This window comes from Macrotis lagotis, chromosome 1 (genome assembly GCF_037893015.1).
Source record: "Macrotis lagotis isolate mMagLag1 chromosome 1, bilby.v1.9.chrom.fasta, whole genome shotgun sequence".
NCBI classification, from domain to species: domain Eukaryota; kingdom Metazoa; phylum Chordata; class Mammalia; order Peramelemorphia; family Peramelidae; genus Macrotis; species Macrotis lagotis.
Genome location: NC_133658.1, coordinates 38,614,562 through 38,686,650, shown reverse-complemented (window position 1 = coordinate 38,686,650; position 72,089 = coordinate 38,614,562). Strand labels below are relative to the sequence as shown.

Below are 72,089 nucleotides of genomic sequence, written 5' to 3'. Positions count from 1 at the left end.
GTGGTCTATGGAGAGTGGTCTATGCACTATGGTATCACCTACCTGCCCTGAGGTATACATACACATATTTTTTTACTTCTAGTGTTTTTTTCCTCTTGGGCCATGTTTTCCAACATGTTTTTCACAATCTTCCCCCTTTCCCTCTTTTGCTTTGACTTTTCTGAGCACTAATATAATCAGTTTGTTTTAATTCATGGGCTCTTATTGAGTCCTTTATATAATTTGTCTACCTTTTATTCCCACAACAGATGTTCATGGGTAAGCTGCAATTATCTTCATCGTAGTTTTTTACACACATGATTTATTAATCCATCTTTAATGTCTTCTGGTAGATGGTGTGATGTAGCATCTAAATTTAATTTTCTCCATATGGTTATTTGCTTTCTCCAGCATTTATTAAATAATGAAATATTTGTGTTTTTTCTTTTTTCAATATCATCCTGCTCATTACATATTAATCTTTTATTTTGTTAATAATTTACTATAGATTTCACCTTGAACAATAAAAAACTAAATAGATATATTTTACAATGATTTACATTTGGATACATCAATATCAGTATATGAAAATATAATGTAACAAATGCCAGGTACTCCCTTCTTGTTTCCTTTCATTTTTTTTTAACTTTCATTGTTATTGATTTATATACTTTGACTTTCCTAGAGCTGTGGACAGAGACTTCTCCGTTCTTTGGAGTTTATATTCTTTATTTTTAATGGCTTCATTTTGATCATTTGAGGTTTCCATATTCTTCATCCTTTCTAATCTTAATTTAATAGAAATTATTCAATTTTTACCCAATTTTTGTCCAACACCTTCCAATTCTTCTTTCAAAAAGTATTCTTTTTTTCAGTAACAAATAAGGCTTTCATAAACAGTACATAGTTTTCCCCTTTCTCTCTTTTCAATGATATTCTCAAAGCATATTCCTAGTAATGGAATTTGGGGGTCAGATTTTGTTGTTCATTCATCTCAGTCATATCTGACTCTTTGTGACCCCTTTGGAGGTTTCTTGGCAAAGATAATGGAGTGAAGTGCCAATTCCTTCTCCATTTCTTCATTTTATGGATGAGGAAACTTGGACAGTCTACTAGCACCATGTCAGGAAACTGAATCACTTCCATTTAAATTGTCTTAGGAACATTCTGAAGATCACCTGGCAGGAGAAGATCCCAGACACTCAGGTCCTGTCTAGAGTTAAATTGCTTGGCATTCCAACATTACCTCAGAGAGTGCAACTAAAATGGGCTGGACACATTGTTAGGATGCCAGAGGTACACTTACCAAAAAATCTATTTTATGGAGAATTTGTGGGCAAGGGCTCCTATGGGGGTCAGAAGAAGCAATACTGAGACACCCTGAAAATCTCATTGAAGAACTTTAGAATTGAAGGAACAGCAAGGGAAACAATGACACTGGACCCCCAGCAGGGCGTGCCCTCATCAGTGAGGGAAGGAAATGTGACATCTGTAAGTTTAGAGTACCCATCCCAGGGGTTCACATGAACTATTTGTGCCCGACCTGTGGTAGAGCTTTCCAAGCCTGTATTGGTCTGATCAGTCACAGTAGGACACAATGAAATTGGTCTCAAATATAGTGATGTCATTTTGGTCTTCTTCAATAACAAAGGACAGGAACCAACCAACCCACCAACACTGCCTTTAATTACTATATGGGTGTTGCCTCAGACACACTGAGATCTGGGAAAGACCTAGCTTAAAAAGGCCAAGGTCTCCTACTGAATCCAGGGTCACCTCTATGAGCTATATCTTACCACTGACCCAGATGGCTCTGGAGGAAAGAGTGAGACTGATGGCTTTGCACAGTTCAGACTCACTTAAATCCAATTTACTTGCAGGTCAAGATATCATCTTCCTGATGTCATTGGTCCTCTTCAGGAAGGAAGGACAATTAACATACTGTGTGCCTCAAAACAAACAAAAAAAAATACTTGTAAAGAAAAGAAAACTGTAATAAGTTAAGAATGTTGATTATTGCTGTAACCCTTAGCTCAAAGGGTCAGTTACATGGAGACTCTCCCTTCATTGATAAAGAATGATTATTCAATTAATCATATTTTCCTGAGGGGTAGAATTAATGACAGCAAGAAAGAAGAGAGAAGAGAGAGATCCAGGGCTCTTCTGACTTCCAACTTAGATAAAGAAGATACATGAATTCAAATTTTCTAAGTTGAAAGAAGAGAAACACTGGGAAAAAGTCAATATGAGATGACTTAACTCTAGCATGTCTCTAACCATAGTTTATTACATTAGTGACTTCTGAGATTTTTCTCTTGGCTGAGATATGGCTCTCTGTCTCTCTGTGTCTCTGTCTCTGTCTCTGTCTTTGTCTATCTGTCTCTCCTGTCTCTCTCTCTTTGTGTCTGTGTCTGTGTCTCTGCCCCTGTCTCTCTCTCTCTCTCTCTCTCTCTCTCTCTCTCTCTCTCTGAGTTATCTCACTCCCAAAGGGAGAGTTTATTTACTGTGTATCTGTGTATATATTCTCTGTTATATAGTCTTCTACGTTTACTTTCTCTGATTTCTATATTGCTTCCACTTAGCTAAGTGAGTTTCTTTAGCATTTGCTATGTGTGATCATTATAAAATTAATGGAAAGAGGGTCAAATTGTGGATGTACTCCTTCTCCATTTAGGAATAGGAATTAGGAGTTTGACTTGAACCTATACTAATAGTATTTAAAGGATAGATATAATTCTAATCTAGTATTCCATCCCTCAGAGGAGAGCAGAGTAACCAGTCTCTTGATCCAATCTCCTCCTGTCTCCCCTGGTAGGAATCAAAGTTTCCCTTGGATGAGGGTGAGGGAAAGAGACACTAGAATTATCTATTCTTACCTCCCTGAGAGGCATACCTTTATTTTTTTTAGGGGTTTTTTTTTTGCAAGGTAGTGGGGTTAAGTGACTTGCCCAAGGCCACACAGCTAGGTAATTATTAAGTGTCTGAGGTCGAATTTGAACTCAGGTCCTCCTGACTCCAGGACCGGTGCTCTATCCACTGTGCAACCTAGCTGCCCCCAGAGGCATACCTTTACAGAGACCCATGTGGTTATCACAACCTACACAGGGACAATAGCAACCCTTCACCACCTTCCTTACACAAACAATCAACCACAATTCCAACATGGACTCAAAGTCTGACAGGTTATGGCAAACCTCACTGATTCTTCAGAGCATTACTAATGAAGAATTATATAGACAGAAAAGATATCACAGAATATATAATAGGAAAAAAGTAGAAAAATAATACCTAAAACACAAAGGATAATCAACAAATAACTGGAATATTCCACTGGTAGTGATTAATGTTAAGGAGCAGCTCGGAGACACAGTGGATAGAGCATACCAGAGGTGGAATCCGGAGGAATTGAATTCAAATTTGACTTCAGACATATACCAGCTGTGTGAACCCGGACAAGTCACTTAATCGCATTGACTTCAGTTTCTTCATCTGTAGCTGTAGACTTCTGGTTATCCATCTCTATAAAGGTAAAGGGAATAGACTGTGGACAATCATGGGGGTATTTCTCTTTTAGTCATTGCTGGTCAGATTCTTTCAAGACTCCTTCTCAGTAGGCTGATCCTTCACTTGGAAGATGGTCACTTCCCCGAGAGTCAGTATGGTTTCAGAAAGGCTTGAGGAATATGGTGTTTGCTGCCCAACAACTCTAGGAAATGCGTCAGGAACAGAACAGAGGTCAGTACACCACATTTGTAGATCTGACCAAGGCCTTTGATACTGTCCGTCATGAGGGTTTATGGAAAATTATGTCAAATTTGATTCCCCAGAGAAGCTTATCAGTATTGTACATCAGTTTCAGGGTGTGCTTGCCCAGGTTCTGGATAATAGAGATACTCTTGAGATTTCCCAGTCAAAAATGGAAATGTTTCCTTGCTCCCATACTTTTTAGCATGATATTTTCAGCCAAGTAATCAAATGCCTTCACTGAGGATGAGCATGACCTCTAGGTCAGCTACTGCACTGATGGCAAATTCTTTTACTTGAAAAGGCTACAAGCCAAGACCAAAGTGGAGGGAGTATTGGTGCGTGATCTTCTTTTTGCAGATGAGTGTGTCTTCCATGCAGCCTCTGAAGCTGAGATGCGACAAGGTATAGATCAATTCTCTGCTACTTGTGTTAATTTTGATCTAACAATAAGCACTAAGAAAACACAGGTGCTCCATCAGCCAGCACCACCCCATCCATACATGGAACCATCAGTTACAGCAAATGGAGAAGTTTGAGGACTGTAGACAAGTTCACTTCCCCAGGCCATTATACATTGACAATGAGGTTGACACAGGCAATGTCAGAGTTAGCTCAGTATTTGGGAGACTCTGAAAGAAACTATGAGAGAGAGAAGTATTAGACTGACTACCAAACTCAAGGTCTACAGAAGCATTGTGCTGACTTCATGGCTATAGTCTGTGAAACCTGGACAGTCTACCAGGGTCATGTCAGGAAACGGAATCACTTCCATTTAAATTGTCTCAGAAGATTCTAAAGTTCACCTGGCAGGAGAAGATACCAGACGCTCAGGTCCTTTCTCAAGCTAAACTGCCTGGCATTCCAACATGACCTCAAGAGAAGGCAACTATGATGGCCTGGATATGTTGTTAGAATACCAGACATAGGCTTGCCCCAAAAAAAAGACTATTTTTATGGAGAACTCACACAGGGCAAGTACTCACAAGGAGGTCCAGAAGAAAGAATACCAGGACTCCCTGAAGGTCCCATTGAAGAACTTTGGAATTGATTGTACAGCATGGGAGACACTGGCACAGGACCACCCATTGAAGCAGCTCAAAGGAAACGCGATACCCACCCCAGGTGTTCCCATGGACTATTTGTGCCCAACCTGTGGTAGAGCTTTCTGAGTTCATATTGGTCTGTCGGACAGTTGGACACCCTGTGATTTGTCTCAAACATGGTGATGTCATTTTGGTCTTCTTCAATAATACACAGGAACCAACCAACTAACTGGAGAAGGAAATGACAAATTACTCCAGTATCTTTGCCATGAAAACACCAAATGAAGGATCAGATAGAACATGACTGAACAACAGTAAAGCTCTGTAGGGAAGGGCCCTGGTGTGTTGGATGGAGCCCCAGGGAAGGGCCTATGGGAGGGCAAGGACTGAGCCTAGAATGCTCCAGAATCATCAGCTGCTATTTATTTTGCATAGCTATCATGGTCACCTTTCTCTAAGTCTGCTCTCACCTGTCTCTCCCACTTCCCAACAGAAGCAGCGCCTGCAGGGCTCCATTTAGCCTCAGAATCCCCCCTCCCGCCTCTTTACCCCACAGAGGAGTATCGACTGGAGCTGGCTCCTGCGCCTGCGCGCCAGCCCCGAAACTACATTTCCCAGAAGCGAGGAGCCTGCTACGGAGGCTGGGAAGGGCCGCACCGACTCTGAGCAGGCGCAGTTGGGGAGCTGTCTATTTCGACCCTTTTCGGGCTTGGATGGAGGCGGGGTGAGCCGGGCCGGAGAGACCCCGCCTCGAGCTGACCAGCCCCCGGGCTCTAATTCTGGCCCCGAGGCCCCTCTTTCCCCCCCCCCTCCACTGTTAAAGGGGACGGACTGCGACCAAAGGACTTGATGCAGCCGCAGCAGTTTTTTGTAAATTGTAAAATTTATTTTAAACTTAAATACAAAAAAAAATATCATATTCACCACAGAACATAGAAGATTCATCCTAAAACCAAAAATTAACATTTCAAGAAAGCCTTTATAATAAATACTACCCATTGTTTTCAAAGCTGCCCGGCTTTTCTTGGCTTCCTTGTTGGTTTGCTTTTGTAACCCACTGTGCACATTTTGCTTTTTCCCCCTCCCCCAACCCTAAGTGAGGACAGACAGACAGAAAGAAACATATATGCAAGACTGCACTATACTGAATTCCACTTGCCAGCTTCTCTGAAGGTGAAGCCTCTAAACCTCTCCAAAAGTCTGACTTTCAACGTTTTATCTTCCAACACATCATTTCCTCTACCACAGTGATATTCTAACCCAATCTTGTCCTTTCTAAAAGATTGTCTATAAAATTTTCCCCAAATTTTCTGCATTCTTTCTACCCCTGACTGCAAGAGCTTTTGTTTACATAAGAAAATTTTAATTTAAAGTCATCAAAATCATCCATTTTACACTTCAACAATGCTCTCATCTTATAATATAGTTTATGGTGTACTACTACAAATCAGGGGGGTTTTTTTAACCTCTTCCCCCCAACCTAGGTTTCTCTGAAGTTCCAGATTTTTTTTTCTTGCAAATAAACTTTGTTATTAGTTTTTCAAGCTTAAGATAATTTTTAGTAATTTAATTGGTATGATATTAAACAAATAGATTAATTAGGTAAACTTTGTTATTTCTTATTATTTTGGCTTTATTTATCCATGAACCATAAATATTACTTCAATTCTGTAGATCTGACTTTATTTGTATAAAAAACGTTTTATGTTTATATTCATATAGTTCTTGTGTCTGTTTTGGCAGGTGTATTCTCATGAATTTTATACTGTCTAGTTATAAAATGGTCTAAAACAATATTGAATAATATTTCTGACATATAGTATAGTTTTCCTATTTTTCTCTTTTTATTAAATCTGGTTTAGCTTTAGCTTTAACTTTTTCTTAGATCATGACTACTACCCCTGCTTAAGCAATATATTATTGAATTCAAATTTTTCTTTTTTTTTTTAAGGTTTTTGCAAGGCAGATGAGGTCAAGTGACTTGCCCAAGGCCGCACAGCTAGGTAATTATTAAGTGTCTGAGGTCGGATTTGAACTCAAGTACTCCTGATTCCAGGGCCAGTGCTCTATCTACTGTGCCACTAGCCACCCCTGAATTCAAATTTTTAATCCATTATCCATTTCCATTTTATGGTCAAATTCATCCCATTCATATTCTAAGCTGTAATTATTTGTTGTATACTTTCCTTCTTCCTATTTTTCCTCATTTTCCTTCTTATCCTATTTACCCTAATGCTTCCTCTGCTTACTCCTGCTACCTTGCCCTCCTATTCCTTAACCTACCCACCTCTCCAAGAATACTGTCCTCTCCTACATTCCTTTACTCTCATTTCCTTCTTAATTTAGGCTTTTATAACTTTCTAGATATGCACATTTACATATATATATTCCCTCTTTAACCCAATCTCAAATAATGGTCCAAAACTACCCACCCCCATTAGTTTCTTTTGTATTAATTTTTCTTTTTATGCCTCATTTATATGAGATAATTACTCCTTTTTAATCTCTCCCTACAGTTTTATTTTTTTAGAATCAGCCCATCATACTCAGCCATGCCTTTCTTTCAAACTGCCAAAATATTGATGACAGTTGTAAAAGTATTATTTCCTCATCTTTAAAAAGAGGAAGATAGACCAGATGGTCCTGGACTTATCTTCCAGCTCCAAATATGACATCATAGGCAGCAGAAGACAAAACTGAAAGCAACATGAATGTGTCATCCTTAGGAAGCTCTAAGAAGCCTGGTTAGATAGAAGGTTCTTGGGAGGAGCTATGGAGTGCTTTTTTAATGGACTAAGTCTAGCTTTATCCACATAGAGTTGCATGTGTAAACTACACAAATGAATAGACAAAGTTATCTACCTATGAAGAACAACTGTTCCGTAATTTGTTAAAGAATTACCTTGTAGGGGCAGCTAGGTGGCTCAGTGGATAGAGCACTGGCCCTGGAGCCAGGAGGACCTGAGTTCAAATGTGACCTCATACACTTAATAATTATCTAGCTGTGCGACCTTGGGCAAGTCACTTAACCTCATTGCCTTGCAAAAAAAAATAATAAAAAAATTAAATTAAAATTAAAAAATAAGAATTACCTTGTAAACACATACAGGTTAAATGTCATAGCCAAAGTTCATAGTCCCAAATATAGTTCTCTGTCCACTAATCAGTGCCTGCTTTTATCTGGAAATAAAATTTATTAATGAATGCTATCAGATTTCAGAAGTCCTTGACCACCTGTGTGAGAAGTTTAAATAATTTTCTTGAGACAATTGAGTGGTTGAGTCCTTTTCCCTGGCAGTGCAGGACTTTCTCTACTATATCATTTAATAACATTTTTAAAGCATCTACAAAAAAAAAGGCAAAAGACAGCCCCTGCCCTCAGGGAGTTTATAATCTAATCTATATATTTATATACACACACACACACACACACAAAGTAATCTACATCCAAGAAAAGTAGGAAATAACAAAGAGAAGACATTGGAATTAAGAGGGGTTGGGGAAGATTTCCAATAAAAGAAGAGATTTTAGTTGGAACATAAAAGAAGCCAGGGAGCTCTTAGAGTGAATAAGAGAACATTCTAGGCCTAGGAACAGCACAAATTTTCCCTTTCAAAAGTCTAATAAAATAGATTTCAACTGTTCACACTTAGTCTAGGGACTCTGCAGATGATTCAAGCATGGGACATAGGATTATCTTCGAACACCAAGCCTTCTGACCTTTCAAACCTGGCCTTTATCACACCCATCCTTTGTTACCCACTCAATTTTACCTTAAACTGAAGGTTTATTTAATTTGGTTGTTCCAGGGACAATTCCTTTAGTCTTCCTGGGCCCATCTCAATGATTCTCCTTTTTCTTGGACATCTAGAACCATTAATTAGCCTTTCTTGTGTTTATTTTTGCTTATTCTTTTTTTTTGTAAGAAACCATAGGAGGAAAAAAACCTACTCTTGGAAATGAGAGGAAAGAGAATGTGGGGAAGTAGTTGCTAGAGCTGGATGCTATTCTAGTGTAAGTTACATAAGCACAGTGATTAAATATAGTTTGGTTGTTATTTATGTCTGAACTCCTAAGCCAAAGAATGTCAGGAGACTTCTGTCAGATTTCTCTCTAAATTTTTTCTATGCCACCAGAAGTGTATTTATGTACCTATTTCCCTACAACCCTATCAACATTGTGTTTCATCATTTTTATTCCTTTTTGATACCTTAAGAGGTATGTGATAATGTCTCTTAAATTTTTCTTTTTATTCATTTCATAATTAGTAGCATTAAACATTTTTAAAGTATTCGCTTACTATTTGCATTTCCTCTCATATAAACTATGTTTGTATTCTCTGTCCTTTTGACCTTGGGATGTCTGTTCTTAACTATATAAATTTATATAAATTTTCTATGAATATTGCACTGAAACTTTTAGACATACTGTTTCTCAATCCCTTTCTATTTGTTTCTAATTATTGCTTTTCATTTGATGCAGTAAACACCTGACTTACTTGTCAGAGAAGGATGACTGCTAGAGGCAACACAAGATTATAATATAAGCTCATTTATAAAATCTTATAAGGAAGGATGATAGACAGTTATGACCAGTCTCATAAATCAGAAAAAAAGCATGGAGAGCAAAACCAGTTTAAAGAAAGTTTGCAAAATATACAACTAAGCAAAGTTATAACAGAGGCTCTTTTTAAAGATGGAAATGGAAGGACAACAAACAGAAGAAAATTGCAAAAGATTTGTAAAATTGTTATAAAAATATCAAGGAGTTGCCACTGCCACACTTGAACCTTAAAATAAGGGCAATAGAAATGGCACTAAAGATGATAAAGATGGGAAATTCAGCTGTCTTGGACCAAGTATATACAGAAGCAATCTGTTCAGGGAGAGACACAGCTGTCTGGATTCTGAAAGACTGATAAACATAGTATCTGGAGAAAGAAATAGTGACAGAGAAAGAGGAAAATTCTCATCCATTAAAACCAAAAAAAACATGACTGAGAGAATATCAGTGACTACTAACCTTTATGCTTCCTCTCTCTCCTCTCTTTACAAAATCTTTATAAAAATCATCTATCTGTAAATAGAAGGAAGCTTCAAAGTGGGTAGTAGTAGTAGTAGGGTATTGATATTGTAGACTTTCTCAATTAGTATTCCACAAAAGGCCACATCTTTCCCATTTCACTTTTACATGAAAGATATGGAATACAAAAGACTCCATTTTTCTTATTGTTTGTTGATTGCAAAAACAAAACGTTTGATTCAGTAGAACAAAACGATACTTCACAGTCCCTTTTACAATAAGGAATCCATTCATTAAAATTATTCAAGATTCCTTGAAAGATATAACCCTGTCAAATGATGTTCTGGTAAATATTATAAATGTCATATGTATACCTGCCAGAAGTGTTTGCCACTATAATGAAGAAGGCCTACTATAGAGGCCCAGAACAGTATTAAATTATGTATGGGAAGGGTAGACAAGTTGGTCATGTGGTAAACATTAGAGATAATGAGTGGACAGTCAGAATGTTCACATTCTGGAAATAACAGGGTGAAAGAGACTTCTATTATGTTGGGTAGACATGGCCAAGAATTGCACAGGATGGACAGGTCTAGATGGATTGGGATAGGCATTGTTGCCAAGAACTTCTGAATCAATGTCATTTGCAAATCCATTGCAGCATTCTCTGTTTTGCTTTTCTTTATGTACATATTCATATGGTTGAATCCATCACCCTGGACCTGATAATGGTTTAAAGTAATGAAGCATTAAAAGAAATGATGACCCTTATACATTTAAAACGACCATATTGTATTTTCTTCCAATTTTTTTGGTTTTAAAACACATATGTGTATGAGCTATGACCTCCTTGATGGGTATTCTCTGCCCAGTGATGATTAAATGGATAGATTCTAATTTATCCATGCTTTTTCATCCTATGCAACTCCCCTACTCAGCTTCCCTAAGACAGTTCAAATAGAAGTGGTTCAATTTTCTGGCATGTCACTAGGAAAATGTCCAGGTTCCGTAGGTAGGCAACAATGAGGTCAGCACAATGACTCTATAGCCCTTCAGTTTGGTAGGCAGTCTAATGCCTCTTCCTTCCCACTCTTTCTTTCAGAGCTTCCCAAACACTGAACTAATTCTGGTATTATGTGCATCAACCTCATCTTCTATGTGTGCATTCCTGGAAATTATGCCATTAAAGTAAGTAAACTTATACACAGCATTCACAACTTCTCCATTTGCTGTAACAAACAGTCCTACGTATAGATGGTGGATGACCTCTGTTTTCTTAGCTTTGTCAGACCAAAACTGCACAAGCAGCAGAAAATCTATCCATACTCTGTAGTGTCTCAGCTGTAGAGGCTACATTGAGTGCACAAAGCAAAATCACAGCAACACAAAGGAAGCATGAGATGTACAAATCCAGAGACATCTCCCTTCCATGTGTTCAAAAGGACTATTTGTGGTAGAACCTTTTGGAATGATCAGCCACAGTCGAACTGTACCTTAACCCCAACAGCATGATGTCATCAGTCCTCTTGAAGAACAAAGGACAAAAACAACCATCAACATCCTTCCACTCTACAAATTAATATACTGGGAGCCTTCCCATAAATTTTTCAAAATTAGGTATATGCCAAAAGCCCCCACAGGCCTGTACATTTTAATTTGCACTCACTCCACATCATTTTGTGGTCATAAATCTCTTTGATGACATCCTTTATAACATTTCTCCTGAGCAGCTTTTCAGAGTTAATATACTATACCCTATCACTCCTGACTATGTGCTCCTGAAACTTTAATTCTCTAGGGCTTGGTATTCCATAATCAGAACCATTTAACATCAACATTAGAATGAATAGTGCTATTTAAAAAGATGCACCTTTACTTCAGGTAGAAACTTGGCATCATTAAAAATTCTAGGGAAGCTAGGTGGCTCAGTGGATAAAGCACTGGCCCTGGAGTCAGGAGGACCTGAGTTCAAATCCGACCTCAGAAACTTAATCATTGCCTCGCTGTGTGACCTTGGGCAAGTCACTTAACCCCATTGCCCCACAAAAAACAAACAAAAAAACAATTCTGTACACTTTACCAAATACTATCCAGTCTACTTCTCTAGCTTTCTAATTCTGGTCATAGCTCTGTTGTTCTGTCATCTCTGAGATATACATATCAATGGACCATCTATGTGTACTGCTCATCTAACCCTATGTCATTGTATAGACTATAAACATTATTTACTTGGTTTTTCTTATTCAAATAAGTCTAATTCTTTTCAGTGTTTATGCAACTCCTTTAGGAGTTTCTATAATGGTCTGGTCCAATGTTGCTTGTGAACAGAAGTATCTAGAGGACCCCCCACCCACATCTGGAATCTCTCTTTCACTTGGACTCTGTGCAGGACCTCTTTAATGATGGTGGCAGACCCTTCTCATTAGTATACACCTCCCCTTTTCATGACTCATTTATTTAAAATCTCTGTGGAATCTTTCAAGGAATCTTGTATCATTTTGAATGCGGTATAACTAAGCCGGTAGAAGCCATACAGTGCTTTTCTCTCCAAAAACTCCTAACAAATCTAGAAAATGCAACAGACTAGCTCCTGATTGGAAAATCCTGAAAAACTCAGTGAATTATTTGTCCACCCTAGCTTGGCATAGGGAGATAGGCCAGGGGTCTGTTGACACTGGGCACAGGTTATACCAGAAGCACATTACATGGGAGAGACTATGCACTAGGGCAAGAGGAGGGCCCATACCCATGGTCACCAAGACAAGCATGGATGCTAATAGCAGATCCAGAAAAGACTGAGGAGACCTGTTGAGGGAAGTAGCTGTCTCTAAGAAGAGAAAGGAGGAGATTCAGAAACCAGTAGCAGCTTAGTGGTAAGGCCAACCCAGCCTACAGAGAAACCTCCCCAGGAAACCAAGATCAGGGCAGGTCTGCTGCTCAGGGCTGAGTCCAGCTGCATCTACTGGTTCTTGGTTCCAAACCCAGGTCAGGAACTTACAGACTCAAACTATTGGGGCAGCTAGAAGATTTTGTCCTGGATCTGATCACTTTGGGATCTCCTAGAATAACACAACACTCAAGAAAGCAACAATACTATCCTAGACTTTACCTCCAGAAATGCCAGAGTCCAGACTTTGAAGCATGAAGTCAGAAAATAGGAATAATGGGCACATTTATAAGTTTATTAGGTAAAGCTTTCAATTTTCACTCAAAACTTAATTCTAATCAAATAGGCATTCTCAAGTCGAACCCCATAGATTAATGCATGCAGCAAAACTTTTAGCATTAATTCAGATCTTGCTATATATGAAAGAATTCATGGTGGAGAGAAATAAATGTAATGAATGTGGGAAAATTATAAGCAACAATTATAAGCAATTATAAGCAACAATTCAAACCCTACTGTATATCAGAAAACAATTCAAACCCTACTGTATATCAGAAAACTCATAATGAAGAAAAACTTTTCAAGTGCAATAAAAGTAGTAAAACTTTTATCCAGAGGAGATGTCTTTGTCATGAAAAGAGAGAAGCCTTATAAATGTAATGAGGGTGGGAAAGCTTATTATCAATATTTGATGATGAGTGCAGTAGTTAGAGCACTGGACCTAGAGTCAGGGATACCTGAGTTCAAATTCATTCTCAAACACTTAAGAATTACCTAATTGTGTAACATTGGGCAAGTCATTTAACCCCAATGCCTTAAATAAATAAAAAAAAAATTTTTAAGTAATGGAGGGCTAATTTGACATCAAACAATTCATACTGGAGAAGTCTTTGAATATGAAGAATATAGGAAAACTTTTAACTAGAGAAATAATCTTAGTAAGCAGAGTAGAATTCATTCTGGAGATAAAACCTATATATGTCAGAATTCTGGAATGTATTTCAAAAGAAATGAAAACCTTAATGTCTATAAGAGAATTCATACTAGAGAGAAACCCTACAAATGTAATAAATGGAAACTTTTAAATAGTAGAAAAGCTTTAAAAAAAAGATAAACATATTCATATTGGAGAGAAATACTTTAAACGTACTAATGCTAGAACAGCCTATAGTCAGAGCCCAATTTCACATAATAAAAAAGAGAAACCTTTGTATTTGAAAAAGTCATAAACTAGAGAAAATACTTTATAGAATGTTGGGTGATTCTTTCTGGTCAGAATAACTATGGTGTAATCCATAAATTTAATGAATATGATTTGTCCTTCATAAATTCTATGCTAAGGGCTAACTGCATAGATATTTAAATGGGGAAGACTTTATGAAATTTTATCATTTGTTAAATACCAGAGAATCAGTGTCAGATTTTGTCACCAGCTAAAATATTGCTTATTTCTCATCTGTGTTCTTTCTTGTAACATAAGTTAGTTGGTAGCTGAATTGTACTATTTAGGTGCTAGATAAGATTAATTAAAACTTAGATGTCCCCAAAAGGGGCTAGGGTGGTCTGTTCAGTTCCATAAATGCTCTATAGAGTAGACTTAAGACCTTTGGTTACTGCAATTACATCTAAAATGTATCTCAATAAAATGTGTCTGTGTGTGTGTGTGTGTGTGTGTGTGTGTGTGTGTGTGTGTGTGTGTATTTTAAAGACATGACTGCAATCAAGAATGGAATGAATGAAGCTTGGAAAAACATTTTACACCTAGTTTCTAATAAGGACTCATTTCTAAAATATATTAAGAACAGAGTCAAATTTATAAGACTACAAGTCATTCCCCAATTGATAAATGGTCAAAGGACATGAACAGGCTGTTTTCAGATAAAGAATTTAAAGCACTCTAGTCATATGAAAAAAATGCTCTAAATCATTATTGATCAGAGAAATGAAATTAAAACTGAGGCACTACCTCACACCTATCAGATTGGTTAAAATGACAAAAAAAAAGGAAAATGATCAATGTTGAAGGGTATGTGGGAAAACTCTGACACAAATGTACTGTTAGTAGCATTGTAATCTGATCCTACCATTCTGGAGAGCAATTTGGAATAAAGAGCAATAAAACTGTGCATACCCTTCGATTCAGCAATACCACTACTAAGTCTATACTCCTAAGAGTTCATTAAAAGAAAAAAAAAGAGAAAGACCCATGTGTATAAAATTTATAAGAATTCTTTTTCTAGTGGCAAAAAACTGGAAATTGAGGAGATGCCCATCAATTGGGGAATGTCTGAACAAATTATGATATATGAATGTGGAGTACAAATATTCTGTAAGAAATCATGAATGGGTGATCTTCAGAAAAGCCAGAAAGACTTGCATGAACTGATGTTGAGTGAAGGGAGAAAAACCAAGAGAACATTGTACACACTCACAACAATACTGTGAGATGATCAGCTATGTTAGATACAGCTCCTCTCAACAGTTCAGGGATCAAGGCAAATCCTGAGATACCTGTTATGGACAATGGCATCCACATCCAGAGAAAGAGCTATGGAGTCTGAATGCAGAGCAAAGCATACTAAGTTTACTTTTTAAAAATGATTTTTTTCTTCTTTCTCATGGTTTTTTCCCCCCTTTAATTCTAATTCTTCTTTCACAACATGACTAATATGGAACTATGTTAAACTTAATTGTCCATGTATATTATGGGGAGGGGGGGAGGGAAAGGAGGAAGACAGAAAAATGAGGAACTCAAAAGCTTATAAAAACACCAATGTTGAAAACTATCTTTGAAGGTAATTAGAAAAAATGAAATAGTATTCAAAAAAACCCATGACTATTGAATGCTAAGTTATTCCACACATCAGCAAGCTCTTTAGTTTAATATAAATCATTTATTATAAGTGTGAGGTTGTGAGGAAGTGATGAGCAATTTTAGGGAACACAACTAATGTGGAGAATATGGTAAATGAGATTAACAGCTAACTGCTTCATTTAGCCTTTATAGGTAAAGACAGTATGAAAAAAGGTAAATTTGTAGTAATATAATTGTTTAGTTCAATTAAATAAAAATCAAGTGCCAAATTTACTTAGGAGCAGGAAAGTATAAAGCAAAAGACAAAAAAAAGGCAAAGAAATGGGGACATGTGACTGTCTTGTCTTCTTCAACACCACCAGAGAGAAATTTTACCTTTTGTATGCCCACTTAGTTCCAGTCAATTGCCATTTAAAAAACATTTCAATCATTGAGGGGCCTAAGAATATCACAGAAAACTTGTTCGTGGGCTGATATGAGAGAAGGCTCCTCATCACACACTTCCCTGATTCCCAAACATTCACCTGGATTGACAAAGCAGAGTGACTGTTTCTGGGATTGAGCCTACACACACACACACACACACACACACACAAACACACACACGACCTGCAAAAATTTTTGAGGGGAACACAGTAGAATGCAGCCAAGAATGAACTACCCAGCAAGGCTAAATGTCCTCTTCCAGGGAAAAAGATGGATTTTCAATGAACCAGGGGAATTTCAAAGGTTCCTTTTGGAATGGCCAGAGCTTAACAGAAGGTTTGATCTTCAGATACAGGACTCAGGTGAAGTATGGAGATTGGAGAAGGGGAAAATATGAGGAACTTAATGATGATGAACTGCATGTATTCCTGCATAGAAAAATGACACTGATAATACTCATATGAACCTTCTCAGTTAATAGAGCAGGTAGAGGGAGCTTTTATAGTTGAAGCACAGGAGAAAGCTGAATTCGAAGATAAAATATGGTGTAAAAATGGAGTCAATAGAAAAAAAGGGAAATGTAATGGGAGAAAGAAAAAGGAGAGAGGGAATAGGCCAAGATATTTCATATAAGATTTTTTTTTTATTACAATGAGCTATTGCAATGATATGGAAGGGGGGAGGCAAGGGGGAATGAGGGAACCTTTGCTCTCATCAGAGATGGCTAGGAAAGGAAACAGCATATATACTCAATGGGGTATAGACATCTGGAGTAGGGGGAAGAGGTTGGGATGCGAATAAAGGAGGAGAGGATGGACCATGGGGGGACAGTAGTCAGATATAACACATTTTCTTTTTTAATTCTTGCAAGGGGCTGGGACTGGAAGGCCTGCCCAGGACCATAGGGCCAGGTGGTTTCTGGGCCTAAGGGGTGGTATGGGGGCTCAGGGCTTCTTGGCCCCAGGACCAGGGATCTGTCTGCTGCAACACTCAGCGACCCTACAGCAGTCAGAGTGAAAGGAGAGAGAAAATATAGTACATGGTAGTGGAGAAATAAGAAAGGAGGGAGTTTGCGATCAGCAATGGCAATGTTGGAAAAATATGGAAATAACTTTTGCGATGGACTTACCATAAAGAATGTGATCCACCCATGACAGAGTTGTTGGTGTTGGAACAAAGACTGAAGCACATTTTTTATTATTTTGGGGGGGGGGGGCGCAGGGCAAGTGGGGCTGGGTGGCCTGCCTGGGGACACATAGCAGAGTGATCTTTGGGTGTCTGGGGCTGGATTTGGACCCAGGTGCTCCTGGCTCAAGGGCCAATGCTCTGTCTGCCACACAGCCACCCCTACTATGATTACTATTTTATTTTATTTTAGGTCTTTTTTTTTCTTTTTTGGTTTTTGCAGGGCAGTGGGGATCGGGTGGCTTGCATGTCACATGGCTGGGTGATTATTGGGTCTACGGGGCTGGATGTGGGCTCGGGTGCTCATGGCTCCAGGGCTGGTGCTTCATCCATTGCGCCACCCGGCCCTACCTACAATTATTACTATTTTTTTTTAATTTTTTTCTCTCCCCTTTATCACCCAAGCAAGTCTATATTCATGGGGGGGAGGGGTATTTTGTTTACTCTTAAACAAGAATATTTCATTAATGTAAAAAAAAAACATTTGTACAAAATGAGAATTAAAAGTGTTCATCAGAGAAAAAAAGCCATTAAAGGCTTTATGTCAGTGTTCTTGAAAAGGGTCTTGAAGGAAATGTGAGATGCCAAGTGACAGGAAGGGCGGAGAACAGCAGCATGACCAGTTGGCCAAGAATGCTGAGTATAACAGAATGATGGTTGGAAAAACAAATTGGAATCCGTTTATGAAAGGTTTTAGAAGCTGAATAGAGCTTATGTTTGACCCTAAAGACAGGCTTATAGAAGCAGGGAAACTCTGAGCAGAGAAAAATAATGTAATTTTTTCCCTCTTTTTTGTAATGAGATAAATATATTCCCTTCCTCTCTCTGTACTGTTCCTTACAAGCAAACCGCCAGAAGCTAAGAATATAGCTAAGCAAATAGGCAGTGTTAAAAGTTAAACTTTTGATTCTGTACAAGTCTGCTACCAGTATTGCCAAGTTCTCTTCAAGCTCTATCTAAACTAGTGTCTCCAAGTTATCTGTCTCATCAGGCTCTTTCACATCATAAATTCCTTGAGGCTACCTTGTCTTAACAAAGATGACTTCAGTTGAAGTACTATCAATTCTTAACCCTGATTTAAGAATTTAAGGTTAATCTAATCTCCAGTTCCAGCAAACATGCTCAAGACAACCCTAAATCATGTATTAGGCCATTCCTTGTTCCCTCCTAGTTCCATCCTAACACCTCCCTGCCCAGGAGGTAGGCTGCATTTCCTAGAAGAGTTCTACACACCTCCAAATTGCTGATTTTAGTTGACTTTAGCTAATTAGCCTGGCTGTTAATTTTCAACTGTGTAGTTGGTTCCCTCCCCCTTTCTCCACACTTAGCTGCCCTTTATGTTCTCACCAACCCAACTTGTAGTCATTTCTTCTTTGCTTCAACTTACTATATTCTTAAAAACTTACCTTCTTTACTGGGCTAAAGAACTTCTGAACCTTTTGCAGTAACCTTTGAGACTTTTGCAATATCCTGTGAATTAAAACTTAAGTCTTTTGGGGTGGCTAGGTGGCGCAGTGGAAAAAGCACCAGCACTGGAGTCAGGAGTACCTGGGTTCAAATCCGGTCTCAGATGCTTAATAATTAGCTGTGTGGCCTTGGGCAAGCCACTTAACCCAATTTGCCTTGCAAAAAACCTTAAAAAAATAAATTTAAGCCATTTCTTACCCTCCTGAGTCAAGAGCCTGATGATTTCCTCACCTGAAAGAACCACAACTGTCTCCAGGATCTCCCTACTCTGCAATTGACCTTTGGATCTGGCTGCCTTAGAAATAAACAAAATTAACTATCATGTTCCCTGAGACTCTTCCCTTCATCAAGATAAGCATTCCTAGTTCCTTCAACTACTCTGGACAAAGACACTCTGGCTAATCAATGTCCCTCATATCTTTGATACCCAGAACTCAACATAGTACTCCAGATGTGGAATTCTAAAGAAGACTACAAAGGGGACCATCACATCATCTCCTTACTCCTAGAATCTATGCTTCTCAGTGGAACCCCACATCCCATCAACTTTTGGCTACCATGTCACAGTGTTACTTCATTTTTAGTAGATTGCAATTCAGAATGTTTAGAAAACAATACTATACTTAGCCATTTTTTAAAGTTAAAGTACATTTAATTTCTTATTCTTAAATTAATTTCATATTCTTATGGCTCAATATTCTAACCTAATTCTAATTATTTTTCAGTTTCATGTATCATCCCGTGGGTTTGCTACCCTTCTGTGAAAGAATAACTTCTCAAAATTAAATTGTGATATATTAGTTTCTATTAGAAATTACTAGGTTTCATATAGGTAACCTTGCTCTCTAGTTTAAAAAATTAAGACTCCAAAGTATTTGTTAATCACAAATCCAGGAGATTAATGTTAAGGATGTAACTGATGTCATGTAGCCCACCTCCCGGGCAGGGAGGGCTTAGGGTGGAACTAGGAGTGGCCTAATACATGACTTAGGGTTGTCTGGAGCAGGTTTGCTGGAACTGGAGATTAGATTAACCTTAAATTCTTAAATTAAGGTTAAGAATTGATAGTACCTTAACTGAAGTCATCGGTCTCCTCCCAAGAAGAGACAAAAGAAGGATTTATACAAAGATGATAATCCTTGTGGAACTGTCTTGGGTAGCTATTGTATAACTTACATGTTTAGGTTACTAAAGAGGTTTATTATTTTTCCTATTCTCAAATGATATAAAGTCTGATTTCTTTCCCGATTCTGGGTGCCCACCTTGTATTGCCTCCATTACCTAGAAGTTTCTTGGTAAATCCCTAAGAATTAAACTTCATGTCTAATCTATATTTTTGTTAATGGTATTTTAACCCTATGTTTTTAAGGGTCTTAGTTATTCATAACTTTGAATATCATTTTCCTCTCCCAAAGCAATAAACAGTATTGTAACTCAAGAAAAATTCTGATAACCTTCTGTATATTTAATAAATGATAAAAATTTCATTAAGCTCTCTCCCTCCACACAGTTAATCTCCAGGATTAAGTCTTTGATGAGTGATGAGGTATTCATTACATTTATGGAAATTCTCACCAGCATGAATTATCTAAAGTCTTTTTAAGTGTTCCTTTTGCTGAATACTTTTCCAAACATATTAGGTTCAAAGGTTTTCTCAACAGTATGAATTTTCTTATGAGCAACAAAAGTCTGCCTAAGCCTGAAAGATTTCCCACATTCTTTACATTCAAAGGGTTTCTCTCCAGTATGAGTTTTCTTATGTGTATTAAGGTTTCCCTTTTGGCTAAATGCTTTTCCACATTCATTACATTCAAAAGGTTTCTCTCCAGTATGAATTCTCTTATGTGCATTAAGGCTTCCCTTCCGGCTGAAGGCCTTCTCACATTGATTACATTTATAAGGCTTCTCTCCAGTATGCATTCTCTGATGTTGCAAGAGGTATGAACTATGCCTGAAGTTTTTTCCACATTCATTACATTCAAAGTGCTTCTCTCTAGTATGAATTTTCTTATGTATATTAAGGTAAGTACTGTTCATGAAGGTTTTCTCACATTCATTACATGACCAAGGCTTTTCTCCAGTATGAATTATCGTATGTATCTTCAGACTTCTATTCTGGCTAAAGGCTCTTCCACATTCATTACATTTGTAGGGCTTTTCTCCAGTATGAATTCTCTTATGTACATTAAAGCTTCCCTTCTGGCTGAAGGCTTTCCCACAATCAGTACATTTATAGGGTTTCTCTTTCGTATGAATTCTTTGATGTTGGTTTAGATAGTGATTACTACTAAATGATTTTTTACATTCATTACACTGAAATGGTTTCTCTCCAGTATGAATTATCTTGTGTATATTAAGGTGAAAATTGTTGCTGAAGGTTTTTCCACATTCATTACATAAACAGAGTTTTTCCCCACTATGAATTATCTTATGTGCATCAAGACTTCTTTTCTGACTGAAGGCTTTCCCACAATCATTGCATTTATATGGTTTTTCTCCAGTATGAATCCTCTTATGCACATTAAGGCTCCCCTTCTGGCTGAAGGTTTTCCCACATTCATTACATTTATAGGGCTTTTCTCCAGTATGAATTCTTTGATGTTGAGTTAGGTATTCATTACTACTGAAAGCTTTTCCACATTGATTACATTCAAATGGTTTCCTTCCAGCATGAATGAGTTTGTGTCTTTTAAGGTTTCCCTTCTGGCTGAAGGCTTTCCCACATTCATTACATGTATAAGGTCTCTCTCCAGTATGTATTCTTTGATGTACAGTGAGGCAAGAGTTAATGCTGAAGGTTTTGCCACATTCATTACATTTATGGGGTTTGCCTCGAGTATGTCTTCTATAGTAATGAATAAGTTTTGAATGGTAACTAAATGACTTTCTGCATTTATTATACTTACAAAATTTCTTCCCTAAGATTATGTTGTGTTTAATTGGGTCTGAAAATGATTTGATTCTCTTTCCAAGTGTATCACATTTGTGAAGACACTTTCCTAAAGGAACTTTCTGTGGAAGAATGAGGATTGTCTCAATTGAATTCTCTTGAGTATTCAGCTCATTATAAATTTTTCCATTTAGGATTCTCACTTGTTTAGACTTTTTCTCTTTAAAACTTTTCTGTCTCTCACAATCCCAAGGCTCTCCCAACTTAGAATTCCATAGTTCATCTTTGCTGAGTTTCTCCTTAGATAACTTTTCTATAGAAATAATCTGTTCTGGAACTGAATCCTTGGTTTCATATTTTGTTTCCAGGACAAAGGAATCTGAAAAGAAGTATGAATATCCATTATTTTCTGTAATAAGAAAAAGGAAGCTTGTATACTAAGTGCAAGATTCAGTCTTCTCAATCAAAAAGAATGAACTGTCTAATGACTAAAGTCAAGTGAGTACTATTATATCCCTAAAGAAAGAAAGGAAGCGTTTGAGGAATATCCATCCATTCTACAAGGTAGGAGCAAGAATAAAATTAACACTTTAAAAAAAGAAGATCTTGGAAGTAAAAAAGTAAAGAAAAAAATCTGAAGAGACCTTGACCTGTGTCCAAAGGCTAGAGATGGGAAGAATGCGAGCACAGAGATCAAAGGAAAGGACCACTAAACAAGTCAGCACAGCTTCATCAAGAATAGCAAGTCCTGGGGGCAGCTAGGTGGCATAGTGGATAAAGCATTGTCCCTGGAGTCAGGAAGACCTGAGATCAAATCCAACCTCAGACACTTAATAACTGCCACTATGTGACCTTGGGCAAGTCACTTAACCCCATTGCCTTAAATAAATTTAAAATTTTTAAAAAAGAATAGCAAGTCCTATGAGACTAAACTCATTTCCTTTTTTAAACAGCATTTGCTAAAATCTCTAATGCTATACTTGTAGATAAAAAAAAGGCTAGGAAGTAGATTTAGAACCTACCAGACCCAAAGAGAATTCATATTTATGTCATCTTCAAGCAGGGACTCTAAGAATAACCTATTTGAAATTTTTACCCTGAAGAGATGATGAAAAAGGGTAAAAACATCTCTTGTAAAAAAACATTCATGGCAGCCCTGTTTGTGGTGGCAAAGAATTGGAAATCAAGTAAATGTCCTTCAATTGGGAAAATGGCTTAGCAAACTGTGGTATATGTATGTCATGGAACACTACTGTTCTATTAGAAACCAGGAGGAATGGGAATTCAGAGAAGCCTGGAAGGATTTTCATGAACTGATGCTGAGTGAGATGAGCAGAACCAGAAAAACATTGTACACGCTAACAGCAACATGGTGGGGGGGGGGGGGGGGGGGTGATGATCAACCTCGATGGACTCACTAATTTCATCAGTGCAACAATCAGGGACAATTTTGGGCTGTCTGCAATGGAGAATACCATCTGTATCCAGATAAAGAACCATGGAGTTTGAACAAAGTCCAAGGATTATTTCCTTTAATTTAGGGGAAAAAAAACATATTGTTGGATCTTGTTATCTCTTATACTTTATGTTTCTTCCTTAAGGATATGATTTCTCTCTCATCACACTCAATTTGGATCAATATATAACATGTAAACAATGTAAAGACTGACAAATTGCCTTCTGTGGGGGTGGGGGAAGGGAAATAAGATAAGGGGAAAAACTGTAAAACTCAAATAATATCTTTAATGAAAAAAAATTTTTTATCAATAGCTCAGAGGCAAATACAGAAAGTGTTTACTTCCATAGTTGCATAAAAGATAAATCTGAAAAGTATGCCTTTATATGGAATGATCAAATGAAATGAGTGTTTTTAATCTAAAAATATCTCACCAGACCAGAACATTGTTCTTATCTTATGTTAATCTAGTAAGATTTTCTTAGGGAACAAATATAAAGTCCCTTGAATTTAATTTATTTTTTTTATTTAAGGCAATGGGGTTAACTGACTTGCCCACAGTCACATAGCTAGGTAGTTATTAAGTATCTGAGGTTGGGTTTGGACTCAGGTACTCCTGACTCCAGGGCCAGTGCTCTATCCACTATGCTACCTAACTGCCCCAGTCCCTTAGGTTTAAAAAAAAAATTCACAAGAATAAGAAAGAAGAAGCTACAGCTCCTGAAAGTAATTCACTGAAAATAAAAAAAATGAAGGGATATGAAGGGAGAAATAGTGCATTACAAGTTCAAGAATGTCAATCTTATGCTGCACCAAAAGGTCTAATATTTAAAAGAGAAATGAGAGTCTTAATGCCATTCCAATTTCCTGATAAGACTATCTTTGGAATGCTGTATTCAGTTTTAGACACATCTTAGGAAGGATTTGCTATGATGGACAGTACACAGAATGGGCCTCCAGGGTGGTGAAAGGACTCAGGAGCATGTGGTAAGAGATTAAAATGAAGGAACTGGAGATGTTTACCCTAATAAAGAGAAGACATCAGAGACTTTAAGGACAACTAGGAAGAAGAGAGATTAGCACTAGACCATTCTTTCTGCTCTCTGGAAAGATGGAGTGCACCTCACATGAACCTTTGAGAGAGCCATGAAATCAGTCAATACTTGAGGGGTATCGAGCAGGTAGTTTGTGAGTGGAATAGAATTCAGGAGAGATATTAGGGTCAGATATTGTTGTTGTTGTTTGTCCTCAAAAGAAGATCATGAAATCAGAGATGTAGTGCCATGACATGCAAGTGAATTTGGATTTAAGTAAAGTGGGTGCTGTGCAAAGTCACCAGGCTCACTTTCTCCTCTGGAGTCATCTGGATCTAGGGATATTGAACCAAAGAGAAATAACCAAGTATGGAGTAAGAGAAGAGATGAAGGGAGAACTAAAACCTCTATGATGGATGTATTGTCTGAAGCAGAGAGAACAATAGAGGGATGAAAAGAGAGTCCTGAAATGACACCTTGAATTGGTAAGAGTGGGCTTGGGAGATAATGGAGAATAGTAATCAGGAATAATACCATTAGAAGGAAAAGATAGGGGAAGCTAGGTGGCACAGCAGATAGAGCACCAGCCCTGGAATCAGGAGGACCTGAGTTCAAATCCAGCCTCAGACGATAATTACCTAGCTGTGTGACCTTGGGCAAGTCATTTAACCCTACTGCCTTGCAAAAAAAAAGGAAAGAAAAGAAAAAGAGAGAAAAGATAAACAAGATAGTAAAGCATTAAGGGGGCCCACAGAATATCATAAAATCTCCCTTGGAAGATTCAGAAGCAAGATGGCTTTTGAATCTGAAGGGCCATCAGAGGGCATCTAGCCCAACCCAAAGACCTGAAGAAGAATGCCCTCCACAACAAGTATGAAAAATGATCAGTGGGTCCTCTAATTGGAGCCCTCCACCAAACACTAGAACCTACTACTCACTAAGAAAGCTCACTGCACCCTAACTGCTGAAAAGATTTTCCATTTATTAAGCCTAAATTTGCAACAGCATCCTCCTATTACACCTCATTCTGCCTCAGAGACCAAGAAGAATAAGTGCCCCCCCAAGAGGCAGTCCTTCAAACACTGAGCTATAAAACTCCCTAAATAGCTTTTTAATCACCTTCCCTTCCCCCTCTTGGGTTTCCTGAAAGATACACTCCCACCTCACAATCTGTGATGCAGGACCCTGGCCTCCTGGCTGCTCCCTACCCATGACATGCCATTTCCAACCTTGGAACATATTCAGATTATCCCCAAGGTCTGAAATTTTCATCTTCCTCATCTTCACTTTCTGCTTTTTTTGATTTCCTTTGAATCCCACCTAAAAATCTCAATTTCTCTAAGAAGGTTTTGCTTATTCCTGTTAATGTCTGATCTCTGATTATCATCTGCAAATTGTCCTTTTTGTACAGAGTTGTTTGAATTAAGACTGGGAGTTCCTGGAACTGCCTTTTCCTTCCCTTTGTATCTCCAACTCAGAGGAGGCTTTAATAAATCTGTGTTGATTTAATGACTGCTTTTTACTCACTCACCTAACTGAGGACTTTTTAGGCCTTTTCCCCCTAGCAGCCATGGAGCTTCTCTTTTCTCCAAATGAGAGATCACATCTGGTTTGGAAACTGGAAGACCTGCTCATGGAGAAATGGAAAAGAACAGAAGAAAGGTATCTCAGAATTCAATCTTTTTTCTCTAAATCAAATAGAGCACATGACAAGAAGACCCACAGAGTGGTAATGAATGAACTGTGAAAAAAAATGTTTCACATTGTATTTCCCATCATGCATAGGTGATGGTTTATAAGGTCTGGTTTAGACTCAAGAAAATTAGTTCCTTTTAAATATCCACCCCACTAAGAAAATGGAAACCTTTGACATCTTCAAGTAGCTACTCTGAGATTTTATTAAAGATTCTTTGATCAAGATGATCACACTGGGGCGGCTAGGTGGCGCAGTGGATAGAGCACTGGCCTTGGAGTCAGGAGTACCTGAGTTCAAATCCGACCTCAGACACTTAATAATTACCTAGCCGTGTGGCCTCAGGCAAGCCACTTAACCCCACTGCCTTGAAAAATCTTAAAAAAAAAAAAAAAAAAGAAAAAGAAAAAGATGATCACACTGGAGAAGCATGATGATAAAGTCATTATCTTGTAGCTATTCAAAAGCCAAAACGACCCTTCTTGGAAAAGACAAAACAACACTGGGCCTCGTAGGGCTGAAGGATTTAGGAATCTCTTCACCTTATGGGTATTCATGGGAATGTCACTGCACACCAAGCCAGAACCCAACCAAGTACTGGAGTTATCTCACAATTTTTAGGAAGAGAGAATGCAAAGATATCCCAATGCTTAGGTGTCATTTCCTGGGGGAAAAGCTGACCTTACCAAGGAAGACAAAGTTCTCATAATTCTCTAGCATCACATCTCTGTACATGTTCTTCTGAGAAGGATCCAACTGACCCCATTCCTCTTGAGTGAAGTCTACAGCCACATCTTGAAAGGTCAAGGATTTCTGAAATTAAACAAAATTCCTGTTCACCCAAGGAAATAAAAGAATAAGGGGATGGTATGATCTGAATCTTTAAGGACAGATTTAGACCTAAATGGAATCTTAGAGGATATCTTATCCAGCCTCTTCATCTTATTCATGAGGAAACTGAGATCCAGTGGGGTTAAGTGACTTGCCAAGGGTGTTACCAGTTATAAATGGAGGAGTCAGGATAGGACTTTATCCTGCAAGTTTAAGAATAACAATTGAATGACTGTTAATAGGCAAAATGGGAAGGCCTTGACAGGCAACAGAATATCATAAGCAAAAACATTAAGGCAAAGCAATAAGGAGCATTTACAAGAGCTTGTGAGTTTGGTCTGGAAAGGGACAGAATGAAAGCCCCAAATGGTAGGGTGATGCCCTTTATACCACAATAAATATTAAATGTATACATGATTTAAAGGAAAAAAGATCTTATCACAAAAAATTAGAAGAACACGAAAAGATAACTAAGATTACATAAAATTGAAAATTGCTTGCATTAACAAAAATCAAAACAGCTGGCACCAGAAAAGAATCAATAAACAAAAGAAAAAATGGCAGCAAATATTTCTTAAAAAAGGTCTAATAATTAAGACAGATAAGGAATGATGTGTATATTCTCCAATACATAAGTGATCAAGGGATATACAATGGAAAGAGAACTGGCTTTGAAGTCAGGGAATGGATTCAAAAGTCCCCTCTCTGATTCTTCCTAACTGACCTTGAGCAACTCATCTTTCTGTTCATAAACATCAGGAGACACATAAGGCGAGATATGACCTCTAAAGCTGTTTTTCACTGTGACAGGGGAAACCCAAGGAATGCTTCCCAAAAAATTGAAATGCAAACTATCAACAATTATATGAAAAAAGATCCAAATCATTAATAATAAAAGAAATCTAAAATTTTAAATTCTTAAATTTTCATCTAACATCCATCAAGTTGACAAAAATAAGAGATAAAAATAGTCAAGATTGCAAGAACTCTATGAAGGCAATCACACTACAATAAAACTGTATACTGATACAAAACAAAACAATCTTCACATTTATTAAGTCACTGTGAAGAAGGCAGAAGGAAACAAGCAGTCTTTCACAGAAAATACTCTCCAATAGACTACATATGTTTACAGCAAGTCAACTGGTGTAGAAAGGTGAGGAACACAAGATTCCTTATTGTTTGTTGACTTAAAAAAACAATATTTGAATTGGTAGATCAAAATGCTGATTTAAGGGCTTTTGACCACATTACTTGTTCCTTCTAAGGTGAACCTGTTATAGTAGTATAATGTCAAGAGTTACAGAGGACAGACAGGCACAAATGAGTTGCAAACTGTATATTAGAAGGAACATGCAAATTATTGTGACTGCAGATCCATTTGAAAATTTAAAGATTCCTCTTCTAGAAAATATCTCCCACATATATGTTAAAATTAGAAAAGACTCCTTGAAAGACAGAATAATAACTCCTTCAAAGATCTCCTAATTAATGATATTATTAAAAGTAAGGTATAGGGGCGGCTAGGTGGCAGAGTGGATAGGGCCCTGGAGTCAGGAGTACCTGAGTTCAAAATCGGCTTCAGACACTTAATTACCTAGCTGTGTGGCCTTGGGCAAGCCACTTAACCCCATTGTCTTACGAAAACCTAAAAAAAAAAAAAAAACCAAACATACTATTCTCTTTTCCTCATTTAGACCCCTTTTCTCCAGTAGCAATGAATGACTATGAGAAGTAGACTATAAGACAAACTGAGTGCTACAGAATCAACACTTTCAAAGTGTGATGGTAGAGAGGACTTCTGAGTTCCTATAACAGCAAGGATATCAAATTAGTCAATACTTAAAGAAATCAATTCAGGTTATCCATTGGAAGGATAAAGTTTAAAAAATGACAGCATAATAAGAATATAGGACTCACTGGAAAAGGCCCAGATAATGGGAAAGATTGAAGGCAAAACTGAAAAGAGGATGGCAAAGAATGAGATGGATGGATAATGTCATGGAAAAAAAGGACATGAACTTAGACAGGCTTTGAGTGATGGTGGAGGATCGAAGGTCCTAGCCTGCTGTGGTTCATGAGGTCACAATGAATCAGGACATCCTGAATGACTGAACAACAAAGAACCATTTTAACTACACTATCCTCTCTCTTGAGACCTTGACCCCCTTATCATAGCACCACTTAAACCCAACCAAGTCAGTCATACATCACTCCTATCATTTAGCACCTCCACTCCAATACATGTGCTTCTAAATGAAGATGGAACAAATCACTCAACCATTTTGACCCAGGTTCACTACAAGTTTATGTTCCACAACCTCAACTGGACCCCCGCTACTGCTAGAAAATTCTCCTGCCTCCTTTATCTGCACACTTTCCAAACCTTTTTATCCCTTCTCAAACCTCCTATGACTCTCCCTCCTCCATTTTCCCAGCTGAGCACCCTGCTTCATATTTTACTTTAAAAAAAAAAGACTATTCCCTGTAAACTCCCATTCCCCCCCCCCCCTCTTCCTCCTCTCCTTGGCTTCTGTCACTCCACTCTTTCACCTGTCTCACATGATGAGGTGGTCTTATTCTTTACCAAGGCTAATCCCTCTAACCTGCTTACATGATCCCATTCCATACTGCCTCCTGTCACAGTTTGTCCCCTCTATCATCTCCACTCTCTTACTAGCTTTAGTCTCTCCTTCTCTACTGACTCTTTCTGCCCACAAACATATCCCATACCTCCCCAGTCCTGGAAAAAAATCCATGCTTGAGCCTTTCATCCCTGTTATCATTCTAGATCTCTTCTGCCTTTGTAACTAAACTCCTCCAGAAGGCTAGATCAGCTGCTCCAGATGGTGACTGTTCTCTCTAACCTCATCTCAGTCCTCATTGTCCTCGACTCTGCTGTAGTCTTTAACACTGGTGCTCGCCCTCGCCTCCTGGATGCTCCCTTCTCTCTAGGTTTTCAGGACACCCAACTTTCCTGATCCTCTTCCCATCATCTGACCATTCCTTAACCTCCTTTACTGGATCTTCTTCCAGGTCATGCTGTCTAACCATAGGTGTCCCTCAGGGTTCAGTTCTGGGCCTTCTACTCTTCTTCTAAACAACTCTTGGTAATCTCATCAACCTTTATCAGCTAGGAGAGGTGTCAAGTACTGGATTCAAATTCTACCTCAGACTGTTACTAGCTGTGTGCCTCTGGACAAGTAATTTATAAAGTACTATCTCATCTATGAAGTGAGAGTAATAATAGCACAACCTATCTCCCAGGGTTGTTTTAAGAATCAACAAAATAGGGGCGGAGCCAAGATGGCAACAAGATGGGATCAAGTCTTAGGGGCTCTCTGATAAAACTAAGGACTCTAACTAAACTTTCGAGAGACAGAACCCACAAAGGGAGTCATTGAGGCAATTCTCCTACTCAAGGTAGCCTGGAAAAGAGCAGAAAGGCTCTGCTCCCTGGGGTCGGAGAGGCGGCCCGCCATAGCGAAAGAACTTCAGCCTCCCGGAGGCAGCCCCAGGGCGCTGGGAGCCGCGGCTCACAGCAGCGGGGGAGTCTCCTGAGCTGCACCCCGGGGAGCACCGGGCACAAAGTGGGGGAACAGCTGGGGACCTCTGCCAGAGTGAGCACATGGAGCCCAGCCCCCAGGGCACACAGGGAGCAGCTTGGTCTTTTGGCAGCCCAGATCCAGAAACAGAAGCAGGCAGAGCCAGTAAGCAGGAGCCCCCAGGGCATGAGCCCATTGAGCTGAGGGAGGGGAGTGAAGAGAGAGACTGCAGAGCTTTGTCCTCTGCCCTGGAACAGGACTCTGGGACTCTGACCACATTCAGATCCTGATCACAGTCTAGGCCCCCCAATAGAACAGTAGGGCCTCCCCCCCCATCTCAGCCCCATGGCAGAGGGGGGCGCTTATGGTCATTCACAGACCAGGAGGGAGGACAGAGCCTCACACACTGAGACCCTTGTGGGAGTGCCCCAAAAGCTCAGGAAGCACCCCAAAACCAGGCCCAGGCTGGGAAAATGAGCAAGCAGAGAAACAAGAGCAAGACCATTGAGAAATATTTTGCATATGAGGCCAAGAAGGATCAAAAACATGCAGTCTGAAGATGAGGAAGCACAAGCTCCTGCATCTAAAGACTCCAAGAAAAACAGAAATTGGGCTCAGGCTATGACAGAGCTCAAAAAAGATTTTGAAAATCAAATGAGGGAGTTGGAAGAAAAATTGGGAAAAGAAGGAAGAGAGATGCAGGAAAAACATGAAAATGAAGTCAGCAGCTTAATCAAGGAAATCCAAAAAAATGCTGAAGAAAATAGCATGCTAAAAACCAGCTTAGGTCAAATGGATAACACAGTTCAAAAAGTTATTGAGGAGAAGAATGCCTTAAAAAGCAAAATTGGCCAGATGGGAAAAGAGATAAGAAAACTCTCTGAGGAGAACAAATCCTTCAGACAAAGAACAGAATTCAGGGAGATTGATGAATTTACCAGGAATCAATACTTCAAAACCAAAAAAAAATGAAAAATTAGAAGAAAATGTGAAATATCTCATTGATAAAACAACTGATATGGAAAACAGATATAGGAAAGATAATTTTAAAATTATTGGAATACCTGAAAGTCATGATCAGGAAAAGAGCCTTGACATCATTTTCAAAGAATTACTACAGGAAAATTGCCCTGATATCCTAGAAGTACATGGCAAAATAGATCCCCCCCGAGAGAGAGATCCCAAAAAACCAACCCCTAGGCATATTATAGCCAAGTTCCAGAACTCCCAAGTCAAGGAGAAAATATTACAAGCAGCTAGAAGGACACAGTTCAAATATCATGGAGCTGAAGTCAAGATCACACAGCACTTAGCAGCAGCTACATTGGAAGCTCTTAGGGCTTGGAATATAATATACCGGGAGGCAAAAGAGCTTAGAATGCAGCCAAGAATGAACTACCCAGCAAGGCTGAATGTCCTCTTCCAGGGAAAAAGATGGACTTTCAATGAACCAGGGGAATTTCAAATGTTCCTTTTGGAATAGACAGAGCTGAACAGAAGGTTTGATCTTCAGATACAGGACTCAGGTGAAGCATAGAGATTGGAGGAGAGGGGGAAAATATGAGGGACTTAATGATGATGAACTGAATGTATTCCTGCATATGACACTGATAATACTCATATGAACCTTCTCAGTTAATAGAGCAGGTAGAGGGAGCTTTTATAGTTAAAGCACAGGAGAAAGCTGAATTTGAAGATAAAATATGGTGTAAAAACGGAGTCAATAGTAAAAAGGGGAAATGTAATGGGAGAAAGAAAAAGGAGAGGGGGAATAGGCCAAGATATTTCATATAAGTTTTTTTTTCTTTATTACAATGAGCTATTGCAATGATATGGAAGGGGGGAGGCAAGGGGGAATGAGGGAACCTTTGCTCTCATCAGAGATGGCTAGGAGAGGAAACAGCATATATACTCAATGGGGTATAGACATCTGGAGTAAGAAGGAGCGGGGAGCAGGGGGAAGGGGTGGGGATGTGAATAAAGGAGGAGAGGATGGACCATGGGGGGAGAGTGGCCAGATATAACACATTTTTTTTTACTTCTTGCAAGGGGCTGGGATTGGAAGGCCTGTCCAGGACCATAGGGCCAGGTGGATTCTGGGCCTAAGGGGTGGTATGGGGGCTCAGGGCTTCTTGGCCCCAGGACCAGGGATCTGTCTGCTGCACCACTCAGTGACCCTACAGCAGCGTCAGAGTGAAAGGAGAGAGAAAATATAGTACATGGTAGTGGAGAAATAAGAAAGGAGGGAGTTGTGATCAGCAATGGGAATGGTGGAAAAATATGGAAGCAACTTTTGTGATGGACTTACCATAAAGAATGCAGTCCACCCATGACAGAGCTGTAGGTGTTGGAACAAAGACTGAAGCACATTTATTATTATTATTATTTGGGGGAGGGTGCAGGGCAAATGGGGCTGGGTGGCCTTCCTGGGGCCACATAGCGGGGTGATCTTTGGGTGTCTGAGGCCGGATTTGGCCCCGGGTGCTCCTGGCTCAAGGGCCAATGCTCTGTCTGCCACACAGCCACCCCTACTATTATTACTGTTTTCTTTTGGGTCTTTTTTTTCTTCTTTTAGGTTTTTGCAGGGCAGTGGGGATCAGGTGGCTTGCATGTCACACGGCTGGGTGATTGTTGGGTCTACGGGGCTGGATGTGGGCTCAGATGCTCGTGGCTTCCAGGGCTGGTGCTCTGTCCATTGCGCCACCTGGCCATACCTACAATTATTACTATTATTCTTTTTTTAATTTTAATTTTTTTCTCTCCCCTTTACTTTATCGCCCAAGCAAGTCTATATTCACTGGGGGGAGGGGTATTTTCTTTACTCTTAAACAAGAATATTTTATTAATGCAAAAAAAAATTTGTACAAAATGAGAATTAATAAAATAAAATTAAAAAAAATTTTAAAAAAAAGAATCAACAAAATAATATTTGTTATATATTTTGTCTACCTTGAAGTGCTTCATAAACTACTAAGCATGGAGAGAGTCTGGAGCAGTGTCAGGTCCCTGGACATGGAATCAGCCAAGCTTGAAGTCAAATTCTACCTCCAATCTGGGCCTCACTTTCTTTAGCTTTAAAAGAGGGAGCTGAAGGGGCGGCTAGGTGGCGCAGTGGATAGAGCACCGGCTCTGGAGTCAGGAGTTCCTGAGTTCAAATCCGGCCTCAGACACTTAATAATTACCTAGCTGTGTGGCTTTGGGCAAGACACTTAACCCCATTGCCTTGCAAAAACTAAAAGTTGGACTTAACGGATTCCAAGTTCCTTTCCAGCTCTCAATCTATGATCCATAATGTTGGGAGGGATTTCAAAGGGCTGAAAGAAAGACTAGATGGGATCCCAAGACTAAAATTCTACAAATCAGGAAGTTTTTAAGAATGATATTCAAAAGATACAAAGAGAAATAATTCCAAGAATGAAATCATAAAGACAGAGAAATCATTTCAAGGGAAAAAGGAAAGGGGAAGATGCATAAAGAGTTATGAAGATGCAGGAAGAACTCATGAGTCATGTTAGAATGGTATTTAGCAAGAAAAGAATAAGGAGGGCATAATAACCATCAGGGATGGTTTAGAAAAAAGAGAAAACACAAGAAATGAAAGCGTAAGTTTTTTGGATCAGAGGATAGGATGCTACTGGATTGAATCATTTACAAGGTCCCCCAAATACAAATAGTCTAAACCTATTGTATTGTGCTTTTGAAGAAGTACTGCACTGACAGTCAATAGCATTCAATGACTTAACTTTTCCCAGGAAGTTCCAAGATTCTCAAAACAGCATTCATGGACTTCCAAAACTTCATTCTGCCCTAATTAGCTTAACATTCCTAATATGAGCTTATTTATACAACTGGGCCAGTCTCCTCATCTATGCTCTGAGATGCCAGTCACTGGTTCCAAGTCTTGATTCTAATTGTTCCTTTTTCTTCTGAGGTCCTCTTCCATCCTCTAATTACTTCACTCCTATTATAATTCCAGTTTAAATTCTATGATCACTCTTTTCTCTGAATTCATATGCTATACCACTCTGTTTGGCACTTTCCTATCAACTACCTAAAAATCTGCTTCTTTCTATCATCAGTAATTATTTCTGATATGTTTGGCCTTCCAAGACTTGATTTTTGTACTTGTCCTCTTTGTAGAATTTTGCTGAGTTCTAAGCACATAGTAGTTGAATGGATGGATGAAAGTTTGATAGAGAGGTCAGATGGAAGGTATTTGACACATAGGGATCATTCTCTAGGGTTCATAGCATAGTGAAAAAAGACCTGGATCATGTTTTAAAAATCCCAGGTTCTATTAAAGGTTCTGTCACACCTCTCTGAATCTTCCTGTATCAAATCTGGGATTTAGACTACATAAGTCTAGCAATAATGATTTATCAGTTCCAGGAATATCATCTATAAGAAGAGACAATTTTCTTGGAGAAACCAGTTAGGTCCAAAATATGACTTAGTTGTACTTAAAAAATGGAGAGGCAGGAAGGGAAAGAAATGTGTCTACACCTTTAAAAATGAGATGGCATTTCAAGGATTAGAGGAAAGTCTAACTCACCTCAGACCTGGCTGTCAGGAACCCAGAAGTCATTCCCTCCTCCTCGTTTCTCCTTTCTTGGGGAAGGGCAGAATCTTGAGATGCCAGAACTGAGGGAGGAGAAAAGACATGAGGGGGACCAATCCTGCCTTCAGCTCTGAAACTTACCTGGGTAGAGATACCTTTACTATAAGCTATAGGTAATCTTTTTCTGAACACAGAGGAAAGAGTCTTTCCTAAGATCCTAATTTTATTCCTCTGGCTCTAAGGGACTTGGTTCTGGTAGGGGCACTACAACAAATGGTGAATTCATAGTACTTCCCTATACATGTCATTTGATGAGAAGAAACTCAAGATCTCTGTGCTTCAGTCATTTTTTAATTATAATGGAAAAAAAATTTTCCATTCTTCCTCATGGTTTCTAAGGTAGATGAAGCATCAATTTGCTGCTTTTTAAAAACAACCCTTTGACTTGAAAAGAAAGGCAAAAATGGTCAAGACTTGCAAGTGCTAGAATAAAAAGGAAGACAAAATGGAAGCTTATAAGTAATTTAATGATTTCAAGTCACAAAGCATAGAGTAACTCTGTCAAGTAAATGAAATAATGTTCAAATGGATTTATTTACTAAGCCATTTCATTATCTCTGAGAAATCTTAGATAAAGGTAAAGGTGCCACAGAATTGGGAAAGATACTGTTCTGATTTTTTTTAAGAAAGAGAATAGAATTTGCAAATACTAGCTTGGATTCCTAGTACAATTCTAGAATACATTTTAAAAGAGATAGTTTGTGAATATCCAGAAAACTAGTGATCAGAAAGAGAAAGCCTGGTCTCATCACAGATAAGTCATGCCAGAGTTGATAAGAATATACCTCAAGATGAAGAACTGCAAACTAAGTGGTAGTACTATTAAATGGAAACTACTTGAATGATGATACCTAAAATTTAATTAGTGGATCTTAATGTCAACCTAGGATGCCTCGTGAGATTGCTGTGGGGATCAGTTGATTGTCCTGTGCTATTTAATATCTTACTAATATCTTAGATAAGGTATATATGGCATACATATGGGGACCCAAGACTTGGGAAAGTCTTTGTATGACACAAAGCAGGGAAGGATATCTAACAAATGGACAACAAAGTTAAGATCCCAATAACCCGAGAGGCTAGAATATTGTACTGATCTACTAAAATGAATACAATTCAAAAAAATCATCTCCATAAATTCAAGTAGGGAAGGTGTGGCAGGAAAACAATTTGCCTGAAAAATATTTAGAGATTCTAGTGGATTATAAACTCAAGAGGGATCAACACTGCAATATGGTGGTCAGAAAAGCTAATTCAATCTTAAACTATTTTTGGAACAGACACTGCACAGAATGATGAATGATGGTGATGAGAGTCCTGAAATTTTTTCTTAGCCAGATCATTTCTACAGCATGGTCTTCAGTTATGTGTGGCACATTCCAGGACAATAAACTTGAGAAAAGGGCAGCCTCTGTTCTTGCTGAGCTATATGGTGCCATATATAGCCTCTAAGTTCTCTTCAAACTCTGAAATCCTCCAAGGGTGATAGGTCTCAAAATCATGCCATACAATTGTTTAGTTTAAAAAGAAAAGATATAAGGATGATATGAAGGAGGGGAATTAGACATGTTCTGTTTGACCCCAAGGGAAAAATCAGAGACCATGGAAAAAATTGCAGAGAAACAGATTTTCAAGTAGATATAAAGAAAAATGAACAATGAACAAATGAGCTGCTTCATGAGGTAAAGGACTCTGCATCACTGATGATCTTCAATAGGAGGCTGAATCACCACCCACCAGAGGGGACCTGGAGAAAATTCTTATGCACATAGGTTTGACTAGATGACACCTGTTCTTCTGACTGAGAAGCTAAACCCACCCTCATGGATGAGAGGCTATGTCAGAGTAACCTCGTTTCATTTCAGAGAGTTTGCTAATCAGGTAGCTACTATAAACAATGGATACTTTTATTGAAGCAAGAATTCTGATAAAGTCCCATGATATATGCCTAAAGACAATCTAATTAGATGTCAGGTAAATTCAGAACTAGTTAAAAAAACTAAAAATGACTTGATTAATGGCTCATTGACAAACCTAGTGTGGGACGTAACTACTGGAGTTGCTCAGGTAGTTATTTTTCCTCATTCCATTCAACAACTTTTTCAATGTGTTGGATAAGTTTATAACAGCATGCTTATTAAATTTGTGGATGACTTGAAGTTGAGAAATATACAGTGAACGGAAAAATCACCACCTTCAAAAGAACATGGCAATTTTAGAACATCCACTCTAAAGTACACAAGTCAAAGAAGAATAACAATTCATGAGCAAATAAACGTGGTGGTTTTAATAGACTTTTAAAGATACATTATACTATAATGGATAAAAAAAACTTGTCATTCATTTCTATGATTTTAAAGATAGTTTTTGTTTTCTCTTGATTTCTTAGAACAAGTTACTTCAAAAATACAACTTTTGGTAGAGCAAAGAAAAACCATCACATCCCCACTATACTGCTGCCTACCCAAACTAGTCTACCTGTTCTAGTGTGGTGATAGCCAGGAGTCCTCAGTCTAGGAAAACATCAGCAAAACTTGGCCAGATAAGTCTATGTGTGTTTATGGGGAGGGGGATAAGAGTCAGGATTAGCAGCATATTGATCTTTTCACCTACCCTCCCCCGAAGGTATCCATTCCCCTCTCCCACTCTCCCAGAGTGGGCAGGTTTCCCTCCCTTTTCCCACCATCTCCCCAAATTCCTGCACTTCTCACCTCTCTCTTCAAGTATGAGATCCAAGTCCTTCATAGTTAACCCCTCCTCTTTGCTGCTTTCCTGGATGGTCTTTCTGACTTTCCCAAGTCTTGGATTCCTCAGATACTATGGAAGAATTAATCTAGCTCCAACAGCAGCAGGTTCTCATTAGAATCTGCAATGAGGCTAAGATGAAAAGTCATAGAACAATTATGTTTTCTCCTAGGATAGTTTCTTGCTCCCCAACACCTCCATCAGAGTTAGCACTGATACCCCAAATTAAGTTCCCATAGATTTTTACCAGGAGACTGTGAATCAACAGATAAGATCAGGTCACTAAGGAAGAGCCTAGAACCCTCAGTCACCTGTTCCAACTCAGGGTCCTGAAGAGATGACCAGATTACCTGAGACTGACTAATGGGCACAATATGTAATTCAATAGGGTACAATCCCCTAGGGTGGACAGAAGAGTTTGTGACCTAGGGCCAGGATTAGCAAACAGTTGCTTCAGTCATCAACACACACACACACACACACACACACACACACACACACACACACTTTTGATACTTCAAAGATTTTATTGTTTATTGGGATTCCATCCCCTGATGCAAATCCCCACCAGTTTGTAACTAACAGAAAGGATTAAATTAAGAGTTTAGGCAGCAAGTGATCAAGGTTTAAAAATAAATGCTTGTTGATTGACTAATGCAAAACACAAACACATATGGTGTAGAGGTCCTAATTAATCCTCTGGCTGCCTTGAAGTATTTCCATCATGAAGCATCTCATACTTCCATATCTGATACTACCCAGGACCTGGCATCTACACCTAATCACCCAGATATCTGCAAAGCCCTCTTCACATTCTGACCTTCGCAAGAAAGACAACCTCACATATTTCAATAATGTTTAGTGGTTTGCCAAGTGCTCACAACCTTGCACAGTGTATCTCTCTCTTTTAGCAGAGAAGAGAAATGACTTGAAGATCAGGAAACTCTGACTTGGAGAAAAAGGAAGCAGCTTCTCTCTTGGGAAAACCCAGAAACAATGAGGAATGGGTGACAAACTGAGGTGCATAAATGAAATGAGATATTATGTAGTTTAAGAAATGACAAATACAAAGAATTTAAGGAAACTTAAGAAGAGTCATATGAACAGATGCAAAATAAGAACAGTTTGCACACTGACCACAATAACACAGAGGAAAACAATACTGAAACAATTCTGATTAATGAATCAAAGTTCTGTTTAATCATGACTGCAGAGAGGCAAAGGATATGCAGAATGAGAAACAGAGTGGTGGACATGGCTAAAAGGGGAATTTATTGTGCTAGATTGGGCTTATCAGTTACAAGAGGTTTTCTTTCCCCAAAAAGACAGATTATAAGAACAAGAAATTAATGTTTGAAAAATACATCTCTAAGGGGAAGCTAGGTGGAGCAGTGTACAGAACACCAGCCCTGGAGTCAGGAGTACCCGAGTTCAAATCTGACCTCAGACACTTAATAATGACCTAGCTGTGTGGCCTTGGGCAAGCCACTTAACCCCATTTGCCTTGCAAAAACCTAAAAAAAAAAAAAAAAAATACATCTCTATATACTAAAAATAAAACTCCAATCCATGCAGTCACCAATCTTTACTCCAGAGGACTAAAAGTGAACTACCCTTCCCTCCTCCCCCTCCTCTTGGCAGAAAGTCAGGAAAATATGGGGGCAGAATGAGGCAGGTGCTGTCAAACCTGTACAACCTGTTGGTTTTCTTCGCCTACACTATTCTGTTACAAGGAAAGTTTTTTATTAAGGGGCAGGTTCTTTAAAAAATATTACAGTTAAAAAAAAAGTATTAACAAAATATTTTTCTGTTCATTTTAAAGAAAAGTGATATTTCTACATCTAGTTAACAGAAGGCAGCACAGTGCAGTGGGAAGAACACTTGACTGGGGCTCAGAAGTCCTGGGTTCCAGTTTTACCCGTGATGTTTACTACTTGTTTGTGACCTGGGATAAGAGACTTTACCTTCCTAGGCCTGTTTCCACATCTTTAATAGAAAAAGGTTGCCTTTGATGACCTGAGTCACCCCACCTCCCTTAGCTCTAAATCTTTGATTCTATGAATCTGAATTCAGTTCCTTCCTGATCCACGGCTTTGACTTCCATTTTGCCACAATCTCAAGGGCACTAATGGGTGTCCCTGCCATCCTAGAGGGCCTGAAAGGCCTTTCCTAAAAGGAAAGAAATAAAAATACTCTCCACCTAACTGCACTGCAGGAGCTCCTCCTGTCTTGATCTCCTCAGCTTTCTAACTGTCCTGCTACCAAATATCTACACTTGTTCACCAACTCTAACAGTCCCTTCATCATAGATATCTCCATCCCTCGCATACTTTTACTTGTCAGTCCCTTCATCATGGATAGCTCCATCCCTCGCATACTTTTAACTGTCAGTCCCTTCATCATAGATAGCTCCACTCCCTCACTTCTTTTAACTCTCCCTCCATCGGATATCTCCACTCCCTGACTTCCACTAAGTGTCCTTCCACCGGACACCTCCACTTCCTCGCCTGCTCTAACAGTCCTTTCATCATAGATATCTCCATCCCTCGCATACTTTTACTTGTCAGTCCCTTCATCATAGATAGCTCCACTCCCTCACTTCTTTTAACTCTCCCTCCATCGGATATCTCCACTCCCTGACTTCCACTAAGTGTCCTTCCACCAGACACCTCCACTTCCTCGCCTGCCCTAACAGTCCTTTCACCACAGGTATCTCCATCCCTCACCTTAACATCCCTCCATTGGATACTTTACCCCTTCCCCTCCTCTGTCCCTCCATCAGATTGCTCCGCCCCTAAGTTTGCCCCCTCTCTCCCACTGAGAGACCTTCACCTCTTTTAATCCCTGATATCTTAGCCTTGGCTCAAATCCCAACCCAAACCTACAGCCTTTACTAAATCCCCGACGGCTCTCCAAACTTCCTACTCGTGTCGTATATGCCTGCATAGGTTCGTGTGGGCCCCTATTACAAGGCCAGTCCTCGAGGCCAGAGGCTCCCCTTGGGTCTAGGGGTTCTGCAGTTTCCCTCAGCAATCGCTTCTCCATTTGGGGAAACCACAGTCTTCCCGCCTCTCGTCAGTCCAGCTCTAGTTCTTTCTGGATGCCAGGGGTCCCCCTCCATCTACGACTCCAGGCGCCCCGCCTCGGGCACAGCTGGGGGCACGGCCGCGCCCCCTCCGACCACGTGGCCCCCCGGGCCTGGCTGGGGCGCCCGCCGACGTCACGTGCCGGACCCTAGTCTCCCCCTGCCCCCCCATCGGCGCCCTTCCCGCCGCAGGGCCCCGAGTCCTGGACCCTGCCGGGGTTGGGACCCCCCAAACGCCCCCACACGCCTAGGGTTCCCAGGAGCCCAGCCCCCGTCCCTCGCACACCCTCACTCACCTGAGTCAAGCACACCCCAACTGGCAGCGCGCATGCGCGGGCGGGCCCGGCAGTTTGAGCTCCGGAAGGGGAGCGCGCCGGCGGACTCAGCTGACAGAGCCGGATCCAGGCCCGGAAGCGCCGCCCGCGCGTTGCTGGGAAATGTAGTCCGCGGCTGCTTCTGCGCCGGCGCACAGCGCGACTCCGGCTCCTCCCCGAACACTAGGTTCCCTGCCCCCACGCGGGCCCGGGGGGCGCTGCCCACGGGGGGAGCCTCCTGCTGGGCCCGCTGCCGAGGCCCTGATAGAAGGGAAATCTGAATGGGCACTAATCTGTCTGGTGGACTTGCAGCCGGTATAGACTGTAAATAAAATATAAACATAAAGATATGATCCGTACACCAAGATGCATCATAAGTGCATTAAAGCTTGGGGGGGTCTGAGGGCAAAGTTGCGTGATCAGAGGCCTCAAAGAAGAGTCCAAGGCAAGGTTGCTCCACGCTCCACTCCATCCTCCCATCCCTGCTAAGAACCAGCTCTGACCAGGGCATCACTCTGCCAACTGCATTGGCTCCGACCCTCCGCAGGTCATCCAGCCTGACCCTTCCGCTGCCCCTCGCAGGCAATGCCCCACTCCCCCTTCTCCCCTCTACTCGTAGAATCTCTTGCTTCATTCAAAATTCAACTCAAGGTGCACCTTCTACATGAAGAACTTCTGACCGCCCTTATCTCCACTTACTCTGCACTGCCAGTGACCCCTTCTTGAAAACTACCTTGTGTTTTGTCCTTATTTTGTTTATGATTATACAGAAGATACCCCCAATGTCTTAGGATGAGTAAGATGTTCCAAAGTCTTAGTAAGAGCTTAGAACAACAGACACTAAGACTTGGACACCACATACATTAATGTCTACTAGGACCCTCAGCTGGGGCTAAATAAATGACTGCTGATTTGTGACATCAATTGATCATTGGCAAAGTCTGAGTCTCTCCTTTGAATAACAATATAAACCTAACTGTAAAGATATCAGTTTTCCCCTTTGGCTTACCTGATATCTTCCTGATAATCATTCTCCACTGTATCAGCAATAACAACAGGATGGCTCAGACATCCTGGAAAGGGGAAAATCCCTTGTTTTATGGAAATCTGGGAGTAAAAAGACCTAGATATCTTGAGTCACAATATGGCATTTTTCCTCCCCTTAATGAAATTCCTGATAGTTACAACATGAAGCAGACATCCAGAAGCCAAGGAAGGAAATTGTAAAATATGCTGTGATTTCACTGGCTGTCACCAATCATTTTATGGTCCCATTTCTAATTCCTATAAAATACTCCCCCCCCAAATTTATACTTTGAGTCCAGTTTCTAACAAGCTCCCATTCATGAAAAGAACTGTAAGCCTAGCGAATTTAATAAACAGGTATGTTACCCTAACTCCATTTTGCCATTATTGAGGTCAAACTTTTGGATGTTATTATCATCAATCAATAGAATAATGAAAGAAATAGCATTTAACCTGAAGCATTAAAGGATGGATAAGAATCCCATAAACTGAAGTATAATAGTAATATTTGTGTGATCCCTATATAAAAGGAGTCCTTGACACTTTTCTGGGCCCCAAGAAACTCCTCAGAAATATAACTGGCTAGGCGCCTTTTGGGTCTAAGAACATTCTGACCAGACCCAAATGGTTGACTCTGGATTCACAAGATATACCATAAATTTCTCTAAAACTCACAAAACACCCTTGTTAACATAATCATTTTGCTGTATCTGTAAAATTCCTGCCTTCTCCCAAGACTGCCTCCCCTTCCCCCTTATGCAGCTGGAACCATAAGATAGTAAATTCCACTTGACTTGAATCTGTGGGAAACCCATGAATATGTGACTCCCTCTGTCTCCGGAAACATGTTAAGACATAAAGCAAGGGGTGGCTAGGTGGCGTAGTGGATAAAGCACCGGCCTTGGAGTCAGGAGTACCTGGGTTCAAATCTGATCTCAGACACTTAATAATTACCTAGCTGTGTAGCCTTGGGCAAGCCACTTAACCCCATTTGCCTTGCAAAAGCCTAAAAAAAAAAAAAAAAAAGACATAAAGCAAGATCTATCCTAGACTGTATGTTTGCATATGTTTGTAATAGTCTGACAAGGAAATATATCTAACTGCTATCTCTGCTTCTGTATCCTGCTTGCTCACAATACCGCCCCCCCCAAATGCTATGAAAACCTTGTTCTCTGGACATTCAGTGCTATGCAATTTGAGGGAAAGTGTAACTCCATATAGTCAGGTAATAAATTCCAAAACTTATCAAATTTTGGTCTCTGTCTCACTCTTTGGATCCAACAAAGAACATATTAGACAAGACCGAAACAGTGTTGACAAAGCCAAGAGTTGGGAAAGCTCAAGTCATGTTCTAGGTGACAATTTGCCTGGAATATGAAGTATATGGAAGAAGCAGGGGGACATAAATCTGGAAATATAAGTTGAAACCAGATTGTTGAAAGTCCTGTATGTCAATCAAAGGAGTCTAAAATACATTCAGTAGGCAGAAGGAAGTCATGGAAGATTTTTTTCAGCAGAAAAATGACATAATCATGAGAATATGAATATGGTAGTCTTAGAAGATGTACTGGAGGAGAAAGATACTGAAATGGGAAAATCTGTTCAGAGCAACCATTACAATCGTTTCAATAGGGAGCCAAAGAGGGGTCTCTACTCCAAGGGGTAGCAGTAGATATTAACAGAAGACAAATATGAAAAGTATACAGAGTTAGACTCAATGAGACACTTGAGGATGGTACTAAAGAAGAGTCAAATGTAACAGCTCCAAGTTTTGAAAATGAGGAAATGTTTTAATTGTAGTGGTTCTTAATTGTTGTTTGGTTGTATCCAGCTCTGTGACTCTCTTTGAAGTTTTAGGGGTTATTTTGGCAGAGATTGTAGAATAGTTTATTTTCTTCTCCAGTTCATTTTACAGATGAGGAAATTGAGGCAAACAGGTTTGTGTGATTTGCCCAGGGTCAGCCAACTAGTCACAGCTCTCTGAAGACAGATTTGAACTGAGAAAGTCTTCCACAAGCATTATGGGCACTATGACCCCACCTAGTTGCCCTAATAGTAGTGATTCAATTGGTGAAAACAGAGAAGTAGAAGAAGCAGGTTTGGTTTGATTTGGGACACGTTAACTTAAATGTGTCAGAAGGTCAACAGGAAATGTGGGCCTGGAGCACCAGTGAGAATTCCAGACTGGTGGGAGAAATCTGGAAGTTAGTTGAACAGATGGGAGTTCAGTTAAATGTTAAACTAGAAGACTCATGACAGATGTTCTGGGAAAACCTATCTTGAGCATCCAGAAAAGGACAAAGAATCAGCAAGATCAGAGGACTAGTCATTAAAAGAGGTAGGAGGGAAATCAGCAGAGGGAAAGGGAATGATTGATTGTACCAAAATGATGTCCCTATTTTAGAGTCAAGTTATGATGTGTCCAACTGTAACTGATCAGACCAATTCAAGCTCAGAATGCTCTATCACAGGCTAGGCACAAATAGTTCATGTGATCATTTGGAGATGAGTTCTCTAAATTTGCACATTGCAGGTTTCTTTTGAATTACTTCAATTCTGCTTTGCTCATAAAGCACAGCACCTTCTCTGATGAGGCCACCCCATGTTGAACAGTCCTGTGCCAGTGTCTCCTTTGCCACACAATCAGTTCCAATGCTCTTAAGAGAGACTTTGAAAGTATTCCAACTATCACTTTTTCTGATCACCATGTGAGAGGGCTTATCCTGTGTCAGTTCATTCTATTTCTTTGCTAAGAAAACCCCAAATGAGGTTACAAAGTCATATGACTAAAAAAAAAATTTTCATTTTTTTGTTGCATTATTTGATCCTTGTCATATCCACCACCCACTAATCCTTTTCTTTATAAAGATGCTCATAATAGAGATGCTTGTCATCTACAGATCTTTGGCCTTTTATTTTTTACCATCTTTACATGGATATAACAGATCATTTCAAGTTTTTTGCAGAATTTCTCCAATGCTAGCAACTGTCTTTTTGCAAGTTCTTATCATTAGCATTAAAATAGCTAATGAACAAATATCCAATGAAATAATGTTTCTGATTGCCTCTGGCAGTATTATAAAACCCAATTCCTTTCTTTGCCTCTTTCAGAAGTACCAGTGGACCTCCCATTTTGCTGTGACCTCATTCTTCTAGATGAATTAAAAAATAAAAAGTTCCTAATGTAATGGGAGGAGATATGGTTAGACTTCTCCATTAGAAAAAAAAAATATTATTGTGGCATCCATGTGGAGGATGAATTGGAAAGGAAAGAGATCTGGGAAGAAATCAAGCATTAACTCAATGCACTAGCTCAGGATGAGGGATGATGAAGGCCTGGAAGGAGGGCAGCAGTGGAGGGGAAAGAGGAGGATGCTAGAGACCTGGAAAGAGAAAGGCTAGATTTGGTCACTGGAGGGCCATGACTGAAACTGGAGGGTGGCAGAAGGGCTCACGAGGGAAGCAAAGAGCCACAAATAGAGGGCCTAGAATGGCAGGCCTGGCAGACCCCCCCCTTCTGCCCCCTGCCTCTGCACCAGACTGGCAGAGACCCACCCCCTCACTCCCTCCAGGCCTAACCTTAAAGGGCCACTTCTGTTCTTCAATATTAGACTCTGACTACCCCTTCTTCTTGATTAGATAATTAAATAAAATATTTACTAAATACTAAGCATTGTGCTACATACTGAGAATATAAAAAAGGGAAGATGATTCCTTCTCTTAAGAAGCTTACATTCTAATGAGGAAGAAAACATAAAGAGACTATGGGAGATGGGGCTGCCCTACCCTCTCTTCCCTGGGATTTTGACACTGCTGATTGGATCATACAGTCTGTGGAAAAAGTAAAAGGAGTCAAAAAGAGGAATTTATATTTGATCCTAAATAAAGAGTCTTGGTTGTTTACTGACTTTCTATACTTTAGAAAAATTACTTCCCATAACTGGTTATTGTTGTTCCTATATTAGATTTCCTTTTTCAGTACCTTATAAACTCTTCTAACTACTGTAGAGACTTGAGCACAGTCAGTTGCAGTTAAATATATTTTTATTAAAGTTTTACTGATGCCTTTTGTCCTTTAATGATTTGCTGACATACAACATTTCTCCCTCAATAGTACCATTCCCTGTGATACATAAAAACAGTTAAGATACCAACCAAGTCTACTTTATCCTTAACTTTCACTTAGACTATATTATCCCCTTACCCTATCTCCCTTTCCTTTCTCAAATTCCTTGACAAATTGTCTAGACCTTCTGTATCACTTTCAACCCTTGCTAAACTCATCATCTGAAGAGTTCAGTGTTCTCTGAAATTACCAATCATCTCCTAATTGGTAAATCTGAGGTCTTCCTCATTTCTAATCCTTTTTTTGTTTGTTTGTTTGTTTGTTTGTTTTGCAAAGCATCAGGGTTAAGTGACTTGCCCAAGGTTACACAGCTAGGTAATTATTAAATGTTGGATTTGAATTCAGGTACTCCTGACCACAGGGTTGGTGCTCTATCCTCTGCACCACCTAGCTGCTCCAGTTCTAATCCTTTTTAACCCATCTCTCCATCTGATATGAATGACCACCCTTCTCCTCCTGTATATTCTCTTCTGTCTCTATTTTTGTAACATTGCTCTCTTTTGTTTCACTTCCTGACTGGTCCTTCTCAGTCAAGCCCCACAACTGTGAATGTTTTGTCCTGCCCCCTTTTCTCATTTCCCTCTATATTCTCTCTGTCTTTCTGTCACCTCTGTCTCTCTGTCTTTACTCTCTATCTCTCTGTCTTTGCTCTCTGTCTGTCTCTCTGTCTCTCTGTCTCTCTCTGTCTCTCTGTCTCTCTCTCTCTCTCTCTCTGTCTCTCTCTCTCTCTCTCTCTCTGTCCCTTCAATGTAGTTAATAACTGAATCTACAGATCCAGCTTCAGGTTGTCTCCTGAACTTTAATCTTGTATAACAACTACCTTATAAAATAAGTCAAACTAGATTTCTCAGAGAAATCTTCAACTCAACGTATCTAAATTGAACTTGTATTCTGTTCTCCTCTTCCAAATCTGCCCATTTTTGTCAAAGTCAGGAAGACCTGAGTTCAGATGTGATTCTAGACATTTGCTAGCAGTGTGATTCTGGGAAAATCACCTGATTCTGTTTTCCTCAGTTTTCTTAACCATAAAATGAGCTAGAGAAAGAAATGGCAAACCACTCCAATATCTTGGCCAGGAAAGCCCCAAACAGGGTCATGAAGAATTGGACATGACTGGAAATGACTGAACAACAATATCATCTGAAAATAGGAATAATTGGGTCTTCTCTTTGCAACATTCAATACTTAAATTTCTTTTTCTTGTTTTATTTCTATTGACTTTATAGTGGTAGAATTATTTGCACATTATAAAATCTATTATAAAGTTCAGTATCAAATAACTAAATTATTAAAAAAATATTTGTCTTGGATTACTCCAGATCTTTAATATTATGAAGTATCAAGGTGGTAGAGCAAATAAAGTATTGTTCCTGAAATCAGGAAGACCTAAGTTCCAATCCAGCTTCAACATGTACTAATTGTGAGACTCTGGGCAAATTATTGCCTCTGTTTCCTCAGAACTAGAAAATGGGAATTATAATAGCACCTGCCTCCCAGGATTGGTATGAGGATTAAATGAGATAATATCTATAAAAATACCTAGCACAGGGTCTGGGATAAAGTATAACATGCTTATTCCTTTCTCCCTTCCCTATGACAAGTCCCTCTATATTCTGCCACTTTCATGGCCTCCTCAAGTTCAGTGCTAGGGATGGTCCCTAGGTATGCAAGAACTTATTTTGATCTTTCAGAAATTGCTGACATTCCAAGATGTGGCTGTTGACTTCACCCAAGAAGAATCGAGACCGTTGGAGCCTGCTCAAAAGGACCTGTACAGGGATGTGATGCTGGAGAACTATGAGAACTTTGTGTCCTTTGGTAAGGCCAGCCTTTATCTCCTGAATCATCTAGGGTCTATTTGATTTCTCATGTGTAAATTTTGACATGGCATGTTGGAATATTCTCATGAATAGAGGCAAGAAGAAGAGATCCCTAGTCCTTTGATTCCAAGAGCTAGAGGATTTCCATGCCTTCTTTCTGCATGAAGGGTCTTTGCTCTGTACTACTAGACGCTTACAAGGCTGCATTAGGAGAAGTGTTATGAGGTTCCTAATGCTAAAACTTGCCACCTGTTCATCCATATCAAAAATCCTCCTTTTGCAAATCCTAGGACACGTGAAAACTTTTTTTCTTCTTCTTCTTAGCAGGGAGTGTATGAAGGCAAAATAATTTTCTTTGAGCCAGAGTCAAACTCTTAGATCCATCCCTACATGTGACAGAGAATCAAAGTACACTCATTCTCAAGTTTGTGAAACTATCTGTGGGGTATTCCCAGGATCCCTTCAATTCTCTAAATAGAAAGTGGATAAGTGAATTCTGAGATGTCTCTGTCTCTAGTATGTTGTCATTAATTCTCCATGATTAGGACTTCCAGTTTTCATATTATATGTCATCTCCCAGTTGGAATGAAAATGAACACCATAGCTAAGCACACAAATCCCAAAAAGCATTTATCTGGGTGAGTGAAAATAAGTCAGCTGGTTATCTTTGAAATATCAGGAAGAGAGCTATTCTTAAAGATCAGTAGGCCTGTGGAAAAGAGTTGTCATTGCCCAGCTTTGAGCTTTCCATAGGAATTAATGAGATGGCCAAGTGAGAGAGTAGAGAGAAACATTCTTCTTTTTTTTTGGGGGGGGGAGATAAGAGACTTGCCCAAGGTCACACAGTGAGTAAGTGTCAAATTTGAACTCAGGTTCTCCTGACTTCAGGGTCAGTAATCTCTCCATTGTACTACCAACTGCCTAGAGAGCAACATTCTTAATGTTTTTATGTCATGAATCCCATTGGCAATCTAGTGAAACATATGGACCTATTCTTAGTATATTTTTTAATCATAATTGAATGAAATTCAAAGTTTCATTTAGAAGTTAATGAAAATAATGGGGTTTTTTCCCCTATCCCATTCCATAGACCCCTGAAATCTATCCATGAGCTCCCCCCTCCATTGGGGGATCCTTGTATAGAGGGAAAAATGAAGACACTCAGGATAGAGCTTTGGGGGTTTTCATGATTAAGAGTAAATCCCAGACAAAGATCTAGCAAAGAAAAGTCCAACAGGTAGGAGGAAAATTGAGAGAAAAGATATCCAGGAGAAGATAATGATTGATAGTATCAAATGCCAACAGAATGAAGACTGAGAAAAGGTCATTAGATTGAACAATTTAGACATCGGAGCAGCTTCAGTGTAATATTGAGGCCAGAAACCAAATTGCACAGCATTTAAAAGAATGCCACTAAGGCAGCTGGGGAACGTCATAGTACACAAAACTGTGGGTCTGGATTCAGTAAGATTCATCTTCCAAAGGTCAAATGTGACCCTAGACACTTACTAGCTGTGTGACCTTGGGCAAGTCATTTAACCCTGTTGATCTTAGTTTTCTCATCAGTAAAATTAGCTAGAGAAAGAAATGGCAACCACCCCAATGTCTTTGCCAAGAAAGCTTGAAATAGGGTTACAAAGGGTTGAACACAATTGAAAATGAATGAACAATAACAAAAGAGGGTGAAAAGAGGTTTAAATGACTTTTTCCAATAAGTCATGAAAAGGAAATAAGTATTTTTTTAAATATATATGCATATATATATAATTTTTGCCCAATTACTTATTAAAACAACTTTCAACTTTTTAAGTTCTTTTTTAAATTTAAATTTTATTTTTTTATAATCCCATGTAATAATAGTTTTTAATATTGGTTTTTTGTAAGATTTTGAGTTCCACATTTTTCTCCTCTCTCCCTTCCCTCCCTATGAAAGCAAGCAATCTTAAGTTATACATGAATAATCATGTTTAATATATTCCATATTAGTTATGTTGTGAAAGAAGAAACAGAACAAAAGGGAAAAGAAAAACATAGTAATCACCTGGTAATCTCACAAAAGTGAGAAAGAAAAACATAGAACAAATTTTAAAAAGTAAAATTAATATACTTTAGTCTGTATACAGACTTAATAGATTTTTCTCTGGAGGTGGATGGAGTTTGCCATCTCAAGTCTTTTAGAATTATCCTTGAACACTGAACTGCTAAGAGGAGCTACATTCTCACAATGTTACCGTAATTTGTACAATGTTCTCCTGTTTCTGCTCACTTCACTTAACATCAGACTTTTATGAAGTCCTGTCCCTCATGAGGGGCAGCCCCTCAATTTCCAAATCTCTGCCACTACTCAAAGAGCTGCTATGAATGTTTTTGTATATGTGAGTTTTCTCCCACATATACAACTCAGGTCTAGACCCAGTGCCCTCTACAATACATTACCTAACTGCCTCTGAGGCAGGAGAAGAGTGGTTGCTAATAGAAGAGGTTGAATCAAGTGAGGGTTTTTCAGGGATAAAGGAGATATGAGATTATTTGTCCGACAACAGTAAAGGTGTCAGTAGTTAAAGATGGAGAATGGATGACAGAAGGCAGTCTTCTGTTGAAGATAGAGGTGGGGTGGGGATCAAAGGGACACATGGAGTTTGGCCTTGGCAAGGAGCAGGGCCATCACTTTGTGGGAGACAGGGGAGAAAGGGGAGATGATAGAATGCCTCTGGGTGATGGAGAGAGGAGGCAGCAAACGTGGATTCCTTGAGAAGTCCCAGAAGGGATGAGAAACTATAGTTTCTCTGATGTCTGATAATATTCTCTTCTCATTTAATTTTTGGTGTGAGTCAAATATGTTCTCCTGGGTTTTATTAAGTAGTTCATCCCTGGAGAAGATTTCTGTATTCTAGTCTGTGGACAAAAAAATTTCAAAATCCTTCCCTAAATCCTTTCTTCTTAACTAACTTAACTTTCAATGAACAGGTTTCTGTTGGACTCTAATTTCATTGGGCCTTATCATTCAAATTTACCTTTCTTCTTTGCTTTCTGTTAGCAACATCAATCACTACCCCTTAGTTATTCAGTTTCTTTCCCAGAACTTCATAATTCCTTATAATATTTTCTTGGTTCCTAATGGGAAATACCATTTTTCTCCACATGAATCACCAGTAGTGCATAGTAATCATGTTTTTTGACACATGCTAGAAAGTCACCTGTGACTCCTCAGATGCTCACCCTGGTGATCCACCAACCCTTTGTATTGTTAATGCCATTGGCCACTGGCCATCTCATTACCTCCTCACTAGGGAGCCTCCAGGAACCATGACTTCTTTCTGAGCCCCATGTTGTTTATTAAATGATCATTCTCAGGTTGATCAGCAGGTCAGCATCATCACTCCTTATAGCGTACAGAGTCATGTCATGCTCAGAGGCATGATAGTAATAGAATAGTGATAGAATTTAGATAGTGATAGTAATAGAACCTCATAGCCATTATGGATGTCCTTCATCCCTTTCTCCTGGATATCTTCTACCCTCAAACCTCATGAAGCAAGGGAAGATTCTGTACTAGATCTAAAGGTCTTTTTTTATGTTTTTACCTTGAAAGTCTTTTCATTTTTTTCAAGAGAATCCTTATTCTCCCTTAATTTACAGAATGTACAGGCAATTCTTAAACTCATGAACCTTTTCTAGGAGAAATTCTAAGATCTTTTCTAGGAGAGGAATCCAACTTTATCTTGAGCATGGGTTGTAGCTAACTGGCCAAACCAGAAAAAGCAGCACCCACTGCATTCAGGTCTCTGCAGACTTCTTAGTTCATTCTATACTTGCACAAGTAACATCTTAAGTTTTTACTACTTTGTCCTTCCTGTTAGCATCCGTGAAACCAGCTTCCATTGAACTTTTCTGAGAAGTTGCATGTTTCCAAGACCTCCCTGAGGGCTTCCAGAATAAGGCTTTATATATTATGTGATTTTTTTATAAGACTAGATGATTCATCTATTCCTAAATAGGCCCCTCTTGTCATTGCCTGGTTTTCTAGATGTACAGTTTTTCAATGGCTTCTTTAAAATGTGTTTTCCTGGGGCAGCTAGGTGATATAGCGGATAGAGCACAATGACCTTGGAGTCAGGAGGATCTGAGTTCAAACCTGATCTTAGACACTTAATACTTGCTTATAGATATGTGACCTTGGGCAAGTCACTTAACTCCATTGCCTTACAAAAATCCTAAATAAATAAAATAAACAAAAAACTTAACAGTTGTCTGACCAGGGAAGAGTATAATAGTAGTATTAGTAGACCCAATATATCTCTTATTGTTGGTTTATATTGTTTGGGATCATCTAAAATTTCTAGGTCTTTTAAATACCACTACAAAATATCTTCAGTGATATTCAGTCTCTTGAGCTTAAAGTTTGGGTCTTTACATTTATGTTTCTTGAATTTCATATTGGACTATTCTTCCAGCTTGTTAAGAGTTTTTCAGAAATTTAATTTAGAATATATCACATATATCTTTGTGTCATCAGAAAAAGTGATCACTGACTTAAGTGATTTCATCAAATTTCATAAATGGGGTTGAGAAGAACAAAGTCAAGTACAGAATTCTAAGACATAAAATTAGAAAAACTAATAAAAATTTTTAAATTCCATATTTTTTGTAAGAGAATTTAACTGGCTCAGAGTATTCTGGGCTATACTGTCAGTCAATCTGTAATTCTACATCTTGTCTAGAGACAAAGCAGTTTGCCAAAAAACAAATATACAGTTACTAGATTAGATATTCAGTTATTAAATCTGTCATCTACCAGTTCAGAAATGTTATTATAAAATAGCTAATTATCACAGTGAATAGAATGTTGGAATCAGGAAGCCCAGAGTTCAAATCTAACCTTAGATACTTTCTAGCTGTGTGACCCTGAGCAAGTCACTAAACTTCTACTTGCCTTGGTTTCCTCTGTAAATTGGGCCAATAGTAACACTTCCCTCCCAGGATTGCTGTGAAGATCAAATTAGGAATTGTAAAGTGCATATTTAGAACTATGACTAGAACACAAATACTTTGTAACTGTTAGCTATAATCAGTAAAGGAAATTTTCTTTTTCCTAAAAAGAGCAATGGCTATTGGTTTTACTTTCAGATTTTTCTGATTCAGAAGAAAAAGCCCAAAACCAAACAATCTCTAAAACAGGTTATATTGGTAGAGGATTCACTGAAGGAACAAACCAAGGACAGTTGTTGGAATTATAATGTCAGATTAGGGAAACAGAAGGGAAATCAGGAAAGACAGTCCAGGCAAGTAACAGTCAGTAAGAAAAAAGCATTTAATAAAGTGAGTCTGCATAAATATAATACATTTGGGAGAAAGTGCAGAATGGGATTCATCCTTGTTCCACAGCAAGGAAGTCTTAAAAGAGAATTTCTCCACAAGATTGCTACATTTGAAAAGAGCTTCAATCAATGTTCATATCCAATTAACCATAAAACAATCTCTTTATGGAAGAAACTCTGTAAGTATAATCATACCATAGGAGGCATTTTAGTTACCATTCAAACTTAAATTATCACCCTAAGCTACATATTCTAGGGAAACTTTGCAAATGTAATGAATATGACATTCAGACTTCAGGATCAGGATTTTTTTGTCCACAGACTAGAATACAGAAATCTTTGCTACGTAAAATCTTATGCTACATAAAAGAATTAATGTTTTAGAGAAATATTATAAATGTATTGAATGTAGGAAAATCTTAACTAGAAGGGACATCTAAAACACAGAAAATAATTCATAATGGTAAGAATTATGCAGATGTAATGAATGTGGAAAAGCCTTCAGTAGTAATAAGTACCTAACTCAATATCAAATGATTCATAAGGCAAATAAACCTTATAAATGTAATGAATGTAAAAAACCTTTAGCAGTAATCAATATCGAACTCGACATCAAACAATTCATAATGGAGTAAAACCTTTTAAGTGTAATGAGTCTGGGAAGGCCTTCAGCCAAAAGGGAAATCTCAAAATACATAGGATAGTTCATACTGGAGAGGAACCATTTGGATGTGATGAATGTGGTAAAGCCTTCAAAAGTAATCAATGCCTAATTCAATACCAAACAATTAACACTGGAGAGAAACACTCTGAATGTTGTTTATGTAAGAAAGAATTCAGGTAGGGGTGGCTAGGTGGAGCAGTGGATAGAGCACCAGCCCTGGAGTCAGGAATACCTGAGTTCAAATGTGACCTCAGACACTTACTAATGACCTAGCTGTGTGGCCTTGGGCAAGCCACTTAACCCTATTGTCTTGTAAAAACTAAACAAACAAACAAACAAACAAACAAATAAATAAATAAATAAAAAGAAAGAATTCAGGCAGAGTTGATCTCTCATGCAACATCAGAGAATTCATACAGAAGAGAAACCATATAAATGCAGTGAATGTGGGAAAGCCTTTAGTTGGAAAGAAAGTCTTATTGCCCATAATAGATTTCATACTGGAGAGAAACTTTATAAATGTGATGAATGTGGGAAAGTCTTCAGCTGAAAGTGAAACTTCATGCCCATACCAGAATTCATAGTGGAGAGAAAATTTTTTCAGTATAATGAATGTGGGATGGCTTTCAAATGGCGTCTTCATCTTAAGGAACAGAAGACAATTCACACTTTGAGTGTAATGAATGTGGAAAAGACTTTACACATAGCTCATATCTTCTATAACATCAGAGAATGCATACTGGAGAGAAATCATATGAATGTAATCAGTTTGGGAAGAAGAGACATCTTAATACTCACCAAAAAAACTCATTCTGCAAAGAAATCCTTTGAATATAAAGGTGGAAAAACCAATAACCATCAACTAAACTTCACTGCTCTTAATAAAATGCATGTGCAGGGAAGATCCTTTGATTATAAAGAATGTGATAAAACCTTCTCCCACAGTTGATCCCTTAAGAAACATAAAATTTATCCTAAAGAAAAACACTTTAAATGTAATAAATGTGGAAAAAACTTCAAGCATAGCACATACTTTATGCAACATCAAAGAATTCACGGGGGCGGCTAGGTGGCAGTGGATAAAGCACCAGCCCTGGAGTCAGGAGTACCTGGGTTCAAATCCGGACTCAGACACTTAATAATGACCTATCTATGTGGCCTTGGGCAAGCCACTTAACCCCACTTGCCTTGCGAAAACCTAAAAAAAAAAAAAAAAGAATTCATGAATGTAGTGAATGTAAAAAACATTACAAGTAGAAAGGAACTCTTAATGCACATAAAAACATACTGGAGAAAAGCACTTTGAATATAATGAATGTGGGAAAGGCTTCACACACAGCTCTTATCTTATGCAATATCAGGGAATTCATACAGGAGAGAAACCTTTTGAATGTGGTCAATGTGGGAAATCTTTCAACCAAAAGGGAACTCTTTTTTTTTTTTTTTTTTAGGTTTTCGCAAGGCAAGTGGGGTTAAATGACTTGCCCAAGGTCTCACAGCTAGGTCATTATTAAGTGTCTGAGGTCACATTTGAACTCAGGTTCCTGACTCCAGGGCTGGTGCTCTATCCACTGCTCCACCTAGCCACCCCAGGAATTCTTAATACACATAAGAAAACTCATACTTGACAGTAATCTTTCCAGTGTGGTAAGTGGGAAAGATTTCAAATTGCATGGAACATTAAGGAATATAAGGTGTTTTGTAATGAAAAGAAACCCTTTATATAAAATGAGTCAGAAAAGTCTTCCAGAAGTAAACATTACTATAAATCAGAGTTTTTGTAAGAAAAAAATATTTTCAGGATCATGCTAACAAACTTTCAAAGGAGTAAAAACCCTAAGGCTCATAAGAAAAGTCATCCTGGAAAAAAATACCTTTATAATGAATGTGGAAAAGCCTTTGCTCCTTTTAAGAAAATGCATTCTGGAGAAAACTTTTTTTGTAAGTGTTATATTTGGGAAAATCTTCTGTTAGAGGAAATACCTTACAGAATATTAGATAAAAGAGGATCAAATGAGATCTGATTTGTAAATATACAGGAACTATTACAGAAATGTCAGCTATAATTATTAATATTATTAATAGTGAAGCTTGATCATGATAATTTTGGAGCTCACACAGGTGTCTAATAATGTGAAGTCAAGGTGTTCCTTTTTTTTTTCACCAGCCTCAGTTTAGTTTATTTGTTACTTCTACTCATGTGTTACAAATAAAGGTAGAAAAAACGTAACTGTTATGACTGGGTCTATTATCAGTTTATGTTGTACAAGCTCAACTAGTCCTTCACTGCTTCTAGGAAATCCTATTTATTCGTTTTCCCACTTTCCACAACAGCTGTTCCAAACTTCATTCTTCTAACCTCCCATGGCTTCCCTCCCCCCCTTTAATTGAGAATTTTGCTTCATATTTTACATATAAAAATTGAGGCCATTAGTCAAGAGCTCCATCTTCTCCTCTCTTCCTCAATTTACACTACTTAGATACCTTCTGCCATTGTTCTCATCTTGTGAAGAGATCTTACTCCTTTACCAAGACTAATCCTTTTCGATGCACAAGGTTCCCATTTTATCCCATCTTCCCCAACAGATTGTCCCTTCCTGTCATCCCCTCTAGCATTTCTTTTCTTTTTTTTTTTTGCAAGGCAAACGGGGTTAAGTGGCTTGCCCAAGGCCACACAGCTAGGTAATTATTAAGTGTCTGAGACCAGATTTGAACCCAGGTACTCCTGACTCCAGGGCCGGTGCTTTATCCACTACGCCACCTAGCCGCCCCTTAGCATTTATTTTCAATCCCAATCTCTTTACCTCCCCATGCTCAAAATCCCTCCTATGTTCTTTCTATCCCTGCTATCATCCTGTATCTCTTCTGCTGTTTGTGCCAAAACTCCTTGAGAAGACTTATCTATAATAGATGCTTCTACTTCCTTTCCTCTCAATCTCTTAACCCCACTTCAATAGCCTCCAATCTCATAATTCCTCTAAAACTGTTCCCTCTGGTTATCACTGATAATTTACCCAATCCAATGTCCTTTTCCCAGTCCTCATTCTTCTTGGCCTCTCTACAGCCTCAGACACACTCTCTCCTCTTTGAATGCTCTGTCCTCTCTAGATCTTTGTGATACCACACCCTCCTACTTCTCCTACCAGTCTGACTACATCTCCATCTCCTTTGTTAGATCTCATCCAAGTCATGCCTGCTTCCTTTGTGTCTCTCACAGGGCTCTGGCCTGGGTTGTCTTCTACCTTTACTTGATGATTCATTATCTCCTACAGATTCACTTATTTTTCTATGCTGATAATTCTCAAATGTACCTATCCAGTCCTAAGCTTTCTGCAGATCCTCAGTCTTACATCTTGCAATCTCCACACATCTTAAACTGGATATACAGTAGGCATCTTTTCTCCTAAGCACTCCCCCTTTCCAAACTTTTCCATTTTACTTTTGAGGACACAACCCTCCTCCTAGCCTAAATGTTATTCTCAACTCCCAACCATCTCCCCACCATCACCACCACCACCACCATACACAATCTATTGACAAAGTCTGGCAATTTCACCTTTGTAACATCTCTTTCCTCTGACACCCCATTCTGGTACAGGCCCTCACACCTGGATTATTGCAATAGCCCAATGATGAGACTGCTAGGCACAAGTTTCTCTCACTTCAGTCTATCCTCTTTTCATCTACCGACATTATTTTGCTAAAGCACAGCTCCAACTGCATCCCTCTTCTATCAATACACTACAGTGCTTCCTGTTGCCTCCAGGATCCAATATGAAATTTTTTATTGGGCATTCAAAGTCTTCATAAATTGTCTTCATTCCTCCACACTTTTTCCATCTTCTTACACTTCACAATACCCCCACCTCAGCCCAGATCTCACTCATCAGTTCTGTGACACTGGCTTCCTTGTTATTCACCAGACAAGGTATTCCATCTCCCTGTTCTGGGCATTTGGACACATGCTAAAGAGAGTTAATGACAAAAAGAAGCAATTAATTTACCAGCCTGGTCTCCTGCCTTAGGGAAAGGGAAATAACCCCATTCTTTCAGTTTCAAGTTCATCTAAATGTTTTTCCCCCCATACCCAGAATATTCTCCCTCTTCATCTCCACCTACTGACTTCAGGTCCCAACTAAATTCTTATCTTCTACAGAAAACCTTTCACAACCTTTCTAAATCAGTGCCTTCCTTCTTTTAATTATTTCCTATTTATCTCGTACACAGCTTTTTGGTACAGATTGCTTGTTTCTTGTCTCCCCCAGTACAGTGTGAAGTTCTTGAGGACAGGAACTGCATTTTGCCTTTTTTCTTGACATATTTAATGATTAGCATAGTGTTTGGTACATAGTGGTCAGTAAGTAAATGTTTTCGAACTGACCTTTCATTCAACCGTCTTGCAGACAGCCTCTTTCTGTACTAGATGGTTTTGGGTCAAGACCTGCACTCATGGACCCTTCTATTCTTTACCACTTCCCTCATCTTGTCCAACCCTGGATAAATTCAATTGTTCAAGATTTAAAACAAAAACTTAAGATGAGAAACCAAGGGGAACTTTTCAATATACGTATGTAGATTGCATGGATAGGAATAGACCTGCAGGAGGCATCCCCTGGAGCTCCTTTGACTACTTCTAGGAGACTTTCATATCCACACTGAAAGGGCTCATTGCTTCAGGTTGACCCAGCACTCCCTGGGTTGTTCTTTTTCCCCTATGCTGTGATGATGGCTGAAATGCTGGAGGAGGCTGCATCAAAATGCATCAGAGCAGGAATTTGTTTTACTTGACTACTTATTTGTAATGGATTTTGCTTTTCTTGCTTTCTCACTGGTAGGGAAAGGGGAGAGAATTTGGAACTAAAAATAAAATTAAATTTTTAAAAGATGGATGAGATTGTGGAAAGCGAGGGCAGGAAATAGGTCAAAACTTATAATGTAAAAAAATTAATTAAAAATTTTTAAGATGGGTCTGAGAGAATTGGCAACAAATTTCTGTCTGTCTCTCTGTATCTGTCTCTATTTGTCTCTCTCTCTCTCTCTCCCTCTCCCCCGCTCCACTCCCACCCCCATCCATTACCCTGCTTGCTTCCCTTTGGAAGGGGCTCCTACCAACTACTAAAGAGAGTCATTGACAGAATGTTAGGACTAGCCTGGCTAGAATAATTTACCAGAAGACAAATAATCTGGTCTCCTATCTTGGAAAAAAGAGAAATCACACCATTTCTTCAGGTCCAAACCACCCTTTCCTCTTCTGAAATGCCTGAGGCCCAGAGAGGCTCCACCTTGAAGCCAAGCCCCTAAGGACAAAGAAAATCTAAAATCTTTTCTCAATGATTACTCCTCCCTGATCATACTCTCCCCATCCCAGGGATTCCAAACTCCTGGCATTGTCATCAAACTTTCTTCTCTAATCTCTCAGTTGACTCCCCCCAAAATGTCACTTAAAAATTCCCCATTCCTACTATGCTTGCTGGCTTTCTTGCTCCAGAGAAGCACCAAAAATTGCTTCTATTTTTTAATATTCTCCTTTTTCCTTCCATCTTCTGGCCTCACTGAGATTTGGTTCCCTCCCCATGACACAGCCTCCCTGACTACTCTTTCCAGAATTGCCTGCACTTTCACCCATTCCCCCCTTATTTCACTGGGCAAGCTAGGGGAATTGGAATACTGATTGTACCCAATTGCCAATTCCAGGTTCTTTTCACACCCCTCTCAGAGAGTAACCTCTCTTCTTTTGAGGCTCATTCAATCCATATCTACCACCCAATCAAAATTTGGACAGCTTTTGTCTATTGATCTCCAGTATGCCTCATCTCCTCTCTACCAACCTCTTTCTTCAGTGAGTTCAATGCCTGGCTCATTCTCCTCTCCTCCTCAATTCTTGCCTTAATGCTAAGGGCATTATAGGCTAAGGCATTATATGTGCTAATGCTAAGAGCATAGTAATTATATATTGATACTCCCTAATCTATCAGTTCTTTAACTTATTCATTTTATATGATTTACTCCTCCACTCTATCTCAGCTATACACAGAGATGGTCATATCTTTGACTTTGTCATCTCCCACAAACACATCTGAAATTCTTTTATCTGATCACAAGCTATTGTTATTCCTTTTCTTCATTAAACTGTATTCTTTGTTAACCCCATCTCTAATCCCTTGAACCCTCAATTCTTTAGTAAACTATCACCCTTCAAAATAAATCCCTTCAATGAATTAAAAAGGAGTTACAAGCATTTTCTTAAGTCAAATAGAGATGTGGGACAGTAATGAAATTTCTTTTTTTCTTTTCTATTTTTAAAATCATTTTATTTTATTTTTCCAATTGCATTCATCCATTTGCAAGTTTATGAGTTCCACATTTTTCTACCACCCTCCCTTTTCTCCCCCCTCCCCATGGTGGCAAACAATCTAGTAAAAGTAATATATTTACAATCATGTTTAGCATATTTCCATATTAGTCATATTATGAAAGAGAAATTAGAACTGAGATAAAAAAATAAGAAAGAAAGAAAAAAAAAAGATAAAAGAAGCTTAAAAAGTGAATGTAGTATGCTTTCCTCTGCATTCAGACTCCATAGTTTTATCTCTGGTTATAAACAGTATTGTCCATAGCAGGTCTCTCAGGATTGTCCTTGATCTCTAAACTGCTGAGAGAAACTAAATCCATCATAGTTGATCATCTCACACTGTTACTGTTAATGTGTAAATGTTCTCTTGGTTCTGCTCACTTCACTCAGCATCAGTTAATGTATGTCTTTTCATGATTCTCTAAAGTCTAGTAGATCAGAGAACAGAACAAAATTACCCCATAACAATCATATTCCATAACTTCTTCATTCATTCCCCAATTGATGAGCATCCCTTCAGTTTCCAATTCTTTGCTACCACAAAAAGAACTGCTATAAATATTTTTGAACATATGGGACTTTTCCCCTTCTTGTGATCTCTTTGGGATATAGCTCTAGTATTGATATTGCTGGATCAAAGGGTAAACATAGTTTTATAGCCCTTTGGGGAATAGATCCAAATTGCTCTTCAGAATGGCTGGATCAGTTCACAACTCTGCCAGCAATATATTAGTGTCCCAATTTTCTCATGATGTGGTAATTTCAAAAAGACTGAGCACCTATGAATTTTAATCAGTTAGATAAATGATCTGAGTTCCAAAAATGTTTGGTTCTTTGAGGTTAGAATGCTGGCAGTTGTCATAATCCTCTCCTTAAGAGTACACAGAAAGATACTGGGTTTGTGAAACCTTCCCTTTTGAGTTCTGGGCTCTGGGCTAAAATGAGCCATGACAGAGTCACTTTTCTAAGGATGACTTCAACTGAAACTTAGCAGATGGCAGAGGAGAGAGGTAATAGGCTGTAGAAAAGCAACAGGCCATGTAATGGGGAACAGTAGGAACACTGGAGAGCAAGGGGGTACAATATCAAGCAGAAGCTTGAGGGGGGAGTAAACTAGAAGGTATTGTTGGCCTTGCAGCATGTCATCCACATTTTCATCTCAACTGAATTTGTTCCATGTTTATGGGAAATGTTCTATTGTCTTTTCTTACTTGGCTTTTTCACTAAATGCCTTTTCTCTGAACTAAATGTGTCTTCAAGCTGATTAAAGTAAATATCATTGGACACTTGTGTGATCTATCACTGTGACTGAATGTGAACCCTCAGAATTTAGAATAGCGTTTTGGGAGGACCTACTTATGAGTGAGGGAACCCTCAAGTATTTCATAGAGAAGTTAGGGGAGGGGTAGGTACCTGGGGGGAAGACCATAACTTCCATTATGAACATGCAAACTTTGATGTGTTGAATACAGGTGAAGCAATTCAGCCAGCAGTTGAAATGTTTGTACTGCACTTTTTCATCAAAATTGAGGGTGAAGGGTTGGATGTATAAGTCCTGATAACAGCTATACTGAAAACCTTGAGAGCAGATTATCAGAGATATCACACAATACAAAGACTGAAAGAAGCCAGGGAAAACTCCTAAGTGAGATCAGAACCAGAATAAAATGAAATTGGGAAATATTTAACAAATAAAGATACAATAGAATATAGATGTTCATTTGTGATTCTCCAAATCTATATGCACCCTGCAGGGATTCATTTCTATTAGTTTTTGATATTATTAGGTTAGATCACCGGAAAGAAAAGACAGAAAATGAGACCAAGGACAGACCATATATCAGGAGTAGAAGAAAGATAATGGTCCAGGTTAGGAGAAAGTAGAATTTGTGGACATAGAAGGAGATGGTCCTATGTTAAGTCCAATGGAGAGGACAAAAGGACAAAGAAGTGTTTGCTGAGTTTAGTGATAAGGTCATAAGTGATCTTGCAAGAAGAGATTTCAGTAAAGTGATGTGGATATGGTTCAAATTTACAGGAGTCAAAGGATTAAGGGAGGCAGTGAAAATAGACTATGCTTTCTAGATGCTCATCAGCAAAATGAGGGAGAGTTATAATCAATATACTCAAGGAGTAGCAGGATTTAAGGAAATAATATTGTAGGATGAGATGAGTTTATTTGTGGGCCAAGAGAAAAGACGTACAACAATCTTTTCCTCCAGCCTTCAAAGTTAGCATTCAGAATTCAGCAGTTGGAGAGCCTTTGAATAGAAGGAAAGGGAATTGGTGGATGGCTTCCAATGGGAAGAAATATGGTGTGTTTGGGGGAAGAGAGCTATCCCAGACCTTCCCCCTTTTTACCTCTCCAAGGCCCAAAGTTTGGTGATTCTGTCTGTCCCCAGAGTGCAGGAACCTTAGCTCTGTAGACACCAGAGGGAGCTCTCTTTTCTCATTTGCTAAAACTCCTACCAGGAGGGCCTGCTCTAAAGGAATAAATAAATAGCTCATTCTGTGAGTCTCTGGGGCTAGCTTCCTTAGAGACTTAGTACATCCCTGAGCTGTTTTGCATACTCCTCCCAAAAGGTCCCTTCTGCAGGGTTAAAAACCATCTCAGTTTCTAGGAGTGTTGACTTTCAAGATGGTGTCCCCAACCCGTCTCCTGGGCTTGTTAGTGCTCTGGGTCCCTGGTAAGGGACAGAGGGATGGAGGGTGAGGACATGGCAGGGAAACAGAGCCAGGGCCTTTGTCCGGCCCCATAGCGGAAGAAGGGAAAGAAAGAAGGGAGGAGGGGAGAAAGAGAGGGAAGGAAGGAAGGAAGGAAGGGAGGGAGGGAGGGAAGAAAGGGAAAAAGGAAGAGAAAAAGGAAGGGAAGGAGGAAGACAGGGAAGGAAGGAAGGAGAAAGTAAGATAGGAATGAAGGGAGAAAAGGAAGGGAGGGGAGAGAAAAAGAAGGAAGGAAGAAAGAAAAGGAAGGGAAGGAAGAAAAGGAAGGAAGGAAGGAATGAAAGAAGGAAGAAAAGGAAGAGAGGGAGGGAAGAAGGACAGAAGGAAAGAAGGAAGAAAAGGAGAAGAAATGAAGGAAGGATAGAAACTAGAAAGGAAGGAAAATGAGGCGGCTATATTTACAGCAGGTGCTCTGGGTTTGGTGGGCCACAGGTAAGGGATGAGAAGGCACTGTGAGATTGATTTCATTCTGATTCTTCACTATTTCAATGTGTTTCTAATTTCAGGCTCCAGTGGACAGATTGTGGTGACTCAGTCTCCAACTTCGATCTCTGCATTTCTGGGGGAGACTGTTAACATTACCTGTAGAAGCAGTAAGAGTGTGACAGAAGAGGGAGGTTTTCATTCCCTCCACTGGTACCAACAGAAGCCAGGACAAGCTCCTAAACTGATCATGTATGGGGCATTTGATCCAGTCTCTGGTCTGTCACCCAGATTCGAAGGCTGTGCTGATGATTTGTTGGGTGATGATTTCACTCTCTCAATACACGGTGTGGAAGTTGAAGATGTGACAAATTATTATTGCCAGCAGGGTTATAGCCGCCTGTATCACAGTGTTTCAACCCTGAGCAATAAGTTCCCCAGGCCAACTGATTTGCTGTGCCACCTGCTTCCCCTTCCTCCTGCAGCTACTTGATGCTCCAGGGTAGAGCAAATCTAAGTCCTCCAGGATCAAGGGCTGGAGCTTCTCAAGGGAAAGTCGCTCAGCTTTTAGTCTTAAGCCTTTCAAAGTTGTCATGGGGGGCGACTAGGTGGCACAGTGGATAGAGCACCAGCCTTGGAGTCAGGAGGACCTGGGTTCAAATCCGGCCTCAGACACTTAATAATTACCTAGCTGTGTGGCCTTGGGCAAGTCACCTAACCCCACTGCCTTGAAAAATCTAAAAAAAAAGTTGTCATTGGTGTTGTTGGGGGCTCTATAATTTGTAGCCATTGTCACCCTAACCCCAAAGTAGGGCTCAACCAATGATGGCAGAGTCAAATCTAATTCCTCCAAGATCAATTTTCCTGTGGTACATTTGATTGACAATCCCCAGGAATGGAGGTGAGGTTGTCTCTTCTAATCTATTAATAAAATTGAAGGGTTTTTTCCCTAGCCTGCCCATTCACATTATTGACCCACATTCATTTGTAGTCAGATGTAGTAACCCCACCCACATGTGGATCTCCCCAAATACAGTTCCAAGTTTGAGGCACATTTTGAATATGAGGCAGCATCCACTCAAGACCATAACTCACAACCCACCACCCCAGTGTTACTTTTACCATTATTTCAAAGCAGAAGTCATTTAAGAAAAGTAGCAAAAAATATTTCTATCATGTTCCTAGAAGTACATTCTTCACAGATTTCCACACTAACAATGGAGGAGGGATACATATAGGAAAACAGATGATCAAGAGACATGGGGCAGGGCATACATAAAGGGGAAAGGGTGGGGGGGAGTGATGAAACATTTATATAATACCTTTTACAAGCAAGGCAGTGTTCTGAGTGCCCTTTGATGTGGGAACGGTTATTACCCCATTTTATAATTCAGGATACTGAGGCAAATTTAAGTTAAGTGACTTGTCTAATGGTCACACAGCTAATAAATGTGCTTAAGGCCAGATCAAAGCATATGTTTCTAGAATAACTAATGCCTCCAACCCAAAATGGAACCATCAGTGGATTCTGGTGATGTCACTGGGCAGGTCTGATGAACTAGGATTCTCCTCTACTATTCTCTCTGCCATGGTTCTCTACACTGTATATATACCTCAACTTCTTCAGGAGTCTACTGGGCATCTCCATTACTCCATTACTACCATAATAACTATCTGGGGCTATGTATTCATGACTGGGAGGCAACCAGCTGAAGGCTTCTGATTTAGACTGTTTTGTTAACTGAGCACATCCTTCTGACCTTAGACTCCATAATCCTCATCTGAATGACTTGAGGTTAGAAAATTCCATTCAATTCTTGTCACACTCCAATCATCACTCAATGTCCCCTTTGGACATTCTGGGAACTTCATTTAGCAAAACTGCAAAGCAGTTATATAGACATTGTGGTGACTGAATTCTTTTTGATTCCTATAATGTCCGGTAGTCATGCATATCAACTTGAAACAATATCAAAAGTATGAGGCTTATACAAGACCTGGCAGTTTATAAATAAATGAACAGAGAGCTTGGAATGCAATATATTTGATCATGTCCCACTACATATGTTTCCTTCTACATTTTTAATCCATCTCTTTCAAGAGATGTCAAGCACAAAATGATAAGCATAGTTCATCACTGGCTCTCTGCAGTTATGGCTGGCTATTGCATTGATCAGTGGCTTTAAATCTTTCAAAATTGTTATTGTTGTTGTGTGCTTTATAATGGAGTTATTGTATAAATCATTCTCCCGATTCTTATCACTTCACTACATATCAGCTCTGACAAATCTTGGAAATTTTCTGAGTCCATTTCTTTCATCTCTTATGATATTTCATTACATTCAAGAACCATAATTTAATAAGGCATTCTTTAATTGATGGGCACAATTTTAGTTTCCAATTCTTTGCTCAACAAAAAGGCCATATATGTTTTTATTCAAATAAATATTTTTAAATTTCTTTTTAAACATTAATTTGATTATTTTTCTAATTAGCAAGCATTTGGTTTTCTCTCCCTCCCTCATTTAATAACAACAATAATGTTTATCTTTCATTTTCAAAGAAGATCGTAACAGAAGGAAGATGATGCCTTGACAAGAACATGAATTGAATTCTAGTGAGAGAGTACTGTGCCAAGTTCTCAGTCTCACTTTCTCCTCCAGAGATATCTAGGTCCAGTCAGATATGAATCAGGATGACTGGAGATGGCCCTGGATTTGAGTCTGTAAGCATTAAAGTGACTTGCCCTAAGTCACACAACTAATGTGTCAGAGTTTGAATTTGAATTCAGATCCTCCTAATTCCAGGGTTAGTTAGTTTCCATTGCCACCAGTTAGCTTCCACATTCCAAAATTTAACAACAAAAATTGAAATTAAATATTAATATTTACTTATTTATTCATTTATGCATATAATCAAGCAAAAATATTTTCTCATTGACTATGTCCTAAAGTATATTGTATTTTGAATTCATCACTTCCATTTCAGTTAGTAGGTAGTATATTTCATCTTCCATATTCTAAAATCATGATCTGTCCTTGCTTTGTTCAGAATTTTAAAGTCTTTCAAAAGTTTTCGTTTGGGGTGGATAGGTGGCACAGTGGATAGAGCACCAGCCCTGGAGTCAGGAGTACCTGAATTCAAATCTGCCCTCAGACACTTAAAAATTACCTAGCTGTGTGTCCTTGGGCAAGCCACTTAACCCCATTTGCCTTGAAAAATCCTAAAAAAAAAGTTTTCTTTTTTCTAAAATATTGTCATGGCTTACAACATTATCTAGATTCTAAAGATTTGTCTGTTTTAGTTTAAAGAGTTCTTCCTAGGGGCCGCTAGGTGGCACAGTAGATAGAGCTGTAAGTGTTAAGTGATGGACAGAGCACCAGTCCTGGAGTCAGGAGTACCTGAGATCAAATCCAGCCTCAGACACTTAATAATGACCTAGCTGTGTGGCCTTGGGCAAGCCACTTAACCCCATTACCTTGTAAAAAATAAAAATAAAAAATAAAAAATAAAAAAAGTTCTTCCTAGTTTCCTCTGAAACTGTTCATTTCATCATCTTTTATGGGGCAATAATCTTTCATTACATTCACATGCCATAATTTATTTAGCTTTTCTCAAATAGGCAGCATCTCCAATATTTGCTATTTCCCTCATTTGTCTGGGGTGATCTGGGGTGTGTGAGGTGGAGCCTCAAATTTAATTTGCATCCCTATTAGTGGTTTGGAGCATTTTTAAAAATATGATGTTGATAGTGTGGATTTCTTTCTTTGAAATCTGTTCATATTCTTTGATTATTTGAGAAGGGTTCTTATTCCTACAAATTTGAATCAATTCCACATATTATATATATACAAACATACATATAATATTGATTGTTGTCCTTATGAGGACCCAAAAAGATTTACAGGAACTGGTTAACAAGTGTTGAAAATTCAGAGGGGGAATTCAAAATAACCCACAAAGTATTTTGTCTCTGATGAAACCTTCTTAGAGCCTTACAGTTCTAACTCGGTGCAATGACGTGGTTTTGATTCCCCTTGGAAGACAACAAACTCTAAGGTGGTTGATGGGACCATATCACAACATTCTCAGGAATTCTTCTCACAGGAAGTCACGAATTTTGCCCAAGATTCACCTGGCCGAGCTATCCAGCTGTGTGGGCTGGTATAGATTTAAACTCCCCACCCCCACCCCAAAATGCACAGTTAAATCTAATTTGCATATCAACACTTTCTCCATTTCCTTAAGTCTAGGTGATAAACTAAACAAAACTAAGCCCTGATTTGGAGGTCTCTAGATTTCCAGCATCCATATCTGCCCTCAATATTCCTGCTGCACCACCACCACCACCAGCAGCACACGGGCTGAGCACCTAAATGTTCCAAAGCAAGCACAGAGGATTGGAGCTAGGAGCCAGGGGGCTGGAGCAAAACAACCTCAGGATTATATTTCTCAGAATTCTTGGGGCTTAGATCTTTTCCTTTTCATTTACTTGTAGCTATCCTGAGGAGGAAGGAGAAAGAGCAGGGGTGGAGAGGTGGGAGGGGCAGAAAGGTCTCTGTCTTGTCAATTCATTCTAGAAATCATAGCGTTAGGGGCTCCCACCCCCAGGAGCTTCTGGTGCTGATTGTTCAGATTTTCAGTCATGTCCTACTCTTCAGACCCCATTAGGAGTTTTCTTGGCAGGTACTGTAATGATTTGCCATTTCCTTCTACAACTCATTTTTCCAGATGAGGAAGATGAGGCAAAAAGACAAGTGCTGTCACACAACTAGGACCTGTCTGAGGCAGGATTATCACTCAGAGCATCCTGGTTCTATGTACAATAACCTTCCTTCTGCACTCCCCAGCTGTCTCTTACATCACTCAGTAGAGATTTATGAGGCTGATGTACATATAATTGTGGAATTTCATACCAGAAAGAACCTTAGAGATGAAACATGAAAATGTTTTACATTCAAGCCTTTACCTAAGAAAAATGACTGCAAAGTCAAGTCAAATCAATAAGCAGTTATTCTATGCCTACCATGCACCAGACACAATGCAAAATAATGGCATTCAAAAAAAGAACGAATTCCACTCCTCAGTACAGTTTAATGTAAGGGGACAATATAAAAACAACTATGTACAAACCAGATACAGGATAAATTGGAAGTAATCTAAGAGGGAAAATATTAGGATTAAGTGACATTAAGTTCCCCCTGAGTTTTCATCACTTGTTAGCCAGTTCTTGCAAATCTTTTGGGTCCTGATAAGGACAAGAATTGATGTTATATATGTTTTTGTTTTTATATGGAATTGATTCAAATTTGCAGCAGAAGATAAGATTTTAGCTGAGATTTGAAGGATGTCAGGAGGCAAAGAGGAGGTGACAGTATTCCAGGGATGAGGACAGTTAGTGAAAACATTTAGAATTAGAAAATAGTCTTGTTCAAGACACAACAAAGAGACTGCCACTAGACAAAAACCATATCAGAGAGTAAGCTGAAGAAGCCAAATGCCAAACAGATCATTTTGTATTTGCTTTTTTAAGGCAATAGACAGCCCTTGGAATTTAATGTGACATGATCAGACCTGCCTTTTAGAAAATCACTTTGGTGGTTCAATGAAGAATGGATTAGTATGGGAAAAGTTAAGACAGTCAGCCACCCCCACCCCCCAGCAGCTATTGCAATAGTTAAGGTGTGAGGAGATCAAGGTCTGCTTTAGAGGGGTGGCAGTGTCAGAGAAGAGAAGGTAGTGTATTTGTAAAGCTAAGATCAACAGACCTTGGTACTAGCTTGGATGTGGGGGATGAGAGAATATCAGGAATCTAGCATGACTTTTAGATTGTGAACCTAAGGGACTAGGAGATTGGTGTTGACATCAACAGTTAATGGGGGAGGTAGAAGGGGAAAAAGTTTAGGGGGGATAGTAGTTCAGTTTGGATCTGTTGAATTCAATATGTCTATTGGACATTCAGTTCCAGATGTCTGAAATATAATTGAAAATGTGAGACTGAAACTCAGCAAAGAGGTTGAGAATCACCAGCTTAGAGATGGTAATTAACTCTAGGGGTACTGATGAGATCATCAAATAAAAAATCAATTTAAAGAAAGAAGTCCCAGGATAGAACCCTATGCAAGGACTTATGGATGAAGAGTCATCAAATGAGACAGAGAAGGAGTTTGCTGATAGGAGAAAGACCTATGATAGAAGACCTGGGGAGGGAAAAAAATGATAACACTCTCGCATAACATAACAGATACTATTTGAACTATTCATCTGTTTTCTGGAGTTCTCTCTGCCAAAAACAGAGTAGCCAATAGCTTCTTGAGTTGTTTTCATGGAAATTCATCCTAAATAAGGCAGCATAATCAACAAAGAGAAATCCTGTTTGTGATCTAATTTTCATCAACAAAAAGGATGTCGTTGCTAGATTAGAAATGAGGAATCATTTAAAGATAATCCCTCCACCTACCAATTCTTTTGTACTAGGGAGGTATGTGCATTTCATGCACTGGATACCTGGAGATAAAAGGAAATGGCAGTTTAGGAGAGTCAGGTTCACACTGGCTAGTGATTATAGAGAGAGAAGGGAGGAAATCATTACAAAATTAATATTCCACATACAGTTTGCCTTTTAAGTAATACTGTCCAAAATATGACCATTGTTAATTAAAAGTGATTGATGTGATGTATCTAACTAGAAAAAATGCATGGTTTGCTTGGGGCTCAGCATAGGAAATGGTTTATTAAGTTGACTGTGAGCAGTAAAATAAAATTATTTCTGTCACAAAGTCTAGTGAAAAAGAAGGGAGATGATAAACAGATCTTCAAAAAATACTTGATGTCAAAAACTTCAACACTTGAATGCTGTGAAAACCAAACCCCGACAGACCAACTTCATATTTTCCTAGTCCTTCCTTGAAGAGACAGTCACTGGGTAAAATATACTTTTTTAAAATATATATTTCAGTAATTTCTGACATTCTAATATACAACTGAGAACTCTACCCAGTAGGAATGGGGGTTGTGAGAATCTATTAAGAAGGTCCTGTTCAGGAAGCTAATGCTGAAAAACTATGACTTGGTGAAGTAGATTTTTCTCTTATGAATAGTCTACTATTGGGGTATCTTTATGTTCTCATTTCCTAAAATTGGGAGATGTCTAAGGGCTTTGCTCAGGTCTTATTTGCAATCAGAGTATTCATTTTGGAAAGAAATTCTACAGATGTAACAAATGTGGAAAAAGCTTCAGCTGGAAGGAAAGTTCTGATTCACATAAGAGAATATGCAAAATAAAACCATATTCATATCACAAATGTGGGAAAGCTTTCAAACATAAGCAAACAATGCATATGAGAAAATTTGTACTGAGGAGAAACACTTGAAATGAAATACAGAAGGAGTAGTCTATATATTCAGAACCCAAACTTTAATTTTATTATGGGCACTTAATAAAATTCAGAAAACACAAAGATTTTAGAGTGTAAGGGATTGGAGAAAAATCACACAAAAAACTTGAAAAACCCTATGACCAATGAAGAAAATTTTAGGATACACAAGAAAATTCTTACTTAAGAGAAACCATGTTTACTAGAGTCTAATTTACATAGGAAAACTTTCACATGGTGTGGAAACCTTAAGGAACTAAGCTGGTGAATGGTACTGAAAGAATCCTATGAATTTAGATCAAAGCTTTATGAGAAATCTAGACATAATGTTCCTCAGCTTTCATAAGGAAAGCAAAGACTAAATGACTGTGGGTAAAATGTGTGGGCACACTTAGAAACACAATAAAATCCTTGAGAATTCTAAGAGATTTAATACTGGATAGAAACATTCTTTGAATCTAATACATATAAAAAAAAGCCTTCAAGCTGTTTAGCCTTCAGTACACAGAACAATCGTCACTGTGGAGGATTTAATTTTTTTTTTCAGAAAGCCTTCAGCTAGAAGAAATCCTTATAGAGCAGAAGGTAATTCATACCAGTGAAACTTCATAATTATGCATGTTCATAGATTTTTTTCTTTATAACTTTTGCAAAATGCTTTCTTTGTCTCCCACTCTAAGAAACTGGTAGCATTACCAAAATTAGGATATCAGCTAAGTTGTTCCATCCTAAGAACTTTCACATTCCAGTGTCTCTTCGCAGCATGGTTATGTTAATTATAAGAACCAGTTCTGTATTGCTACCATCCTTTCAGAGGTTTCCCCCTTGCAAAAACCTGAGACCACTGAGGGTCCTACAGATTTACCAAGACCAAGATCAAGGTGCCTCAAAGACCCATGTTCCCTGTCCAGAATGTACTCAGAAAAGGCTGTAAATGAGAGTGGGCATGCTTCTCCAGGATAATTATTGCCCTTAATTTTTCAATTATTAATTGAAAATTAATATCTTAGAGGAGGGAATCACTGAAAAAGAGTGATGTCAGAAATACCCAAATTTGCTGCTGAAGACCCATCCTGTGACCCTCACACACATCCTAGAACTTGTACTAGTATGGAGAAGCAGAAATTTTACAGACCTAACTATGAACAATTAATATCCTCCACTATTTGTTTCACTTTATTTCTATTAGGTGGTACAGTGGATAGAGTGGAGGGTCTGTGTGACCTTAGGCAAGATAAGTCTTCGTAGACTTATCTTCAAATCTGACTTCAGACACTTTGCAGCTATGGGACCCTGGGCAAGTCACTTAACCCTGCTTGCCTCGGTTTCCTCATCTGAATAATGAGCTGGACAAAGAAATGGCAAACCACACTGGTATCTTTTCCAAGAAAACCCCAATGGGGTCACAAAGAGTCAAACATGACTAAAAAGTAACTGACAACAACAGTAACAATGAACTAGAGGTACAGAATGAAACA

The 72,089-nt window shown here is 39.0% G+C and overlaps 1 protein-coding gene across 2 annotated transcripts; it reads right to left on the bottom strand.

Annotated features, from left to right (window-relative positions):
* Nucleotides 1-17,302: 17,302 nt before the first annotated feature.
* On the bottom strand, nucleotides 17,303-40,829 carry LOC141496016 (uncharacterized). Of its 2 annotated transcripts, XM_074198021.1 has the most exons (6): nucleotides 40,765-40,829; nucleotides 37,350-37,515; nucleotides 34,573-34,661; nucleotides 26,331-26,457; nucleotides 25,483-25,578; nucleotides 17,303-21,840 (listed from the first exon to the last, which is right to left on the bottom strand). In XM_074198021.1, the coding sequence occupies exons 2-6, from the start codon at nucleotides 37,381-37,383 to the stop codon at nucleotides 20,171-20,173; spliced, it is 2,016 nt and encodes a 671-aa protein (XP_074054122.1). In that variant the 5' UTR covers nucleotides 37,384-37,515; nucleotides 40,765-40,829; the 3' UTR covers nucleotides 17,303-20,170. The 2 variants fall into 2 exon arrangements, with proteins under 2 accessions (XP_074054122.1, XP_074054131.1); XM_074198030.1 differs by lacking the exons at nucleotides 34,573-34,661; nucleotides 40,765-40,829 and having other exon boundaries at nucleotides 37,350-40,129.
* Nucleotides 40,830-72,089: the final 31,260 nt, after the last annotated feature.

Coding starts and splice junctions, on each gene's coding strand:
- LOC141496016 (XM_074198021.1), bottom strand. CDS start 37,383: ATGAAGGACTTGGATCTCATACTTGAAGAGAGAG. Junction 34,662..37,349: donor TCTCATACTTGAAGAGAGAG/GTGAGAAGTGCA, acceptor CTCCTCCCTCAG/TTCTGGCATCTCAAGATTCT. Junction 26,458..34,572: donor TCCTGACAGCCAGGTCTGAG/GTGAGTTAGACT, acceptor GTTTAATTTCAG/AAATCCTTGACCTTTCAAGA.